General features: G+C 35.8%; 1 non-coding gene across 1 annotated transcript; it reads left to right on the top strand.

The window, feature by feature from the left end:
* The first annotated feature begins 45920 nt into the window (after positions 1–45920).
* Positions 45921–46027, top strand: LOC141721906 (small nucleolar RNA R71). Its single transcript, XR_012574947.1, has one exon. It is a non-coding gene; the product is annotated as a small nucleolar RNA R71 (small nucleolar RNA).
* Positions 46028–72089: the final 26062 nt, after the last annotated feature.

Raw genomic sequence — 72089 nt, 5'->3', positions numbered from 1 at the left:
TTTTCAGAACTGGGTACTGTTGTTATAAAAATTCTAGTACTGTCATTTGGATTAACCAATATACCAGTAATATTTAAACTTGATGACTAGAATCTTGAAGAAAGATCCGAATAAGTTGTATTTATGTTACTTAAAGTCGAAGGAGAACCATGCAAAGTATTTAATGATAGTTGGGAAGTCGAAGAAGAAAGAAGTTGTATGAAAAATTTACAAGGTGAAAGCTTTGATGGTAGGAAGTATAATTCTTAGCATAAATAGTCAGTGAGGAGGAGACCAAAGGGGATCCAGCAGAGATTAAAGCTACTATGAATAAAGAAAGACCAAAAGCATCAACAAAAGTAAGAAGTTTTCTTATTGGTCGGTTATTATCAGAAATTTGTTCAAGAGTTCTTGAAGATTGCAACACCTTTGATGAAGCTTATTAGGAATAACGGGAAGTTTATATGAAATGGGAAGGTGTGAAGAAAGTTTTGCGGAATAAAAGGAGAGAGCGGTCACAGTACCTTTTTATCACTTTGAGAGGATCAAGGAGTTTTGGTAGTCTATAGTGATACATTTCATAAGAGAATAGGATGTGTGTTGATGCAACACAATAAAGTTATTGTATATGCATCTAGACAACCGAAACCTTATGAGCAGAATTATCCTTCATATAACCTGGAACTAGCAGTAATAATATCCGCTTTGAAGGATTGGAAAACATTATATGTATGGAGAAAGATGTGAGATCTATACGGACCATAAGAGTTTGAAGTATGTATTCACGAGGAAGAGTAAAACTAGTGGCAAGCGATAAGCAAAAAGGAGAGAATAAACATAGAGACTGCACCAGCAGAATTATCTATGGAATTTTAGAAGTTGGAATTGGATGTCAGAATTCATAATCCAAAAGGAGCAAGGATGGATAGTATGACCTTTCAGTCAAAGTTGTTAAGAGAATATAAAAGATATCAAAAGCAGATGATGGATCAGGATGTTAACATATAAAAAGAGGAGATAATGGATCATGATATTAATAGTTTAATGAGAGGAAATTTATGCACTTAAAAGAATGAGCACGGTATCCTCAGATTTTCTTTCAGAATTTGGATGCTACGAGTGGCAGAATTAAGGAATGAGATCTTAAAGGGAATTTACAATCCTAAGTATTTAATCCATTCAAGAAATACCGAAATATACAGAAGTTTAAAGAAGAATACTGATAGCCGAATACGAAAAAGGAAATTTCACAACGGATTAGGAGGTGATAGGCATATTAAATAAGTAAGGCAAGTGTCAGAGGCCTAGTGGATTATTGCAACCATTAGAAATACAGAATGGAAATAGGAGTATATTACTCTGCATATTATAGTCCAATTACCAAGAACGAAATTAAACCACGATGCTAATTGAGTTATGGTGAACGAGTTGGCTAAATTAGCTCATTTCTTGCCCATTAATGAAATATATTCACTAGATAAGTTGGTTCGCATGTATTTGAAGGAAATAGTAATTTGTCATGGGGTCCCTATGTCTATTGTATAAAGTCAGGATCCACGATTCAATTCAGGATTTTGCAAAAGTTTTCCAGAATGTTAGGCACCAAGTAAAATATGAGTACAGCTTATCATCCGCAGACTGACGGCCAAGAGCGAGAAAACGATCCAAACAACTGAAGATATGTTACGTGTTTGTGCCATTGATTTCAAAGGAAATTGAGACAAGCATTTTCCCTTAATGGAATTTGCTTACAATAACTGTTATCATGCCGCTATCGGAATGCCTCTCTACAAAGCTCTTTATGAACGCAAATGTCGATCACCAGTATATTGAAATGAAGTCGGCAAACGTGAAATACTTGGACTAGAGTTGCTATAACAGATAAAGGAAGCTGTCGAGATTATTTAGAAAAGGTTAAGTGCCACGTAGGATTGTTAAAGGAAATGTGTAGATCAAGCTAGAAAGAGTACGGAATTTGAAGAAGGAGATTTAATATTGTTAACAGTGTCACTGTGAAAAGGAATCATCCAAGATCAGAAAAGAAAAGATAGCTGAGTCCGAGATATGTTGGACCTTTTGAAATTTTGAAATATGTCGGTAAGATAGCATACGAATTAGCGTTACCCCGCATGGGTAGCATATTCATGATGTTTCGATGTGGCATGGTTAGAAGTACAATATAGAATTCTAGACATGTGATAGAATATGAGCTGATAGAACTTCAGGCAGAATTGTTCTATGTTGAGAATCCAATAGGGATTATAGAAAAGAAGGGAAAGTGTTAAGAAAGAAAGTTATTAAGTTATTAAGATCATTTTGGAAACCCAATGGTTGAAAGGATAACCTAAGGTTTTGAAAGTGATATACGTGAAATAGTGCCCTGAGTTATTGCTTAAGTGATTCTGAGGACGGAATCCTTTTAAGGGGGGGAGGACGTAATATCCGGGATATGACGTGTAATTATTTTTGTTAATAAATAAATATTATGTGATTATTATATAAATTTTTGGTGAATTATTTGTGAAGTGGTATATGTGTTTGGATATGTAAATATGATATAAATTGAGTATTTTAATATTTATAAGTCCAAAATAAAGTATAGATAATTATGGTATTTTTCAATCAATTTTTATGTTGTTATATGATTTTATAAATGAATTATGGATTTAATAAATTATTTTTCCGAGTATTTATAAACTATTTAGTATAATTGGGAACCAGCCGACCTCATCCGTTTTTATGTTTTTATAATCCGAAACTCTTCCGAGAATTCCTTCTTAACCTAATTGAAATATTTCGAGCATTTTCCATGTTTTGACTTTTTTGATCCGGCGTACGATTTGTCCTGTACGGGTCCCGGCACAATATTTTCGATACAAGATTCGTTTCGGTAAATCAATCAAACTCGTATTTTTGATAAACGGGATCTTTTTATTAAAATATTATAATTATCACCTCGTAATACGTGTAACCAGGCGCTGAGACCAAGACTGTAGTACAAATTGTACAGGTTTGGATAATTATCCCGAAACTGGTACCGTTTTGGATCTGTTTTTACAAATAAACGTAATATTTTATATCCGGTATGATCCAACAGGGTACCAATATTTCCGTAAATATAAATAGTCTTTACCGTATTTTATTTTGTACAGAAAATCATTTGCAGTCAACTAAATATATAATTTTCAGAGAAAATACATTATATTCATAGTGTTCTTCATAATCAAACCTAGATTTGAAGGCGTTAGCGATATCCGATTCTAGAGTTCAAATAACCAAATTGAAGGTCTTGAAGAGTACTTTCAGAATCTGTGATCCATACACCTGCAGAATCAAAGGTTATTTTTCTATATTTTTTATTAATTTCAAATTATTTTTGGATTAAATTATAAATTTTTGTTCGAGAGATTGTTTGTATGATTTGATGATTGCATATTGTAGAGCTTTTCTTCCATATGATTTTGATATATTATATGCTTGATTTGGAGTTCAATAACATGCTCAAAATTGGGATTGATTTTTGAAATTATAAATTCGGGTTTATGATTAGTTTGAATATTCTTGATTGATTTTGGGTAATTCTTAATTAAGGATTATTATCTGATTCTGGTAGTTGGATTAGATTCCTTTTTCATTTTGCAATCGAATAGTACATCTGAAAGTATCGAACGAATCTGGGAAAGGCCGAAACCGCGTCACCGGAGTTCTTGAACTCGACGGCGGCGGCAGTTTTTCGGGCAAGTTTTCCGGCCGCTCTGCTGATCAATGGTAAAAACAGGTTGCAGATATTAGTTCCTGGCAGTGAGGAGTATCGTTTTGCACATTTCTGTGCATTTCTGGACCCGTAAAGATTGGTCGGCGAAGTCGTCGCCGGTGACAGGCGGAGAAGATGGCGGTTTTGCCGTTTAACCCCCTGATTTTCTAAAACTTTTAATTATTTTATGAACATTACAATTTTTACAGTTTGCACCATGCGGATAAAGTTTCAAAACCTTACACTTTACCCCCTGGAATTTCTACTTTTTAAAAATTGTTTTTATTTATTTATTTTAATTCCAAAAATACTTTTATATTATTTTAAAAAAATTCAGAAATAAATCTGAATTATTTGATTAATTAACCTTAATTAATATTTAATTAGCCAATTAATTTAAATATTAATTGATTAATTAATTTAATTAGTTATTAAATAATTTTAATTGATTATTTAATTTGGATTTAATTATTTCTTTGATTTAAAAATTTCAGAAAATAATTTCGAGCTTTTAAATATCTTTTTAAATTATTTTCAAGGCTCGATAATTATTATAAAATTATTTTAAGGTCAGATTCGGATGTTCGAACTCTATTATTTAATTATAAAATGGTTCCGAGTCCGGTTTAAATTCAAAAAAAAAATTAAAAATTTGTATTAAATACTTGAAAAATTATTTTTACCCCGAATCTTCTTTGAAAAATTATTTTAATTGAATATCTTGCATGTTATGTGCTACGTTCTATCTGATTGATGTGTTATATGCCTATGTATTTTTTGTTGGGTTGTTTTGGCCATAACTTTCAATCCGTAAATCGGATTTGGGTGAAACGAAGGGTAGATGAAACCTTATGACGTCCATATGATGATTAGAATAATGTGAGATGAATATTAATAGATACTTATGATGCCTAGCAGAGTAAGAAAGGCGTAGAAAAGGGAAACAGGTGATCAGAAAATGGAATCGATGCGTAGAAAATAAAGGAAGTGATCAGTGAATAGAAGCGAGGCATAGAAAAAGTAGCTGTTGAATAGAATCATTAGAGAAGTACAAGTGAAGTTGGAATCATTTGTGATAATGCAAGTACTTCTAAACCTTTCTCGAGGTATATTGCAAATATTTTTAAATTCTCTTGTGACATATTGTTAATATTCAAAATAGCTCTGTTTTATATTGTGAGTACTTTGAATCATACAGCCTTGAACCCGGATCACATCATTTGATCTTTGAGCCGTAAGCCTTATTCTTTGTAAACCATCCTTTGTTGACTTCCAGATACTAAACCACACAAATATGATACCACTCTTCAAATATATAACCACCAAACACCAAACATTGGAACAAAATTGTTTGAACATACAGAAACTTTTATACACCAACCATTCTTCGTAACATCAAAGAACTAAACCTTGAAAAAATCATTGTTCATCTAACACCTGATTCTCTTACCGGCTGGAGGCCATTTCTTATACATACCTTGATATACCCTTGTGATAATCATGAATCGCATTACCTTTTATACAAATGCTTTATCACTTTTGATTATGATCTTGCTTATTGAATTACATTATTTATTACACTGAATTATTTTAGAATTGGATAGTTTTCTAAAAATGGACCAGATTCGTGGTCAATTATAGGCCAATGTGTGCCTTGGATCCAGTATATAGAGCATAGTTGTGTGCCTTGCTCGGGGTTAGTGCGTGACTGATCAACAACCTAACCTTGGTTTTAAATTTTAAAATGAATATTCAATTCTAATGATTGTTTAACAAGAAACTTGATTCCTCTGAATCATCTCGTTTGATCATTGATTAACCTCAGTTATTGTTATTGTGACTTGCTGAGCTAGTTAGCTCACTCTTGCGAATCGTTTTATGTATTCTACAATTAAGAAGGATACGGTTGATAGTGAGGTTTCCCAATTCAATGTACGAGCTAGGATTCCAGATTGAGTTGGATCGAGCTAGCAGGAGCTTATTACGGTAGTGAGATAATAAGATTATAAGAATAATTTCATTATCAGTTGTAAGTTAAATTAGTTGGGATTTGGTACGTTGTAATAGAAGTTAAGGTTGTGGCTTGTTTTCATACTTTAACCTATTGCGATCCGTGGTAATGTAAAGCAGGGTCATTGCAAATAATATTTCATATACAGGTTTATATATTGTGTATGTGTTGTGGACCCCAAACTTCTGACCCGGGTTTGCAGGGCGCCACATCGAGGGCCTGTGATAAACATGATTTTTGGAGGACCAACTGCTGCTGGATTATCCAAGAACTCCAGGAAAGCATATGTCAGGGAGGTTATGTATATTGTTGGAGAAGCCCTGAAGAGGGCCAAGACAGGAGTAACAATGGCTTTTGATGATTCTGACCTAGAGGGTGTGAAATTTCCTCATGACGACCCGCCGGTCATAACACCTATAATAAGAAACAGCCCGGTTAAGAAGGTCCTTGTGGATAATGGTGCTTCAGTGGATATCTTGCTCCATGACACCTTTTTAAGGATGGGTTATAATGACTCCCAATTGACCCCAACCGACATGCCGATATATGGATTTGCGGGAGTTGAGTACCCCGTGGAAGGGATAATCAAGTTGCCAACAACCATAGGACAGGAACCAAGGAAAGCAACACAGATGTTGGACTTTGTGGTGGTGAAGGCTAGTTCAACTTACAATGCTATCATGGGGAGAACAGGGATACATGCCTTCAAGGCAGTCCCTTCTTCCTACCATTCAGTTATGAAGTTTCCCACCCGGAATGGGATTGGAGAAGAGAGGGGAGATCAAAAAATGGCTAGAAATTGTTATATGGCCTCACTAAGGGCAGATGGAGTCGGGGGGCAGGTTCTGCCTATTGAAGATCTGGATATTCGAGAAAATGATGAGAAAAGAGGAAAGCCAGCAGAAGATTTGGTTTCGATTCCTTTAGCTCCCGAGTATCCTGAAAAGGTGACTTTGGTTGGAGCCACACTAGAGGAGCCCCTTAGAGGGAAATTGGTGAAATTTTTGCAAGAAAATAGTGATGTGTTTGCATGGTCATCAGCTGATATGCCAGGCATAGACCCGGAACTGATTACTCACCAGCTGAATGTGGATCCAAATTGGAAGACAGTGAAGCAAAAGAAAAGAAGTTTTGCTCCAGAGAGGCAAGAAGCTATAAAACAGGAAGTAGAGAAGCTCTTAGAGGCTGGTTTCATCGAGGAGATATAATTTCCAGAATGGTTAGCAAACCCTATAATGGTAAAGAAGGCCAATGTAAAATGGAGGATGTCCGTGGACTTCACTGATCTGAATGACGCATGCCCTAAGGACTATTTCCCGTTGCTAAGGATAGATACTTTGATAGATGCCACTGCTGGACATGAGATGCTGAGCTTCATGGATGGATTTAGTGGATATAATCATATCAAGATGCACAAGGACAACATCCCAAAGGTATCATTCATCGCTGACTTTGGTGTTTATTATTATCTTGTTATGGCATTTGGTCTCAAGAATGTAAGAGCCACCTATCAAAGGTTGGTAAATAAAATTTTTAAGGATCTTATTGGCAAGACCATGGAGGTCTATGTTGATGACATGTTAGTCAAGAGTCTAGTGAAGACTGATCATATAACCCATTTGAGGGAAGCTTTCGAGGTCCTGAGGTACCACAAGATGATGTTAAATCCCACAAAGTGTGCTTTCGGAGTAGGATCTGGAAAGTTTTTGGGATTGATGGTGTCCAAGAGAGGAATCGAGGCCAATCCCGATAAAATAAAGCAAATCCTGGACATGGAGCCCCCAAAAACTATCAAAGATGTTCAAAAGCTCACTGGAAGGGTTGTTGCGTTGGGACGATTCATCTCAAAGTCTGGAGAGAAGTGCTTGTCGTTCTTCAAGTCTTTAAAGAAGGTTAAGGATTTTGTATGGAGTGAGGAAATCCAGAATGCATTCGAGGAATTAAAGAAATATATGGCTCAGGCCTCGTTGTTGGCCAAGCCAGCTTTGAATGAAGTCTTGTACTTGTACTTGGCCATTTCAGAAAGTGCCTTGAGCGCTGTGTTGGTTAAGGAGGAACTAAAAATCCAAAAACTCATATACTATGTCAGCAAAATTTTGCATGGAGCTAATTTAAACTATTCAACTATTGAGAAGATTGCTTTAGCCTTGGTAATAGCTTCGAGAAAGTTGCGTCCTTACTTCTAGGCTCATAAGATTGAGGTACTAACAAATCAGCCCTTGAGAAATATAATTCATAGTCCCAAGGCTAGTGGGAGACTGATCAAATGGGCAATAGAGTTGGGAGAATTTGATATCAAGTATAAGCCATGAACGACAATAAAAGCCCAAGCATTGGCTGACTTCGTGGTGGAATGTACCATACCCAACCAAGAAGTCGGGGGCAGGAGGATACCATACCTCAAGAAAAGGAAGTTGATAAGGGGAACAAAGAACAGGATGATAAGGAGAAAGAATATTGGGTTCTCTATTATGATGGAGCATCAAAAACAAATTCAAGTGGAGCAGGTACGGTTTTATAAAGCCCTGATGGGTTCTTGATTCGGTATGCCATGAAGTTAGACTTCCCGACCACAAATAATGAGGCAGAATATGAAGCTCTGATAGCTGGCCTCGGCCTAGCAGGGACACTGAGAGTCAAGAACTTGAAGGTCTGTGGAGACTCGAAGTTAGTCATATCCCAGGTGAAGGGAGAGTTTGAGGCAAGGGATGATACGATGGCTAAGTATGTCCGCCTAGTAAGGGCTGTGATGACCCAATTCGATGAATGCCATGTTGAGCACATTTCAAGGGAGGAAAATGCTAAGGCAGATGCCTTATCAAAGTTTGCTTCATCTGAGATAGAGGAAAGTTCAGAAAGTGTATACTTCCGCGTTTTGAAGATACAGAGCATTGATGTTAAGCTTGTAGCTCCTATAGGTCTGGGGACGTCATGGATAGATCCCATTAAGACTCATATTCAAACCAGTTGGTTGCCAAATGATGCTACTGAAACACGGAAGTTGGCTGTTCGAGCACTGAGATACTCCTTGATAGATGGGATTTTGTATAAAAGATCTTATGTAGTTCCTTACTTAAGATGTCTCAGGCCCGATGAGGCACGCTTGGCTCTTGAAGAAGTGCATGAAGGTATCTATGGGTAACACTTGGGGGGTAGAGCATTAGCTCATAAGATAACCCGTTTAGGTATCTGTCAGAAACATGCACCTATCGTTAGACAACCCCCCGAGATGCTGATCTCCATCAACTCACCCATCCCCTTTGCTACGTGGGGAATGGATATACTTGGGTCTTTCCCCATGGCCATGACATAAAGGAAGTTCCTGATTGTAGCCATTGATTATTTTACTAAGTGGATTGAAGCCAAGCCTTTGGCCAAGATCACAACTAAGCAAGTTGTACAATTTATGTGGGAAAATATCATTTTCCGGTATGGAATTCCCCGCATCCTAGTTACTGACAATGGAACACAGTTCAACAATGAGGAATTCAAGAAGTATTGTGAGGAGAATGAAATTGAATTACGATTCACCTCTGTGGCTCACCCGCAATCCAACGGGCAAGTGGAAGTGGCGAATCGAATAATCCTGGATGGACTAAAGAAGAGGATCGAGAAGTCGAGAAATAATTGGGTGGATGAAATACTCCCAATACTATGGGCCTATAGGACTACCTGTAGAGTCACGACTGGAGCAACTCCCTTCATGTTAGCTTATGGGGCAGAAGCAGTTGTTCCTATAGAGATATCACATTCCTCCCCCAGGATACAAGCTTTCAATGCTGAGGAAAATGAAGAAGGGCAAAGGTTAGCCCTGGATCTAATTGATGAAGTGCGAGATGAGGCACATGTGAAGATAGTGGAATATCAGAAAAAGGTTTCGTTCTACTACAACCTAAGGGTTAAAGAAAGGTTCTTCAAATAGGGTGACTTAGTCTTGAAGAAGGTGGAAGCTTCTGGTGTAGGGCAGAAAGGGAAGCCTGCCCCAAATTGGGAAGGGCCATACAAGGTCAAGAGTGTTCAGGGTAGAGGCACCTACAATTAGAGACCATAGATGGTTTTGCAGTCCCGAGAACTTGGCATGCACAAAACCTGAAGATTTACTATGTGTGAAGCAATTGAGCATGATTCTCACTTGTCAAGATGACAAGTAGGTTGAAAAGCACCTTGAAGCTTTGCTTGCTTAGGATTTATATGTTTTAGTTTTATTTTGAGGTTTATTAAGACCTGTGTAAGGGATGAATCCCAATAGTTTGAGAAATTCATAATGTTTTCAAAATATATTTGAATTCCAGTGACAAGACAAGTAAACTAAGTGCATAAGATGAAAGCATAAAATTCGATAAATAAAATTGGTTCGAATAAATAATACAAAGTCTGATAAACAAAGTCTCAAAGACAAGATAAGCCACGCAGGACTGGAAAAGCTCTAAGGAGCAGAGGTGCCCTCGGCATCTATATCATCATCTCCTCCGCTCTCGCTGGAAGTCTTTATCATCTAGGAAGAGGAAGAGCTATCATCCGCAGTAGGCCTGGAAGACGACTCGGGAGGAGGAAGAAGCGGGTCCTGAGGGATACGATCTGAGACAACCACTCGGGTACGAAACCTCTGCAGTAAAGCCTCGTCATAAGGGCAGACATAGTCCGCCGGGTTAATATCATGACAGGCCTCGTTCACGGTCCCAAGGGTCGTATCCCAGCCAGTCCTGAAGAACCCAGGGAACACCGAGTCATCCCTCACCCTCATGGACTGAGTGAACTCCTCCGAGTCCAAGTAGTCATCAATCACTCTGTCCTTCTCCGCCCTTAGCACCACCAGCTCAGCGTTGGACTCTCCGAGCTCCTCCTCCTTTCGTTTCAGCTTCCGCTCCAAAGCGGAGTACTTCTTCTACTGCCTCTTGAGGGCATTATCAGCTTTGTTAGAAGCCTTCTTCCATGATTCAGCTTGCCTCACAGTGCCTTGGAAGTAGACGTTAGACTAAAATGAAACAATAAACAGAAGTGTAAGGCAAGTGAATGCTACAAGTAAGAAAGAAAAATTTCAAGAAAAGGTCATACTGAGGCCAGAGACTGAGCTCCCATGAGCTTTATCCTCTCCAGGTCTGGGGTAGCAACCACATCAGTAAAGTCCTTGGGAGTTACGCCGTGGTAAGACCAATCCCAAGCGTGCTTTGTGGATCCAACCACGGTATCCCCTCAGCGGAATCCCCAGAGAGGCTGAAATGCGCCCGTAGCAGAGACAGGAGCAGCATCAGTGATAGGGGCACTAGGGGATTCAGCTCCCTCTGCTGGAACCTCCATCATGGGCTTCTTGTACTTTCCTAGGAAGCTAGGCTCCGTAGCCTTTCCTCGAGTATCCAGACCCGCAAGGCGAGCCTTCTTCATCTTGGCAGTCTTTTCAACAAGAGGCACATTATCCTCGTTGATTTCCTTAGTAGCTGCAAAACAGGAGAAAAAACAAAATAAGTGGTATCAATAATGCATGAAAGAAAGTAAAAACGAGAAGGGAAGAAAAATACCCTGCTGAGAAACAGAGGATAGCCCCACGTGGATGAGGGAGTACTCCTCTAAAAGAGTCCAGCTGATAGCGGCACCATCATCCCGAGTAAGCTCATCATAAATGATAGTTTCCTCGGGGGTTAGGTGAATGGATTTGAGGCTACCATCACTAACCTTCCCGAAAGAAGATCTGAAGAGGGTGCCCCAGTCACCATTCTCCCACCTTAACCTCACAAAACTATTCCTCCAATTTTAGTTATTATCGGGAATGGTGGCGTTGTTAAAAATGTGCTTACACCTGGGCCTTTGTTTAACGTAGACCCAACCACAATTACACGAAGAACTGTTGTAACATTGAAAACCTTCCTAAAAATAGCTACAAATAAGGAAAACATCCCCTAAGACAACAAACCATGAAACATAAAATATTCCTCCAGGCGTTTGGAGGAAGCTGACAAGGGTTAATGTGTAAATCAGCTAGGAGGTGAGGAATGAAGGGATGAAAAGGAAACCTAAGCCCAGCATCAAGGGCATCTGTGTAAACGAAAAGAGTATCGGTTTTCCAGTGGCAAGTACGGTTGCCACCAGAAACTTGAACTAGCCTAAGGGGAGGATGAACATTATGATGTGCATTTAACTTAACGTAATCTATAGTGTGCCATGTGTTGCAATGATTAAAAGAGTCTAGATGTGCAGTGGAGGGATATTCGTCCCCCTAGTATTAATCATATCTATCAAAGACATGTAAGAAGAGCGGATATCGACATCCTTACCTCATTTTGAAGCTGAGGCAATCTTGGCCGCACTCTCAACACCTTTGTCTGCCATTAATGGAGAATGAGGAAGGCTTGGAAGCTTGGAAGAAGGCCGTAAAACCCCTAGAGAGGGAAGATTTTTGAAGGCTGGAGAGTGTTGAGAGGAGAGTAGAAAGTTGTTGAGAGTGGAAATGAGAAGTGTGAAATCACACCCCCACACCTCACTCTTATATAGCCAATAGGGAGGCAATTTGGGCCTAAAAAACCCATTTCGGCCCAAAAATAGAACACTCTAGAAGGATCTAGAATAGTTTAGAGGATTTTTAGAAAATATAACAATAGTTTTTAAGAAAACTCCGGAAGGATCTAGAAAGTCCAGAAAAATCTCTGGACCTGGAGAATTGTGACAAACCCAACATAGAAATAACCAAAAGGCCTGAAGTAAGTAGTAAGCCCAGCTCAGGGCCCCAACCCAAAGTTTTTTAAAGAAAATGAAAAAGGAAGGAAAGCCCAAATAATAAAAAAACTAGAACTGAGGCCCAGTTGAGGATTAAAGCCCAAAAGGGCCCAGTTGATAGGAACCCAAATATTTGAAAAGGTCCAAAAGATGGGCCCAAGGATAAGCCCAATTCAGAATTTATATTAAAAAACCCAAAAAAGGGCCCATATAATTGAAGTTATAAGCCCAGTAAAGGGTCAGCCCAAGAGAAAAAGCTCAAGAAATTAGGGATTTTTATTCCAAATAAAAATTTCTGACTTAATTCGACCAGGATTAATACTATGATTATGGTCGAATGATTGAGGTCGAGAATGCCTTCGACCAAGATTACGAAAAGAGGCTAATTCGGTCAAGAAAACCAAGAGCCTGACCGAAAATAGGTCATAATTCTAATTGGAAAATCATGACCCAACAATAAAGTTTTTCGACCTGGGAATAGCAAGGATTCCTGATCGAATGATTCCTACTCGAAAATTTGTCGACCTGGGCTTAAAAGAGGGCTAATTCGGTTAAGAATATAGATCCTGACCGAAAGGCATATTCCTGATCGAACAAAAAATATATATATATATAGGGTGAAAATCCTGGCCGAAATTCGACCAGGATTTCTACTCGAAGTACTCCTCCTCGAAACCCGGTCGACCAGGGCAAATTAGAAGGCTAATTCGACCAGGATCCTGGTAGAACGGGATTCATAGTCGAACCAGGTAAAAAAAAGAGAAACGAAGAAAAAATGAGGGAAGAAAAATCCTGAAAATGAGAATTAAAGAAAATTCCTTAAAATATTTTGTGGAAAATACAAATATTTTCAGAAAATAAGGAATAAATCAAGAATTTAAGGAAAAACCCCAAAATTAAGGGGAAAATCAAGAAAATTAAGGATAAATCCCAGAATTAAGGGAAAAATCTAGAAAATCAAGCAAAAAATCCCATAATTAAGGGAAAAATCCCAGACTTAAGGGAAAAATCCTGAAAATCAAGGAAAAATCCCAGAATCTAGGTAAAATTCCGAAAAATTAAGGAAAAATCCCAGAATTCAAGGAAAATTCTTGGAAATTAAGATAATTCCTAAATAATAGAAATGAAAGCAAATTGTTGTAAATATGTTGGTCGCTCCACACTTTACGTAAAACCGATACTCTGTAAGGGAACGAATGAACTTAACTTCTGCGAAACCTAGTCATTGTTTCCCAAAAGTTGGGGGGCAAATGATAGGGAAGAAAATAAGGCCTGGATATATAGTTAATGTTGCATTAATCATATCAGAATTGGGCCAACAGCTAGGCCCATTTAAGAAGGCCCAAAACCCTGAATATTAATTAATTTCGTAATTAATTAATAAGGGATAAGTCAGCTGATAAGATGAGTCCTAGTGGAGAAATAAATCCTTGTAGATTGGCCTCCAAGGAACCTAGTGGGATAAGGAATCAGCTTCCTACCTCTTAGGACTCCAAAGTCCATTCTAATTCTGAGACTTGCCCATCAAATCTCCTAACCCAAGTCCAATTCAAGGACTCCCAACATCTATATAAGGGGCCTCACCCCACAAATCAGAACTACATTTTTTGACTTGATTCTTGGCAATCAGCAAGGTACGTAGGCATCTTGTTAAGGCAGATTGAGTCATGAAACACAAGAGCATTCAAATCGAGCCTCGAAGCTCACGTTCCCTAGTAATAAACACAACAATTATTATACTTTAGTTTTTGATCCATAACAGGATCTAAGGAAGGTATAAACTTCAAACCCTAGCTTTGATTTTATGATTCCATTAAGTTTTATTGAAGCATAGTTAGTATTAAGGCTTGATCTTTGATAATAAGTAGTTTTGGTGGATTTGTATTGGTTTTGAATATTGGGTCTTTGATTGGTTGGATAAATTTGTAAAACTTGGAGTTGGCAACTGAGTTTATAATATTATGGTTGAATATTGTTGTGTTGGTGGTTGTGGGTGAATTGATGAGGATATAGAGTTGTAATTATTTTGGGAATCGCATAAATATAGCCATTGTAATACCCGATTTACTGTAGACTGTTTTTGTGCTTAGCTTTAGGACCCGTGAACTCACTGTAAGATTCTGACCTTTGCAATTTTTAGCTATATCGTGTCGTAAGCTTCGATTTGGTATGAGGTTCGCTTACATCTGATTTACGGTTTAGGAGAAACGACCGTTTTAAGTAACGACATTTCGCGAACGAACCCTTATCCCTCGCATAACTTTGAAACCTTGTTTATGCCCTAAAAAGACTAATTGGATTACAAAACAATTTTTTAAGGTGGATTAGGCAGTCGGTAAAGTACTTGCGAAAGAGTCGCCTTAAAAGGTTTAACGGTTAATTTTATAAAAATGGATGAGTCGAGAGTACTCAAGTGACTTATGTAAATCGTTAAGCACAAAAGCGAGCATTCGGGTCTAAGTGGATAAATTCTAGTTTCTTAAACGACCGTGGTTTAATTCCAGGTTATGCTGTTTTTCATAGGTTACCGACCCACTATAAGCTTAAGTCTACCCTGGAACACTCAGGCAAGTTGATATACTGTTGTTGTGATGTAAATATATTGATGCATTATCTGGAGATAAGTGCATGGTTGTTATTAGAAAATCTTGTGATATATTGGAGAATATTGATATTATATATATATATGCATGCATGTTTCGTAATCTTGATATCTCATTGTTGATTCAATTGTTTATAAACTGCATAATACCTATGCTAGAGATGAGCAGTACTGGCGTATACCCTTACTATAGGGGATCCAGAGTTGAAAACATTTTTTCTAAACCGGGAGGCGATGTTCCCGAGTATATCATATATATATAAATATAGTTTTCAAAACTATTAATTGAATAATTTTTATTCGATAGTTTTAAATTATAAGTGAATATTAGTTTGAATATTCAATCGAGGACTTATGTCTCCGTTTATTTTACTAAATAATATTCTTTATTTTATTAAAGAATAATGTTTCATTATTCACCAAGTATTCGAGAAATGATTGATATCGTCAATCATTCTTACCTTAAATATATTCAAAAAGTTATTTTCAAAACTTTACTTCATTTGTTTTGATAAAAGCTATTCGTTATTGGAATATTATTTATAGCATAATATTCAAGGAGTGTATGAGATATATATTTAGGTATATATATATATGTATATATATATATATCGGGAATTAATGAAGTATCTCGTAACTTCATTTCTTTTATATGATATTTCAAAGATTTATTCTATTCAAGTCATATCTTATAGCCTCATGATGAACTTTTGACACTTATTATACCTTGAACGTGGTAGTTCAAGTAGTATTCGGAAAATATATAAGTATATGTGAGTATCTTGTAACTTCTATCTAGTAAATGATTATCTTATGCATGACAAAGATTTTTGGGAAAAATGTTGAGACAAGGTTAGATATTTGAGACCACCTTGCAACGATATTTTCATACAGTTATAAATTGGAACTCTATGCATATTATACATGGCAGAGGATTTTAAAGATTTTGCAAAGTATATATATACTGAATACTTTGCAACTTCATCGCGTTAGGAATTCAAACTTCGCTCATTTCTACTTGACCAAGACTTTCATGAGTACTATGAGAATGCTCATATATTGTTAATTATTATACATGTTATTTCGGTGGGCTTGTTTCTCACCCTTGCTTTATTCTTTCATCACACAATAACAGCTAGCAAGATGAACATGACCAAGCTCCTAATTTACGAGCGGATAAGAAACGTTCAGCAGTTTCTGGTAGGAGTTGATGCCGTTATAGCTGAGGTAGGAACTACCAATATGCTAGACTTTCAACTTTGATGTACCAGACTTATGTATATCTATGAATTATAATAGTGGAAAAAAATATGTAAATTTATTCAGAAACCCTTTTGAGGTGTAATGACTTATAATTGTGGAATAAAATGACTTGTATTATTTTTGGTATTCATCTCTGAGACTATAACTTGTGGTGTGTGTGTATATTGTGGGGTCACAGTACGCAGTATTAGTTGTTTATTAAGATTAATGTTATTAGGCGAAATGGAACTCGTGACAACCCGAATCCCCGACCCCGGATTTGGGGGTGTTACACTCAAGACCAAGTCTCCTTGCTGGAAGAACCTTTCTTTAACTCTCCTATTGTAATAGAGGGAGGCTCTACGCTGATGCTCTATATTATGGGCATTGTCTTTGTCTCAAACCTCATCAATGAGGTCTAGGGAGAGCCTCATGCCTTTTTCATTAGTTTCTGGTTTATATGCTTCAACCCTTGGTGATCCATGGGTGACTTCATGTGCACTACTACCTCGGTTACGTTAGCCAAGATGAATGGGGTAGCATTAGTTATAACTTTGCAAGTAGTACGATATACCCAGAATATAGGTAGCATTTTGTCCACCCAAGTGTTTCTTGTGCGTTCAACCCTCTTCTTAAGTTCGTCAAGGATGATCCGATTAGCGACTTCTTCTTGCCCGTTTGCTTGAGGATGAGCAACTAAGGTAAATCGGAGTTCTATGCTAGTGTCATTACAATATTCCCTAAATTCTTCATTTGTCAAACCGTCGCCCATTATCCATAACAAGGATGTGTGGGATTCCAAATCGACATATGACGTTCTCCCAGAAGAATTGGGAAATCTGTTTGGTGGTTAATTTTGGCCAGTGCCTTGGCTTCAATCCACTTAGTGAAGTAGTTAATGGCGACCACAATGAACTTCCTTCATCCCGATGCTACAGGAAATGGACCTAGTATGTCCATTCCCCACATCGCAAAGGGGATGGGAGAGCTAATAAATGTGAGCCTTCCTGGGGCCTGTCGAACTACAGGAGCGTGCCTCTGGCATCTATCACACTTCTTCACATAAGCCTTTGCATTGGCTAACACTGTTGGCCAGTAGAACCCCAATCGGATTATTTTGTGAGCGAGGGCCCTTTACCCCAAGTGCTTCCCTAAACACTACAAGAAAAATGCTTATATGCGACCAACTATTTTAGCGACCGCAAATGTCATAGCTAATATTTTAGATTAGTGATTGCAAACAGCGACCGAAATATAGGTCGTCGCTATTTCAAAATTAGCGACCACATCATGTCCCTGATCGGTTGAAAAATATTATTTAATATAAAAAATGGACCGAGAATAATTAGCGCAAAAATATTATCAACTGAAATTTATCAGCGACCGAGAATGGTAGCAGAAAGTGCCACATCAGCACTAAAATCAGCGACCGAATTTTGTCACTAAACCAACGACCAAAAACCCAGTGACCATGAAACTTTCTACGACCGCCTGCGGTCGCTTATATGTTTTTTTGAATTTTAAATTTAATTTGAAATTTTGGCACCCTTTAGTTAGCTACTAAAAGTATCTACGACTGACGGCCGTCCCAAAAACTAACTTACATGAAATATTATTTTTTATTTAAATATAATATTTTTTAAATTAAGTTTTTATTAATATGTTTCTTGGAAAGTTTGTATTAAATAAAAACTATTATTACTTATTTTCTTTAAATTTGTTAAGAACTTTTGTCGCTCTTTTTAGAATAACCAAATAGCAGTAGCGGCCGAATCAGTTACAAATGTTATGTATCAAAAATATTATTTTTTACAAAATATTTTTAATCTAGTTTAAAATTGTTTCTTGAAATTATTACATTGTTTCTTGAAATTTTTTTTTATCTTAAATCCAGTTTAAAATTTTAGCGCACTTTTTTGTAGCAACCAAAAGAACATCCACGACCGAATGTCGTCACATATACCAAAAATTAAAAATATTATCTTGTGACGGTAATTAATTTTTTATCAAATTATTTTTAATTTATTTTAAATTAAATATTATTAATTTCCTATAAATTTGTTATGAAATTGAGGTATTTTTTTACCGACCAATACTATTAGCGGCCGAATGCAGTTATAGATGCACTAAAAAGATCCTTAGCAACCGAATGTAGATAAAAGCTGAATCTTAAATTATTATTTTTTTTATTATAAATATTATTTATTTATTATATTTGAAAATTAAATTATTATCATTATTTCTTGAAATTTGTTTGTCTTTAATCCGGTATAAAATTTTGGTGCACTTTTTGTAGCGATCAAAGAACATCTGTGATAGCAATACTGTCACTACTAAGTATTAAAACTACTAATTTTTAATTATAAGTACTTTTTAATTTAATTTTTAAAATTTAATAATTATGAAAAATGTTTCTTAAAATTGTTTTTTAATTAAAAAATATTATTATTTGTCATTTTTATATTTGTTATTAAATATATATATATTATGAAATTGTTATTAGTAATTAAAAATATATATGGTTTTTAAGATAAGAAAATTAAAACATATTAATACTTATATTCAAGTAAACAACTCACAGCGAAGCAGATGACTAATTAACAGCCCAATTGCAAAGCCACACTCAAACCCTCTGCAAACCCTCAACGCCCGATCATCCTATCTCCTTACCACGATCTTCCCATCTACAGATTAAGGTAATTGATCTCTTAATTGTGTAATATGTGTATATCTTGTGTTTTACTTGTTATATTTTTAATATATTTGTGTCAATTTGAAAACTATTTATGATATGCTTCGTGTTAAATGAGGTCTGATTAGGCTGACTTAGAGAATTGAAAGTAGTTGCATTATTTATTTTTTTTAGTTGTAATCAATTTTCCATGTATTGAATTTCTTATTATTCTCAACTACTACCAGATATGAAAGTGTTCGTGTTATATTGTAGTATTGAAGTTTCCTGGGGCAAGTAGTAGGTCAAGTATTTTTTTGGGGCAACCTGAATATGACTAAGATGATTGTTTAGTCTAGATTTAAGATAGATATATTCAAGAAGATTGTTTATGCAGATGGATTCAAAAGAAACAACCCCGAAAAAGCGCGGGATGGGTAGGGGTTCCAACCATGTCCCAAAAGCCCCCCTGCAAACCCAGACGACCGGACTCTCATTCAGATTCGTCCACCCCCGAATAACACGTATGTATCTAATATTGTGGTGTTTTATTTATTTATTAAACTATTAAAATATGTGCACAGGATGATGATAAAGTCCCATATATTACTATGTATTGGGCATGAAAATGTATAATCTGGTATAGACTGGTTACCGGTGGCATTATCAAAAAATGCTATATAAGCATGGAAGAAAGACTCTCAAGATTATAAATATGTAGCTTAAATTATAATCTGAATTACAACAATAACCATACACAACTTAAATTGATCCAGAAAAGAGAACCCTACAAAGTGACTAAAGTAAATCTTTTGCTGGATACAAAATTGACCTCATTGCTAAACTTGACATGATATAGGAATTTAATTCATAGCACGAAATTACAGATATACCATCACTATTTTTTCTGATGTTCTATCACCAATAACCAGATATACAAAATTGACCTTATTGCTAAACCTGACATGAAATGTAGCATAGAAACGCACTTTTCATCTCCATCCCCTTTTAAAGGTAACCCATATGTCATTGTAAAAATATACTCCTCCTTAATTAAAATGAACTTCGCATGTTAGCATAACGCCAGTAACACACAATTAGTGCCAGTCAACAAAGAAAATGAGGATGCCATTATCTAAAACTAAAACTATGTATTCATCTAGATTTCTTGTGCTAATCTTAAATCCTCACTGTATGTAGATACAACAATGTTCCTTGTAACAACCCCAAATCCGGGGTCGGGGATCCGGGTTGTCACGAGTTCCATTTCCCTTAATAACACTTAACCTTAATAAACAACCAACTACTGCATACTGTGACCCCACAATACACACACACACACCACAAGTTATAGTCTCAGAGATGAATACCAAAAATAACATAAGTCATTTTATTCCACAATTATAAACCGTTACACCTTAAAAGGGTTTTTGAATAAATTTACATTTATTTGCCATTATTAAAATTCATATAGATACATAAGTCTGGTACATCAGAAGTTGAAAGCCTAGCCTATTGGTAATTTCTACCTCAGCTACAGCAGCATCAACACCTACAGGAAACTGCAGAACGTTTCTTATCCGCTCACAAATTGGGAGCTTTATCCTGTTCATCTTGTCTATCTGTTGTTGTGTGATGAAAGAAGAAAGCAAGGGTGGACAACAAGCCCACCGAAATAATATGTATAATAATTAACAATATATGAACATTCTCATAGTACTCATGAAAGTCTTGGTCAAGAAGAAATGAACCAAGTTTGACCTCTTAATGCGACCAAGTCACAAAATATTTAGTATATATGTTTATATACTTTTCAAAATCTTTGAAATCCTCTGCCATGCATAATATACACAGAGTTCCAGTTTATAACTGTATAAAAATATCGTTGCAAGGTGATCTCATAAATCTAACCTTGTCTCAACGTTTTTCTGAAAATCTTTGACATGCATAAGATAATCATTTATTAGATATAAGTTTAAAAGATGAAGTTATAAGATACTCCAATATACTTATATCTTTTCCGAATACTACTTGAACTACCACCGTTCAAGTTATAATTAGTTTCAAAAGTTTATCACATAGATGAGACTACAAGATAAGATTTGAATAGATTCAATCTTTGAAATATCATTGAATGAAATGAAGTTACGAGATACTTTATTAAGTCCCGATATATATATATCCATATATATCTCCCATACATTTCCTGAAAACCTCTGTCATGTAAAGTATGAACAGAGTTGCAATATCCAATGAATTTGGAAAGAAAAGAATTTTGGCATAAACCCGATATCTTGTTGATCAGGAAAAGATACCAATAAGTAACCTTTTATACTAGTAGATGGATGAATCCCCCACCGGTCATCACCCTGGCCTCATTAGGACCTTGTGCTGGACCGCCACCCGGCCTCTTACGCGTTGAGGGACTGCCACCCAGCCACTTACACTTTGATAGACCGTACCCCGACCTGTCGCTTATTCCGACTCAATTAGATGGGCTTACTTCCCGAACATTGGGCAAGTAATCAAACTGTTTTCTCAAAACATCAACCTCGTTGCGAATGTAAAATACACCACAGAGCCGGATCCCTCAGGTTTTGAGTGAGTATTTAAATCCCCTTCGAAAGGAGGATCTTAAATATAAAAATGAGTTTTGGGATCCGCCCTAACTTTTAAAAATTATTTTGAAGACTTGAAAACATTTTTAAGAATGTTTGGAGTAATGCTGATTTAATAAAATAAATCAGTCCCAATATATTGGAAAATATCTGAATATTATTATTTAAATAATATTCCCATAAAGAATAATCTTTATAAAAATAATTGAAGTAGAAGTTTTAAAACTCATACTTGAAATGAATATTAATAACCAAAGATATACTTATACGAAAGTATGATCTTTATTTGAATAATCGAAAATAAGTTTGATTATCGAAATATTATTCTATAATAAAATAAAGAATATTATTTAGTAAATAAGCGGAGTCATAAGTCCTCGAATGAATATTCAAAATAATATTCATTAAATAGAATAAACGGAGTCGTAAGTCCTCAAATGAATATTCAAAATAATATTCATTAAATAAAATAAACGGAGTCGTAAGTCCTCGAATGAATATTCAAAGTAATATTCATTAATAAAAATAAAGTTATCGAATAAACCTTATTCGATTAATAGTTTTGAAAACTATATCAATATATATATAAATATATATATATATATATATATATATTATACTCGGGAACATCGACTCCCGGTTTAGAAAATGTTCACCTTCGGGTCCCCTATGCGAAGGGTATATACGACTACTGCTTATCTCTAGCTTAGGTATTATGCAACTTATAAGCAATTGAATCATCAATTAGATATAAAGATTACGAAACAGGCATGCATATATATCATATCAACATGCTCCAATATATCACAAGATTTGTTAATAACAATAATGCACTTATCACAAGATAATGCATATACATATATACATCACAACAACAGTATAACGGGTAGAAAACTTGCCTGAGTGCTCCGGGGTAGACTTAAGCTTAGAGTGGGTCCGGTGACCTATGAACAACAACATAAGCCGGAATTAAACCACGGTCGCTTAAGAAACTAGATTTTAACCAATTAAACCCTAACGTTTGCTTATGGTCATTTCTACGCTTAACAAATCACATAAGTCGTTCGAGTACCCTCGGCTCCACCATTTTTAATAAATTAACCATTAAGAATTTTAAGGTGATTCTTTCGCGAGTATCCTACCAACTGCCTAATCCACTTTACATAATTGTTTCATACTCCAATTAGTCATTTAAGGACCTTAACCAAGGTTTCAAAGTAAGGCGAGGGGTAATGGTTCGGTCGCGAAACGCCGTTACTTAAAACGGTCGTTTCTCCTAAACCGTACATCGGATTCAAGCGAACCACATATCAAAACGAAGCTCGTAACATGAACTATCTAATCATGGCAATGGTCAAAACCTAACAGTGAGTTCACGGGTCCTGATGTTAAGAACAAAAACAGTCTAAAGTAAATCGGGCATTACGATGGCTATGTTTACGCGATTACCAAAGTTTAAACTACTCCAATCAACCACAAATCAACCACAAATCAACCCATAACCACCAATAGCACCAAACTTCATCCAAACCTTACTAACTCAGTCCATAACCTCATGATTTTTCCAACTTATTCAATCTCAAACAAGAGTTACTAACTATACTTAAGGTTCATCAACCAACAACCAAGATTTATAACCCAAAATCATTATAATTCCAACCAAACTCTAAACATACAAGAATCATGCTCTCATGAACTATAGCAAACAAAACCAAACCTAATACTCAAAGTAAAGTTAGGGTTTGGAGGTGTTATACCTTCCTTGGAATGATTAGAGTAGCTAGGAAGTCTTAGGGAGCCTCCTACAAGCTTGATCTTTCCAATGAAATCTAGAACACAAAGTTAGGTTTTGAAGTTTCTAAAAGTCAGATTGAAATAACTGTCAAAACGAGGGTCTTACCCTGCTTATTCGGACGAGACTTGTGAACAAGAGTTGTAGGCCATCTCAATACCTTTCCAAAGAGCTATAGAACATACTATTTGAGTGAGTATTGAAGGAGATATGGTAGTTTGAAGTTGCTGCTCTGGTTTTGGCCGAGAGCTTACTTCTTTAAAATGAAAAGTCAAGTTTGTGTTATGATTTTTTGTTTTGTTTCTTTGTTTATGGCTTGGCTAATTTTGAGGATTTACCATGGTAAAAAATGAATGGCTCACAATCAACCAACAACACACTTCTTTTTGTCAAGCTTAGGTCATCATTCTTATGTCATCCAGTTGCCACAGTCTCTTCCTTGTGATTTGATGATGTCACAATCCTTGGCTTCTTGTACAAGCTTGTCTCTTGGTCGCTTTTTAGTTTTACGGTTCGCTTAACTTTCGTTCTCGTTCGTCGTTTGAGGGATCATATCCGGGATCTTATTACTTGGGTTCCCCTAAACCTTTCTCAATATTTTATATTCCTTTTTATGATCCCCTCTTAAAATCCTTGAATTTAAATCCTTTTTATCCTGTCACCTTATACTCAATTCTTTCGGTATCTGATGGATTTTCGGGAAACAAATCAAAGTGTTCAGATTTGGATTCTGACGATCTTTACATACACTTATTTACTTTATGGAGTACTAATACGATCTTAGAATTTCCATAACAGTACTCCTATATAGCGTGGTCTGATAATTTTCCTTAATCAGCATCATCAGCAAAAGTTACTATTCATCCGTGTTTCAAAATTTTCCAAAAATTGGGGTTATTACATTCCTTCTAGGTTCCTATTAAAGTGAAATGGTCAACTGAGATCTAATTTCTATGTTACAGTAAATCCAAGAGTCTCTTCAAACCCTTCTTTTCTCTCTTTGCAATTTCCAGACAGGTAGTCACCGATTCTGAGGCACTTAATTTTGAAGCCTCCATTTATGCCCTTTTTCAATCACTAGTTCTCTTCCCTTTCCATTTTCAGCATCTTCAGCTCTGTCAGGTCATGGCTTAACTTTCTTGCAGATTGCATTGCCTTTTGGTGTGCCCTTTCTTTTCGCTCCTTCACCTGTCTCTCCAAGTCCTTAATAGAAAAAATATGTCAAGTAATGTACTTCCTGTATGCTACTGCAAGTTGAATTAATTAAATGGTGTGATCATAGTAAAAGAATGACCATTACTATTTTATGCAGACATAATACTTAAAATGTTATATTGCCATATCTCATTGTCATGTTTAATGATGAAAATAGAAACAGTAATTCTTCTGCACAAATTTGTTTATTATTGAAGTGATTTTGTTTGGTAATTAGTGTCAAAATAAAGCATTATGCTAATTATCTTGTTCTAAATATTCAAAACATGTTCAGAAGAGTGTGAACATGTAGAAAGTGGTTGCTTAGCAGAAACAAGGCATGGCTGACGGTCTACTTTCTAAAATATGGGCCTTTGTTCCTCTGCAGAAAGATAGAATAGAAAAATAGACCAAATAAATAAAAATTAAATCCTTCTGATAAATGAGCATAGAATAGTAAACATGTTTGTTTAAAATTGCTAAACCTTAAATGCTGCTTTTTATTACAATGTGTGAAATATAAAAATGTTCAGAGATATGCTTCTGAATTATAGACATTTTTAAATGTTTGTTTGTTACAGTGATTTTGTATACCACAAAATAGTGAAGTGTATCTCTCAGATGTTCCTTCGGAATTGGCCTACTCCTGCGATTACGTGGGCCAGCACACCTGTCGCCCACAAGGATGCAATTTGGGCTGAATTTCAGGTATATAGTCAGCTGTAAATATGTTGTTATTTGCAGTCAGTTATTATTTGTAGTCAGTTGTCATTTTTATTACTTTAAGATGGATAACCTTGATAAAATTTATTTGCAGAAATGTTACAGGTGGGAGGACGAGCAGGGTCCGGTTATAGCTAATCTTTTTTGGTAGAAGTGTGTTGATCGAACAAAAGACAATCTTTCCAGAGATCGTCAAAAAGCCTTGATTAATGTTGGCATTGACCATCCAAACCATGCAATGGATAACATGCACAAGTATATCCCTTGATGGTGCACTACTAAAATATGGGAGGAGATGTGTAACCAGTGGAGAGATGAAAAATGGTTGAAGAAAAGAAAGACTGCTACAAGTAACAGAGCTGCAGGTGGCGAGAAGGCGAAAGGTACCTATAAGGGCAGAAGTATCTCCCAGTTCTAACATATCACTAATAGGGTTGAATAATTTTAATACGTTACAATCTTAAATTCCTGAATATCACATGTTTATTACTTTTTAATGTTGAATTTATGGTATGTACAGGAGTTTGAGTCTCAAGGTCCTATTAACTGGGTGGATGTGCACGTGAAAACTCGTGATGGTTTTCCTGAAGCTTCCAAGTTTGCGGTAAGATCTAATTAATTTTTTTTATTGTATCCAAATTGAAGTTATTTTTTTCATTAACGTATTTTAATCAAATGGTAGGGATTTAAACAAATAATGATATATATTGGTTTAAACTTTAATTGAATTTATATTATAAGTTAGTCCTATTTGATGATCCCCTCCGCCCTCTCATTCTTTTCCTCACGTGTCATTTTTCTTCCAAATCATGTGTCATTCTTTGCGTACATACAATCGGATCTTACATGCCTTCAGCTGTCTGACAAGGCTCACACGGTGTTAGGGCGAAAACACACACTAATATTCACGCGAGTATATACGATCACAAGTAATATATAATGATTTCTAGTTCGTTCCCACATAAACTGGTTTAGGTTAATTATAATTAATGCACTTATGCAACACTGGTATGGTTATTATTTAACGCTAAGACGAATAACAAATTTAGGTTGTTATAACTACGATTAACTAAGAGATTATACTAAAGAACATTAACTAAGAGATTAAAAAGGATTGATTACTATATGACACAAATAGGGGATTCTAACTTCATCACTACTTCATTCAATAGCCGTTTTGTTCTTAACTTTTGCATGCAATGGTGATGACACTAATCAGATACCACGAAACTAGTAAATGCCAACTTTCGTTGTACGAATACCCTACTACCAGATATCCAGAAAAGAGATAGAAGATGAATAGAAACCAATTATATTGAGATCCAATATGTCTATAGAATTTGACAACATAATGGTTTAATGCACAAGTTATCTATCAGCATTACATAGGGCAAGTAAGATGGTTAAAATTACCTACGAATCATGCATATCAATTACATGAACCTATACTAGCATGGTAAGTTCTAAACCCCTATATTCACTTTCGCTTCAATAGAGATTAACACGCTATCTTATAAGTTCGCGACGCTCATAAGACGAATAAGCACAACCAATACTAGGTTATCATACAATCACCGCACACTAAGGTATCGAAACAAATTAACTAAATAAAACCATAAGTAAATCCGCTAGAACCCCACGATAACGATTAGCCCATAATTGGACTCATCATCAATGTGGGTTCCGATGAAACATGGTATAATAAACGTAGTTTTTTACTGAATAAATAATATACGAAGTACGTAACAAGAGTATAGGTTCAACAAATAAGAAAACTAGAATCCAAGATTACAACTTTAAACAAATAATCACAAGATTAAACTAGATCCTCTTTGCCTTGGTTGAATTGTGCTATACGGTCTTCTTACGCCTTCTCCTTAAGCTCTGGAACGTCCTCTCTTTCAAAAACGATCTTAAGTTACCATTATATAGCAACCCTTGCAGATTAGAAGTCCAAAAAATAAGAATTGTAATAAAAATAGGATTCCTGGAAATCGACCGGCGCGGCCGCGCGCTTCACCAGCGCGGGCCCGCTGTAATTCTGCATCTTCGGCGCGGCCGCGCGCTACTGCAGTGTGAGGGCACTGACCTTCTGGAAAATATTTTTTTTTCTTGTTTTCTTGGCTGGTTTGAGTTGGAAATCCTCGGGAAATCTTCCTGAGCACCATCCTAACACCAATTTAGCCCCAAAATAATGCTAAATATTCTGATTCTTTTATTCATGCCTGAAATGCAAAAACACTACAAAAACACATCAAATACATAAATAACTTTAGTACAACACATCAATTCAAGCCTTTATAGAGCATTCTAAGTGGACATAAATGCCACTTAACATACCCCCAAACTTGAACCGATGATTGTCCTCAAGCATAAACAAACTGAAAGAACAAGAAATAAAATGCATGAATGCAACTAATATGAATGCAATGATCCCCTCAGATTAACTAAACCAACCGATAAGCAATATCTCAACAAATGCAGTTATTCACACAAAGATCAATCAAATTTCACAAATTAACTTACAAACTAGAAACGTGCGTGTGTGCAAATGCTTACAGATATACTATCGTAACTAGATCAATAATCATGACTCATTATTCATCAAGGCAATCACAAGGTTATAAATAGAATAAAAAGCTAAACTCAAAATGACTGACAACACTTTAGTTCTTATATCGGAGTTATACCTGGATTCATCCTTTTATTGCTAACACATAAACAACACAAATATGCTTATTTGACCATGCAATGAGTGAGGTCCACAAAATACTTATACAATAATACCAATGTAGCGAGCGTTAGGTTAGTGGATCCCAGACTATAAAAGCCTTAGGTCACTAGGCACAAAGTCCCCTAAGAACTTAATAACTCGAGTATTAAAGAGCTCACTCGTGATCAATTATGCATAAACACATTTTCTTTTTTTTCTTCTTTTTTTTTCTTTTTTTTCTTTTCTTCACACATTTCTGAACGAGTTTGTTTCGCTCAATCTCGTTCAACCCTAGACTACTCATATAAAATGAGCCGGTTACTAGCCATTTGACACCTAGCCATAACAACTAGCAATGATTTCCAAATTTTTACTCCAATTTTTAAATATCCATGTTAAATTATCATTAAGAGAATATCCTAAATTCTAAATATAAACATGTGATTTAACCTCGACAAACAAACAAACAATGATCATGATCTAGCACTCAAGCAACCTATAAGACTTAGTAAAATTTATTGCTTCTAGAATGCAAATCAACTCGATAAGACTTAACATCACTAAATACAAAATTGCTACTCTAGCATCAATATCACAAATCAATCGGTAAAGCAAACTTAAGGGATCATGTTATAATGCAAATGCATGAAACTATATGCAACATAAAAAAATAAAAAAAAACTACTACAAGGCAATTATGCAACTATATGAACTACATTATCATGAATATGTAAACTATATGTGATTCACACATAACGTGTAATCCTTAACTACTACCCCCAAACTTTAAATATCCACTGTCCTCAGTGAAGGTAATAGTAAGGAATCGGGCATACCTACTCAGAATCAGGGTCATCACCCTCAACGGGTGAAGTGTCAGCAGTGTCAGGCGGTGGGTACACAGAATCCTCACCGAATACTGGCCACTGGATATCAACACCTGTGGCTCTGAATGCAGTCCCCAATCCCTGGGTAAGGTCCTGTGCAAACCTATTATGGATGTCATGCATCGCATCCATCCTCCTCATCAAGTGCCTATACTGCGCTGAACTCATACCAACATTGCCCTGTGCTTCCTCCTGTTTCCGCTCTCTAAGCTGTTCTACTCGCCTAAGTCATGCCACCAGCATATGCCTGAAGAGCTGGCCTTCCACCAGGTAGATGGTCATAAGAATAACCAAGCCCCTTAGGATCGGGCTTACCACCATACCACTCCTTCACACTTAACAGCGTCGAACTATCAATCGGGGCACTCGGAAGCTGCAGATGCTCGTATGTGGGCCAATGAACTCCAACCACCACACATAGCTTCGTCACAATGGACACATAGGATATAGAACCCTTAGTACTCCCTCACAAGAACCTCAGAATACACTGATGAATCACCATCCCGAGATCCACATAGTCTCCTAAAAGAATCCCCCATAATAAATGTGCATGCTCCACAGTAACATCATGCACGTGAGATGATGGCATGATGTTGGAAAAAATAAAGGAATTCCATGCACGTGCAAACCTGTTTATACGTGAGGCAGGGAAAGTGGCATACTCGTTTGTGCCCTTCTTGAGCTTCCAGTGAGTCTCAGGCACACACAGGGTAGCAATGATCAAATTCAAGTTAAAATCATCCCCCGTATTCTCATTCTAGTTATCCTGATCAGGCCTCCTCTTGGGCTGCTCAATCACCCTCTGAATCCCCTCGACACTATACTTTACAGTCAACCCCCTTACCACAGTAAAACCTTTCTTTTCCACCTTAGCATTCGCGTAGAACTCGCGAACCACACTCATAGGTACCGCAGCTGGTGCCACACAAAAAGCTATCCAACCCATCCCTACAATCATCTCCAGCAACTTACCATCCCTCCCCGATGGCAGAAAACCTCGCCCCTTGGCTATGGGCTTCAAAAGCAGCCTCGCATACTCCGCCTCAGCCTCCAGAGTTGAACACCTAGGCCTCACACCACCCACACTCGAAGAATCAGTGGTGCTGCTGCTAACTTGGGTTCGTTTTCTTTTGGGTGCCATTGAAAATGAATAAGTTTAAGAGAATAGAAGTGTATAAGAGAGATTTGTGTATTTGATAATTTGAGAAGTGATGGAGAAGTTTGTGTATAAGTGTGTGTATATATAGGAATTTGGGAGAGAATTAGTTATGAAAAAGAAGTGGGAATTGATTATGGAAATATTAGGACTAATAGGGGTGATTAAAATTGATTTGGAGAGAGAAATATGGAAGTGGAGGAGGGAAATTTGCGTAGTAATTGATTTTGTCTTCAAATTCCTGATTTTCTGCTTTTATTTTTTTCAAAACCAGGGATCTAGCGTGGCCGCGCGCTATCCTAGCGCGGGCGCGCCGTGCTTCTGTTAATCCAGCATGACCGCCCCGCCTGGTAGCACGGGCGCGCGCACTTACTGGAAAATCAGTGCGGCCGCCCCGCTTCTCAGCGCGGGCGCGCCGTGTTTCTGTAGTTGGCACTGAATTTTTTTTCTTTTTTTTCTTTTTTTGTATTTTTCTCCTTTCTTTCTTCTTCCTCTACCTACTAATATACAACAAGCTTGGGTTGTGCCGCCCTCCAAACCCGGGTTAGAGGTTTGGGGTCCACAACACATACACAATATATAGACCTTTATATGAAATATTATTTGCAATATATCTCTAGAAAATTTTAGAAGTACTTGCCTTGCAGGGCTTTACAATTATTACTGATCGATTCTGTCGCTCAGGCTTTATTGTCTATCCACTAAATCATCCTGGATTCGACCTCAATACTTAAGTCCTTCGATTGGAACCTTACTGAGCTTATCGACTGACCACGAGACTAACCTTAGTCCAACGTCCACTTTCGGTTTCCTGACTAGAACCTACAGGGTCAAAATACCCTAGGTTAGACACCCAGTTATGCTTGACATATCCTCAATACCAATCATACCCAAACGATAACAATCCCAACTCGTACTTATATACATTACTATAGTACACGCAACATACATGATTCATATACTCAAATCTCGATTCAATATTCCTTTTCGGAGAACACATATACTTATCATTTTAAGAAACAAATTGTCCATTATATTTTACAGAATATTTATTTATAACTATTTACATTCGACTGGTAGTTCCGATATGTTACAGGGTACGTTTCCGAAAATCGGGCAGTGCTTCCTTTGCTTATCGGACTACCCGTCGAATACAATCGATGTCAAACCAACAACAATCAAGTTCACAACAAGCACAATCCAAAAATCCAACCACGAATCCCAACCACCGGTTAAACCCAACAATCAATCAATAATTACAATCATAATTCCAATCTCGAATAATAACATAAAACTACTATTTCACTTCGAACTCATAAGTAAAATTTGTACATTGATTATTTATTTATATTAGGAATCAGAATTATTTCATCACGTTCCACCGTCAGCTCACCGATGTTCATCGCTGACGGTGGTAAAATTCGCGGGTACCCGATTAATTTCGGGTTTTCGTCGCGAATTCCACCAATTATTAATTTTGGAACAAATGAAAATAAAATTTGAAAATCAAGAATAATTCATTCGAATTTTATCAAGATATCATCAAGCAAATCGAATAATCCCAAACATGACAAATCTAATTTACACGGCCATATACAGAGACCATAACCAGATGAGCACCCCACGCGCCACCGCCCTCGTCGGAAAATGGAGAGGGGCGGCGGTGGAAAAAGTAGAAAGCACATCAGGACATATGCACATACAATATACATACAACCCGCAGCAAACCTCAACCAAAACAAACTCGGATCGAGTTTGTAATCAAAAAAATAAAAAGAAGAGAATAGAGACAGTGGCGATACCGAGGAGGAAAGGAAAAGAGCACCGCAACTGGAGGAACAATGCAAGAGAGATTATGAAATGGGGGTAGAACAGGGGTGGTTCATTTTCATTGTTTGTTTTTTTTCTATGTAACAATCCAGTAGCAACACGTGTATAGCAGTTTGTAAAACTTCGACATGTATCAAGAATTTACCACGTATACTTATTTCTGCTTACAAGCCTCAATTCTGATTCGCAATCTGCATTTACACGAACTAGGTTGCACATAAAATAAGCTCATAAAATTACCAAAATAAATCTTAAAATTTTCTAAAAATCCCGAAACTAATAAAATAAATTTTCATAATTTTTAATGTATTTTTGAATTACAACTCGTACCTGTATTTCATAATTAACGAACCGAGCTGTACTTAAAACAAAATCAGAAAATCACGAAAATAGTCTTAAAATGTTATAAATATCCCAAAGTTAATAAAACATAAATTTTGAAATTTTAAAACATTTTCTGAAACGCAATTTATACCCGCTTTTATCAAATAAACGAATCAACGCGCGGTAAAATTAATCCCAAAAATTCCCAAAATAATTTTAAATTTTTTTGAATATTCCCAACTTAAATAAATTTGAGTTTCATAATTTTTGAAGAATTATAGAATTAAATACGGGTTTTACATATAAATACAGTCAGAAAATCATACGGGGTTAAATAATTGATGAAATATTGATTTCTAAATTTTATAAAATCCCAAAAGTAACTATTGTAACTATAAAACCAAAAAAACAATTTTAGGGACATTCCAAATATTTATACAAATACATTTGCATTAAATCCACTTTTAAAGGTGAAAATAATTCAATACAATTCCATAATTAATTACGGGGACAACCAGGTACACCATAAATCACACATACATAATAATAAAATAAAACCGAGCTGACAAAAATTATATACATACTTTATTTATTTAGTACTTCCACAATTACATATTTAAGTAATTCAAAAAAAATACACGAGTCGTTATATCCTTCCCCCTTAAAAAGATTCTGTCCTCATAATCTGGTCTAACTAAATAAGTGAGGATGTTTGTGAAGCATATCTGACTCTAATTCCCAAGTAGATTCTTCTACTTGAGGATTTCAAATGTACTTATTATAGATATACACTCATTTACAAGGACTCGCCTTTAACGATCGAGAATTTGGATCGATCACTATATGCAGAACAAACTTGGACAAGAGCTCATTGGCTCCTAATCAATCACTTAATTTATATCAGATACTTATCACTTTAACATTGACATGCAAAACACATTATGTTTACATACTGTTGTGACAGTAACATCAACTCATGAACAACTTTATCTATATTTATCAATACCTCGAAGGGTTCACTAAATTTAGGACTCAATTTGTCCTCTCTATTCAGACTTATCCAATCTCTTTCAAGGTGAACCTTTTTCTAACACTACTGGTCCTATTTCTATATTCATACTTTCTCTCGATATAATTCCACCTTCTTTCTTTGTTTACTCCGAGCTGCTTCAATCAATATCACTACGCCCTTGGTGTGCTGAATTAATTAGGATTTGACAACTTCCTTTCTCCCACTTTATCTTAATAAAGTGGGGACCTACACTTGTGTCCACATAAGGTTTGGTAAAGTGGCATTCTAAAGCTAACATTGATGATAAATGATCATCCCGGTTTTCCTTAAAACTCAACCTCTCAACATATCTTATTTTTCCTAAATCGCTTCCTCACTTTGACCCTTCGCCTAAGGATGATAGGCGGTGCTCAATTTCAACTTACTTTCCAAACATTTAAACATCTCCTATTCATTTCTATTAGTTAAGGCTGAAAAGTAATCTTATATATTCACTTATTATCACATTTAGGTATTTGAACTTTATATTCCACTCTTTCTAATTCATTTATTAACTCCCCGGTGGTCTTAATTACATTCAATCCTTTCTTTCTGCACATGGCATCGGTTACCATACGGCTTTGTTTAGGTAGTTGTTAATGGATTAATCAGAATCTTTTGTTAACCTCGGTCAAAATTTCATACTTGAAAACTCAACGTATAGTTGCTCCCCTTCTAATCTTTGGAGGAAAATCCTTGGGCATTCCATACAGACTTTCTTATTCTTTGATTAGCTGAGGATGTTATCAATAAATACAATTCATTTATCCGAGTACTCCTTATACACCATGTTCCTTATAGACACTGATACACTTGTTATTGCACATAATATCACCAGAGCTTGCAATGTTCATAACTCGTTTTAATCGTAATCTCTGATATGTTCTCAGGTCGGATCTTAAGTTAATCCCCGAGACATAACACATTTCTTGAATTAGGTCTCGTGAGTAATCAATTCTTTATAAGGGTCACTTATTCTTATTCATTGTTTTGATAATCAGTACATAATCTCATAATTTCATTCCTTTTCTCCATCAACATCACTAGTACACTTTATAATTCGCTTCTTGTAAAACCATTCCTTGGTCTGCCTTGTCCACTAGGCCTCCGGTACTTCGCCTTAATTCTTTGATATGTCTAACACTTCTTAATCCATTTTGAAATTTCCTTCTTATAACTGGCTGTAATTTTTTTTTCTTTAAATTTTGTATATTTTGGCATTTCTTGAACGAATTAAATACTTAGTATTGTGAATTCTCCTTAGGATCTCATTCCTTAATTCAGCCACTCGTAGCGTCCAAGTTCTAAATAAATAAAAAAAATTGAGGATACCGTAATTATTATTTTAAGTGCATAAATTTCCTCTCATTAAACTGTTAACATCCTGATCCATTATCTCCTCTTGACATCTCTTTATCTTTTCTTAACAACTCTGACTAAAAGGTCATACTACCCGTCCTTGTTTTCTTTGGATTATAAATTATGACCTCCAATTCTAACTTCCAAAATTCTATAGATAATTCTTCCGGTGCAGTCTCTATGTTTACTTTCTTTCTTTTTTTGCTTATCATTTGCCACTACATTTGCTTTTCCTTGTAAATATATACTTCAAACTCTTATGGTCTGTATAGATCTCACACTTTTTTCCATACATATTATGTTTCCCAATCCTTTAAAGCGAATATTATTACTGTTAATTCCGAATTATGAGTAGGGTACTTCTGCTCATAAGGTTTCGGTTGTTTGGATGCATATACAATAACTTTATTGTGCTGCATCAACATACATCCTATTCCGTTATGAGAAGTATCATTATAAACTACAAAATCTCCTTGATACTTTCAAAGTGATAAAGTAGGTATTGTAACCATTCTCTCCTTTAACTCCACAAAACTTTCTTCACCCTTCTCCATCTCATATAAACTTCTTGCTTTTCCTGGTTAGCTTTGTCAAAGGTATTGCAACTTTCAAGAAATCTTGGACAAATTTCCGATAATAACCGGTTAATAATAAAACTTCTTACTTTTCTTGGTGTTTTTCGTCTTTCTTTATTCATAGTAACTTTAATTTCTGTTGGATCTCCTTTGGTCTCCTCCTCACTGACTATTTATGCTAAGAATTATACTTCCTACCATCAAAACTTTCACCTTGTAAACCTTTCATACAACTTCTTTCTTCTTCAACTTCCCAGCTATCATTAAATACTTTGGATGATCCTCCTTTGACTTTAAGTTACATAAATACAACTTATTCGGATCTTCCTTCAAGATTCTGGTCATCAAGTTTAAATATTACTGGTATATTAGTTAATCCAAATCAAATTAATAAAATTTTATAGCAGCAGTACTTAGTTCTGAAAATTATCCTTGATATGTCCATAGGTTCAATCTCCAATTGGTAACACCCAAACCTTAAATCAATTTTAGGAAATACTTTGCTCCTTTCATCTGATCAAACAAATCATTAGTTCGAGGTAACAGATACGTCCTATTGGTAGTAAATATGTTGAGATTTTGCTAGTTGACACATAACCTTATACTTCCATCTTTCTTCTTACCGATTAATACCGGTGCACCTTATGGGGTACACTGGGTCTAATAGCTCCTTCTTCTAACATTTCTTGCATCTGCTTTGCTATCTTCCTCATTTTAACTGGTGCCATTTTGTGTAAGGCCTTGGTCACTGGCTTCGTCTCAGGTGCTAAAATCGCGAACTTCATTTCTCTATCTGGAGGAAATGTTGATAACTCATCTGGGAACATATCTTGAAACTCCTTAATTGCTATAAAATCTTCAAATTTGTTTGCTTCTGACTTTTATTTATCACATAATCACCATAATTCTCACATCTTGATTACCGTAATCATCGTTAAAAAATTCTTTACCTTCCTTCTTCCTTTATACCTCATCATATTCTTAGTTAATGTCTTCAGAATTATCTTTTCAACAAGACAATCTATGTGGGCATCACGCTTAAATAGTTAGTCCATTTCTTAGAATAATGTCAAATTCTCCTATCTTAAATAATATCAAATCCTCACAAACTTATTGCCAGAAATCTCAATCCCACAACCGGTACTCATTTATTTAACAATTACACGTTCTTGACTTGCTAGTCCTTTAATCATAATCTTATCAATTCAACAGGGTAATTCATTTTATCAACAAAACCTTGGGAGATAAACAATCAAGTTGCTCCCACATCTTTCAATACTTTAACGCATAAGGTATCCACAATAATCATTCACATCACCACATTCGTATTTTGGATAACATATTTTACAGACAAATCGTAAACTTTCGTCCTTGAAGACATATTCCTTATCGAAGTAGATTCCTTTGACTCTTAGTACATTCCTGACTGGGGCTGGTAAATTGCAATCCTAGCCATGTGCCCTTGTTTTCTTTCCATGCGCGAGAGGTAGATGGAACTTTTACCTCTTGGTTCATGATACGTTGATTTTTATTTAAAAAACTTTTGCAAAGAATGATAGTACAACGAAACAACTAGAAGGATTCACAATTTAATAAACTTAGAGTTAAAAAGAAAGAAGAAATAATGATTTGAATATAAATGAGACAACCACATTGGTACTTAAGATGGCCAGTCTTTCGTACCATATGACATACATCATATTATTAGATGGCGTCCCACCCGACTCTTTGTCATCCCGACAAAGCGTCTCACCATAACACTGTTTATCCCAATCGGAGAGCAAAACTTGAGGGGAATCATTAAATTTGAACGGGATGCAATATCCTCCTTTTTCTTATCACTGCAAAATTTGTTAAGAAAAGAAGTTTATACATATATAGGAATCAAAAAGGAGTATACACTGTAGTATTGGAGAAAAGAATGATACTATTGGTCGCCATCCATATTTCACTTATATCCATCTTTCCAGCTTGTTCGGTCATATTCCGTTTGTGTCATATAACAACTTCAGAAAGTTCGCTGAAATGCCTTCACAATTTAAGCATTATGATGGATTCTTACTTGTTAAATCTGGCGTCTTTAACATCGAACCTAAACGTATATTATTTTAACAATTCGATCATAATGGCGCTCTTACCGGATAACTTCAAGATTTATCTATGCCACTTAAAGTGGCGATTCTTTTGTTACTAATGTTATTCCTTTAGAAAAGTCTGGAAATCTTCCCAATCTTCTTCGATCATGCTCAGACTCCTTTTAAATCAATAAATTCTTTGAACTCTGATAATCCTAGTAATTGGATGAATAGTCACTCCATACACTGATTCTGTTCTTAATCTTATCAAACAATATTCACATTCCGTTGTTAGGATTAATCGAAACTTCTTCGTAATAGCAGGTCCATTTGGCCCTCGGAATCAACCATACTAATTTCTGGAACACGTACTTTCTAAGTAATCTGGTCTTATAACAAACAATGAACTCAAGCAGTAATTTGACAACCAATGTTTTAAAACTTATTTTATTAAAAGGGCTTTTGAAAATTTTGTTAAGAAAAATCTTTTTCGAAAACTTATTTAAAATTTTTGAAAATCGCATATCTGGATGTCCTTACTATATGAGTTGGTTGTTGTCCTCCTCACCCATAACAAAGTACCTTTTAAGGAAACATTCACTTAAAGGTCCATTCACTCAATCTACCTTCTCTCCTTTATTGGGTCCATTTGCTTTCCTTAATCGACGAAAACTTCAGTTGCCGTTGCATGTTATCTTATTCGTAGCTTCACATCCAAACTTCTATACTGGTAATACTCACGTCATCAACTTTGCAGTCGTTAAGTGGAACAGACTATCCAATAGTCAACAAGTCGGCTGATGTCACATCACATTGTTACTATAAATATATCACATCATCATAACATCATTATCTAACTTCAAGAAAGTTCCAGATCCATACTCTTCTCTAACTCTCTTTCAAAACTCATCTAATCCATTCCACAAGCGAATCATGGGTGGCCTATTCACTAATGGCTTCTTCTAATCTGATAACAGCTATCCTCCGGAACACTTAAATCTTCTTTCTAAGCTTCATCTCACCTTTATTTATATCTCAAATAATCACCATTTACTGTAACTCCCGAATTCATCCTCATAGGTACAATTGCTTCATATGACAAATTTTAAACTGGGGGTATAGAACAGGGTGTAGGGTAAACTGAAGAGATATACTCACAACCGAATGTCCAGTAAAACAAGAATAAATAGATGGAGGTTCTTAAATAGGTAGTCTCATATCAAGAAGTAAAATAGCGTAGAATAGTTTAAAGAGGTGCAACAGTTATAACAGATGGTAATACCATTAATACTGATGGAAGATCAAGGGGCAAATCAAATCTGAGAGAAGATGACGATCCTCGAACGGAAGGCTCCAAACGATCAGATGATACAGGGAAATCAGGATCTGCCATTATCGTTGTCTGGAAATCACATCGCAAGCTAAGAATCTCGAATCATAACACGAATCGTACTGAAAACCTACTATACAGTCACACTCAACCTCACAACGTCTTATCTTCCTATTTCCTAATCCTAACCCTCTACCCCAATCCCGACAATCTAGGCTTGTTTCAGTGACTTATAACCTGTAGCTCTGATATCAACCTGTAGCGCCCTCCAAACCCAGGTCAGAGGTTTGGGGTTCACAACACATACACAATATATAGACCATTATAAGAAATATTATTTGCAATATATCTCGAGAAAATTTTAGAAGTACTTGCCTTGCAGGGCTTTACAATTATTATTGATCGACTCTGCCGCTCCGGCTTTATTGTCTATCCACTAAATCATCCTAGATTCGACCTCAATACTTAAGTCCTTCGATTGGAACCTTACTGAGCTTATCGACTAACCATCATACTAACCTTAGTCCAACGTTCACTTTCGGTTTCCCGACTAGAACCTACAGGGTCAAAATACCCTAGGTTAGACACCCAGTTATGCTTGACATATCCTCAATACCAATCCTACCCAAACGATAACAATCCCGACTCGTAATTATATAAATTACTATAGTACACGCAACATACAGGATTCATATACTCAAATCTCGATTCAATATTTGTTTTCAGAGAACACATATACTTATCATTTTAAGAAACAAATTGTTCGTTATATTTTACAGAATATTTATTTATAACTATAAACTATTTACATTCGACTGGTAGTTCTGATATGTTACAAGGTACGTTCCCGAAAATCGGGCAGCGCTTTCTTTGCTTATCGGACTACCCGTCGAATACAATCGATGTCAAACCAACAACAATCAAGTTCACAACAATCACAATCCAAAAATCCAACCACGAATCCCAACCACCAGTTCAACCCAACAATCAATCAACCATTACAATCACAATTCCAATCTCGAATAATAACATACAACAACTATTTCACTTCAAACTCATAAATAAAATTTGTACATTGATTATTTATTTATATTAGGACTCAGAATTAATTCATCACGGTTCACCGTCAGCTCACCGATGTTCATCGCTGACGGCGGTAAAATTCGCGGGTACCCGATTAATTTTGGGTTTGCGTCGCGAATTCCACCAATTATTAATTTTGGAACAATCAAAAATAAAATTCGAAAATCAAGAATAATTCATTCAAATTTTATCAAGAAATCATCAAGCAAATCGAATAATCCCGAACAGGACAAATCTATTTTACATGGCCATATATAGAGACCATACCCAGATGAGCACCCCCACGCGCCACCGTTCTCGCCAGAAAATGGAGAGGGCGGTGGTGGAAAAAGAAGAAAGCAAATCAGGACATATGCATATACAATATAAATACAACCCACAGCAAACCTCAACCAAAACAAACTCGGATCGAGTTTGTAATTATAAAAATAAAAATAAGAGAATAGAGACAGTGGCGATACCGAGGAGGAAGGGAAGAGAGCACCGCAACTGGAGGAACATGACAGGAGAGATTAAGAAATGGGGGTAGAACAGGGGTGGTTCATTTCTATTGTTCGTTTTTTTTTCTCTGTAACAATCCAGTAGCAACACGTGTATAGCAGTTTGTAAAACTTCGACACGTATCAAGAATTTACCACGTATACTTATTTCTGCTTACAAACCTCAATTCTGATTTGCATTCGACATTTAAATGAACTAGGTTTCGCATAAAATAAGCTCAGAAAATTACCAAAATAAATCTTAAAATTTTCTAAAAATCCCGAAACTAATTAAATAAAATTTTCATAATTTTTAATGTATTTTTGAATTAAAACTCGTACCCGCATTTCATAATTAACGAACCGAGCTGTACTTAAAACAAAATCAGAAAATCACGAAAGTAGTCTTAAAATGTTATAAATATCCCGAAGTTAATAAAAACATAAATTTTGAAATTTTAAAACAATTTCTGAAACGCAGTTTATACCCGCTTTTATCAAATAAACGAATCAACGCGCGGTAAAATTAATCCCAAAAATTCCCAAAATAGTTTTAAAAATTTTGGAATATTCCCAACATAAATAAATATGAGTTTCATAATTTTCGAAGAATTCTGGAATTAAATACGGGTTTTACAAATAAATACAGTCAGAAAATCATACGGGGTTAAATAATGGATGAAATATTGATTTCTAAATTTTATAAAATCCCAAAAATAACTATTATAATTATAAAACCACAAAAACAATTTTCGAAACATTCCAAATATTTATACAAATATATTTGCATTAAATCCACTTTTAAAAGTGAAAACAATTCAATACAAATCCATAATTAATTACGGGGACAACCCGGTACACCATAAATCACACATACATAATAATAAAATAAAACTAAGCTGACAAAAATTATACACATACTTTATTTATTTAGTACTTTCATAATTACATATTTAAGTAATTCAAAAAAAATACACGAGTCGTTATATGGGTTGCCTCCCAAGAAACGTTTGCTTTACGTCGTTAGCTTGATGTAGAATCCCGAGATCAAGTGGATTATAAAACGGCACTAACCACCTCACGGTTTTCCGTATCCACATAGTAATGCTTCAACCTTTGTCCATTCACTTTGAACGCTTGGCCTGGATCATTTTCAAAAATCTCCACCGCTCTATGTGGAAACAAAGTTTTGATAACAAACGGCCCTGACCACCCCGACTTCAACTTTCCAGGAAAAAGACGGAAATGAGAATTGAAAAAAGAACTTGTTAGCCTGGCACAAATGATTTGAGCACTAGACCCCTATCGTGCCACCTCTTGACTTTCTCCTTATACATTTTATTGTTCTCATATGCTTAAAGCCGAAACTCGTCGAGTTCATTCAATTGAAGCATTTTTTTCTTACCAGCTGCATCCATATTAAGGTTCAACTTCTTCAAATCCCAATACGCTTTATGCTCGAGCTCCACAGGCAAATGACATCCCTTACCATAAACCAACTGAAACGGCGACATGCCAAGTGGAGTCTTGTATGCTGTTAGATATGCCCAAACAGCTTCATCAAGCATCAAAGACCAATCCTTCCTTGATGGACATACAACTTTCTCTAGAATACGCTTGATCTCTCTGTTAGATACCGCAGCTTGACCATTGGTCTGAGGATGGTAGGTTGTAGCAATACGATGATTCACATTATATCTCTGCATCATAGCAGTGAACTTGCGATTGCAGAAATGGGATCTCTCGTCACTGATTATGACTTGTGGAGTCCCAAACCTCGTGAATATGCTTATGAAGAAAACTCAGCACTACCTTCGCATCATTTATCGGCAAAGCCTTGACTTCAACCCATTTCGAGACATAATCAACCACCAACAAGATATACTGATAATTGCAAGATGAGACAAATGGCCCCATGAAGTCAATTCCTCAAACATCAAAGACTTCAACCTCAAGAAGCACATTAAGAGGCATCTTATCCCTCTTAAACATATTACCCACAAGCTAGCATCGATCACACTTAAAAACAAATTGATGCGCATCCTTAAACAATGTAGGCCAGAAAAAACCCGCTTGAAGAATACGAGCTGCCATTTTTTCTCCACCATAGTGGACTCCATAAGCAGTCGAATGGCAATCTTGCAAGATCCCCCCGCCCCGTTTCGCTGTACGGAATACATCTCCTAATGATTTGGTCAGCTCCTTGACTAAACAAGAATGGCTCATCCCACATGTACCACTTCACCTCATGAAGAAACTTCTTCCTTTGAGTAGAAGACAAGTCTGGAGGCATAATGTTGCTCACAAGGTAGTTCACAATGTCTTCAAATCACGGTTCTTTGTCTTGCGCCCCAAACAGTTGCTCATCGGGAAAAGACTCATTTATCAATGTCTTATCCTATGAAGTTACACTTGGATCTTCTAAATGAGAGAGATGATCAACGACTTGATTCTCAGTACCCTTTATGTCCTTGATCTCCAACTGAAATTCCTGAAGTAAAAGAACCCATCGAATAAGTCTAGGCTTTGAGTCCTTCTTTGAGACGAGATATCGAATTGCAGCGTGATCAATGAAAACTGTCACATTTGTCCCGAGCAAATAAGATCGAAACTTCTTAAAACCATAGACAATGGCTAAGAGTTCTTTTTCAGTAGTAGTATAATTCAGTTGAGCACCATTGAGGGTCTTACTAGCATAGTAGACCACATGAAATATGTTGTTCTTTCTCTGCCCAAGAACTGCTCCAACTACATAGTCACTTGTATCGCACATCATCTCAAAAAGTTCATCCCAATTAGGTGTAGTTATAACTAGTGCCGTGATCAAAATCTTCTTTAAGATCTCAAAAGCAGCAAGAACTCATCATCAAACTTGAAAGGGACATATTTCTCTAGAAGATTACAAAAGGGTTTAGAGATTTTTGAGAAGTCCTTGATGAACCGCCGATAGAAACCCGCATGACCAAGAAAGCTGCGAACTCCCTTTATAAAAATTGGTGGAGGAAGGTTTTTGATAACCCCCACCTTGGCTTTTTCCACCTCAAGACCTTTACTAGAGACCTTTGCCCAAGAGTAATGCCATGTCGCACCATAAAATAACATTTTTCCCAGTTGAGAACCTGATTGGTCTTAACACATCTTTTAAGAACAGCGCCAAGATTTTGCAAGCATTCGTCAAAAGAATCACCAAATACAGAGAAATTGTCCATGAACACCTCCACATACTGACCAATCATGTCAGAGAAGATAGCCATCATGCATCTCTAAAATGTGACAGGCGCACTACACAACCCAAAAAAACTCTTCTGAAGGCAAAAGTTCCAAACGGACAAGTGCAAATAGTCTTTTCCTGATTCTCTAGAGCAATACAAATCTGAATATAACCCGAATTGCCATCCAGAAGACAGTAGTACTCATGCCCAGCCAATCTGTCAAGCATCTGATCAATAAAAGGAGGAGGGAAGTGATCCTTCCTCATGGCCTTGTTTAGCTTCCTGTAATCCAAGCAAACTATCCACCCCATGACTGTTCGATTAGGAATGAACTCATTCTTCTCATTAGCAACAACTGTGATACCTCCTTTCTTCAGCACACACTGCACTGGACTCACCCAAAAACTGTTAGAAATGGAATAGATGATCCCTGCATCTAGCCATTTGAGGATTTCTTTCTTCACAACTTCTTTCATGATCAGATTAAGCCTTCTCTGTTGCTCAACAGTAGGCTTGCTACCTTCCTCAAGCAGAATTTTATGCATACAATAAGAAGGGTTGATTCCCATGATATTTGTTATAGTCCATCCAATTGCCGACTTGAAATCTCTCAGAATTCTTATGAGCTTTTCCTCAACACTAACTGAAAGGTCAGATGCAATAATAACAGGCAAAGTAGATGCATCACCTAGAAAATCAAACCTTAAGTGTTCAGGTAAGGGTTTAAGCTCAAGTGTAGGAGCTTCCTCAACAGAAGGCTTGAGGCGCTTTGAAGATTTGTTCAACTCCTCCAATCCAAGAGATTCAAAAGGTATATCCGCCTTCGCTTCCAATGAAAAGCATTGAAATACTGCATCTATTCATTACCTTCATCATCTTCACTGTCTGAATTCTCGAACAAGGCCTTCTCTAAGGCATCAGACCTTAGCATTTGATCAAGTTCTGAAGTAACCACGGAATCGACCAACTCCAGTTTTAAGCACTCCTCATTTTCAGTCGGGAAATTCATGGCATTAAAAACATTGAACGTCACATCCTGATCCAGCACTCGCATAGTAAGCTCACCCTTTTGCACATCAATTAAGGTTCGGCCAGTAGCCAAGAATGGTCTTCCCAAGATTATGGCAATCTTATTATCCTCCTCGAAATCAAGAATTACAAAATCAACAGGAAAGATGAGTTTATCAACCTTGACCAAGACATCCTCCACAATGCCTCGTGGATATATAATAGAACGATCGGCCAACTGCAAGGTCATATAAGTAGGCTTTGGATCAGGTAAGTCCAACTTCTTGAAGATTGACAAGGGCATCAAATTGATGCTAGCTCCCAAGTCACATAAGTATTTGTCAAATGACACTTTTCCAATGGTACAAGGAATAGTGAAGCTTCCAGGATCTTTAAGCTTCAGAGGCAACTTCTGTAGTAGCACAGTACTGCATTCCTCCGTAAGAGCAACTGTCTCTAAGTCATCAAGCTTCACTTTTTGAGAGAGAATACCTGTCATAAACTCCGCATAACTAGGCATCTGTTCAAGAGCTTCAGCGAAAGGTATGTTGATATGAAGTTTCTTGAACACCTCCAGAAACTTCTCAAACTGCTTATCCAGTTTTTTCTGCAGCCTCTTAGGAAAAGGAGGTGGAGGATATATCTGTTTCGCCCCTGTATTATCCTCAGAAGGAGTGTGTTCCACAATAGTCTTCCATAATTCCACTTCTACTTCCTTCTACACTTCTTCTTCAGCCACAGCTTCTTCTTCTGAAACTTGAGAGTTTTCGGGATTCGCAACCTTCCCAAACCTCAATGTAATTGCCTTAACCTGCTCCTTAGCTTCCCTCTTTCCTGGAACTTCAGTATCACTAGGGAGTGTACCAAGTTGACGATTTAGCAAGGCATTGGAAATTTGCCCAATTTGATTCTCCAAAGTCTTGATAGAAACCGCTTGGCTCTTGAACATGAGCCTCAACTCCTCCAATTCAGATTTTTCATTAAATTATTACAGCTGGAGTTGTTGTCTTGGTGCATATTATGGTTGATGAAAACCAGGATGGTTGTATTGCTTTGCTGCATACTGTTGATTAGGCTGCTGAACCGCATTCTGAGTATTACTCCAGCTGAAGTTTGGATGATTGCGGTTGTTGGGATGATAAGTGGCTAGAACTGGTTGCTGCGACCTCTGAAAGTTGCCCATGAACTAAGCTGATTCACTAGAAAAAGCACACTGCTCCATCTCATGGGCACCAACACAAAGCTCACAGACACTATTGATCTGATTAACTCCATAATTAGCCAAAGAATCCACCTTCATCGTCAAAGCCTTAAGCTGAGCAGTTATAGCAGTAGCTGCATCCACTTCCAGAATTCCAACTAACTTGCTCTGAGGTAGTCTCTGAGTTGGGTTCTGGTATTCTTTGGCAGCCATCAGCTCAATCAATTCATAAGCTTCATCATAACATTTAGCCCATAAGGATCCTCCTAATGCTGCATCAAGCATGGGTCTAGAAGTAGCACCCAATCCATTATAAAAGCAGTTAATGATCATTCAGTCAGGCATCCCATGGTGAGGACACTTTCTAATCATCTCTTTGTAGCGATCCCAAGCCTCACATAAAGATTCTCCAGATTGCTGAGAAAATTGAGTAAGTGCGTTCCTAATTGCAGCAGTCTTCACCATAGGAAAGAATTTAGTTAGGAACTTTTGAGCAAGATCCTCCCATTTGGTGATAGACCCTGGTGGTAGAGAATGTAACCAGCACTTAGCTTTATCCCGCAGAGTGAAAGGAATATGTCCTAAGTCCAATCATGTATTAGGATTTAGGAATAACTTTTTATGTAATCTATTTTGATTTTATTGATATTAATAAAAGACTTGTTTTTGTTTACGGGCTCTATCTATTTAAGTGTTTAAATAAGATATACCATAGTTTAGAGTAAAGCTTTTTATGGATTATGATGAGATCATAATAGTGAGACCTAAAAGATGATAACTCTAAACTTAAATAGTTCCTGGTCGTAGGATTACTAACTGGTAATTAATAATCCGCAAAGATCAGTACATACTATATTTGCTTCATTATGAAGGATGTCTGTTCTCATAGACATTTATGTGGTGAACTATAGCTAGTATGTAGGTGCTTATTATGGAATAAGTTCACTGAACATGACTCGCACAGCTGAACAACTGATGGAGTTCACTCACGTGTCAGCAGTTGTTCACATAGTGATAGTTGTACAAGTATCCTTAGACTTGAGGTCATCATAGTCATCTTGTGTACACTGAACTATGCTTTGGTTTAGTTCTTAGTCTCCAGGGACAATTATTAGGGCTCTACTGGGTATAGGAATTTGTATACGAAGATAGTGTATGATCAATAAAGGATCTACCCCTTCTAGTGAAGGAAGCGAATGTTCAAGGCTGATCCACTTATGCTAGTTCAGGAATCTCTGGCCAGAGTAAATGAAATTAGAAAGGAGTTTCTAATTTGCATAGAACTACGCATAGTAAATGGTAAGCAAGTGATTGAATTAGATAGGCTTGACACGAGATCCATGCCTTGTATTTAATCGGGACATTGTAGGGTAGAAGGAGTTTATTGTACGGTAACTATTCACTGAATAGGTTCTTGGTATTCTAAGCAGTGAATTCATATTATCCGGATAGTCGCAATATGCTGAGAAGTATCCCTCACGATGTAGAATAAATGTGATTAATTAATTAATCATATTTAATAAATTAGAGAATTTATATAAATAATGATAAAATAGTTTTATTATTATTTATTTCTACTACCGGCTTAATATTGAACCTACAGGGTCACACCATAAAAAGAGAATGATTTTATGGTGGAGGAATTAATTAATAATGGCTAATAATTATTTATTTATGAAATAAATAATTAATTGGCAAATTTAATAATTGATTAAATGAGATTTAATTGATTATAAATTAATTAAGAAAAGTTCTTAATATTATTAATTAAGGATTTAATTTTTGGAAATTAAATCAAGAGAGAGAATTATTTCTAAAGTGTTTAGAAAAAGGATTAATGATTAAAAGGTGTTTTAATTATTAATGAGAATAATGAATGGGATAATAATAATAATATTTATGGGAAAATTTCAGCTGAAAATTTTGCCTATAAATACACTATTATAGACCCTATTTTTTTTGAACTCGAGAACCCCAAAACCCAAAAAGTTTGGAAAACCCAATTCTCTCCACCTCCTTCCTCCTCCTTAACATCGTTTTCTTGGTGGATACCGGTGGAGTGCTTCACACTTGAGGAGCAACTGCTAAGGATCTCTGATCGTTGTCTCCATATTATTTTAAATGTTAGATTCGATCCCTCGAATTTTTATTCATGATCTGTATGCTTTTATTTTGATTTTGTATGTGTAAAAGTATTTTACCATGCCCCCGCTGTGTTAAAAATCCAACAATGGTATCAGAGCATAGGTTGTATGCATATAGATCTGTGGTAAAAATTTCAGAATTTTATGTGCTTGTATGAATTAATTATGATTTTTACAAGTTATTTCATGCATTAATTTTGTCTGATGAAAAATCGTTTCTTAGAATAAGTTTGAATGTTGATCTGGGTTCTACAAGTGTTGTAGATCGTCTGGGTATTTTTTTCATAATTTTATGATGTATAGATTTTTTATTATGAATTTTTTGAAGTTCTTGTCATTAAAATTCGTAATTAAATAATCATATATGTATATATATAAATTGTAAGTATATATATAAGTGCTTCTGTTGGCTGTCTGTTTGCTGCTGTACGGGGAAGAAGAAGACACAGAATAGGTACAGCTGTCAGAACTGTCAGGCACGGAATTCCATGACGGCTGCTGCAGAAAAACAAAAAAAAATAGGGGTGTCACGCATTCCGGGAATGCGCTACACACCTGTGGCGCATTCACGGAATGCGTTACACCTTTTAATTGGTTAAAAGGGTTGTAACGCATCACCGGAATGCGTTACAGGGCTTGTAACGCGTTCCTGTAATGCGTTACAGCCCGACTGTTTACATTAAAATTGATTTTCTGGGAGTTTCGTAACTCCGTTTTGGGCGTGCAATATACCGTTGGATTCGTTTTTCGGAGACGGATCTAATGGAGTGATAAATTTTAGTTTATATAAAAGTTTTGAACTGTTTATATTTCAGAAAGTGTTTTAAAGCTATTTTTAACTGTTTTAACTACTTTTAAATGCTTCATGTGATACATAGAGATGTATAATGCTTATACTAATGTGCTAGATGATATAACATGCCTACCTTGATGTTTATTCATGTTTATATATGTGATATATGCTTAGTTTATCATGCGATGATAGATTTAGGTGAACTTAAATGAACATAAGGCGTTTGTTAGACAACCTAGTATAGTGAAATTGTTTCATAACCTTAATAACAATATTATGAATACAATCATGAGATTCTTGTGTTTGTGAAACATATAATTGAATATGAATTTTCGATATGAGAGAAAGAATGATTCTGTCAACAACAGATTTCTATCTGTAAGAAAGGGTTATTAAGTGACGCCTCTTGACAATGCTCCACCCGATCTGGGAATCATCTGATTATTGATTATTGATTTGAAATATTTAATTTAAAAGGAAGAACTTCTTTATAATATGATTATGATTGTAACGTAATATAATCCCTCTAAAATTAAATAATATCAAGTAGTAATTGGCCAATGACACAACGGGCTTGTGTCGGTCATAGCCTTCCAACATGATAGAAAGTAGTTCTTATTTTTAAATCATTGTCGTTTCATGCCACAGCCGAGGGCTTTGATTTCGAAATAAGAAATACTTGTCTATTACATAGAGATGTGTATATTGAATAAGAATCTAAAGGTCGTTACGTGCCACAGTCGTGGGCCTTTGGGGACTGATTCAATTGTACGGAATGTTGGGTTAGACTTGACTTAGAATATTGAGTTTGTCATGCCACAGCCTTGATTCAATTATTCAAGAGGCTAAAGTTTAATTAGGGAATAACATTAGATGTAATTGACAAGAGTTGTCTGCCTATTGAACATTACATGGCGTTTCGTGCCACAGCCGGGGTTGTGTAATGGAATGTATGATCCCTATTCCCACTAGCATTATGAATGCTTAATTTTTCACGTAGGGGGTTGAATAAATTAGATAAACTAGTGGGAGCCACTTATGAATAAAGACCCGATTCATATAGTGTTTTAAAATGAAATCGAATATTTGCTAAGTGTTGTTATGTGTTTATCATTTACAGATTTACAATATACGTTATGTCTTCTGCACTATCACTCAGGAGCATACTGGATGCTCACAAATTGACTGGTCCTAATTATGCTGACTGGATTCGAAACTTGAGAATTGTTCTCAGGATTGAGAAGCTGGAATACGTGATTGACTCACCTAAGCCTACTGAACCTGCTAGTGATGCACATAATGATGAACATGTTGTGTATCGTAAGTGGATAGTGTAACACCCCCAGATCCGGGGTCGAGGATCCGGGTCGTCACGGTCTTTCTTTCCACAATATCACTTCACTTAATTAATAATAATAACCTTATGCTGTGACCCCACACTAACACACACCACAACCCGTTATAGTCTCAGAGATGAAATTTAAATAAGTACAAGTCTTTGAATCCACAATTTAAAAGTTATTACAACCCAAAATGATTACTTGATAAATTTACAGTTAATTGCCATTATCTGCCACAAGTTATAATTATACATAATTGATTCTCAAAAGTAGATGGTCTGATCTACAATAGATCTACCTCTGCAGCTATAGCAGCTACAACATCAACGGGAAGACGCGGGACGCTTCCCACGCGCTTGCGCTGGGTCTGCTGGAGTCTGGCCATCTTTCCTAACTGTTGTTGTGTGATGAAGAAATAAAGCAAGGGTGAGCAGCAAGCCCACCAAAATAATATGTATAATGATTTACAATATATGAGCCTACTCATTATACTCATGAAAGTCTTGGTCAAAAGAAATGAACCAAGTTTGATATCTTAATGCGATGAAGTCGCAAAATATTCAGTATATATACATATATACTTTTCAAAATATTGGAAGTCCTCTTCCATGCGTAATATACACAAAGTCCCAGTGTATAACTGTATAAAAAAATATCGTTGCAAGGTGATCTCATATATCTAACCTTGTTTCAACGTTTTTCTGAAAATCTTTGTCATTCCTAAGATAATTATTAATTAGATATAAGTTTAAAAGATGAGGTTACCAAATACCCCAATATACTTATATCTTTCCCAATACTACTTGAACTACCACCGTTCAAGTTATAATCAGTTTCAAAAGTTCATGACATAGATGAGACTACAAGATAAGACTTGAATAGATTCAATCTTTGAAGTATTATTGAATGAAATAAAGTTACGAGATACTTTATTTAGTCCCGATATATATATATCCACATATATATATCTCTTAAACATTTCCTGGAACCTCTGTTATGTAAAGTATGAACAGAGTTGCAGTATCCAATGAATTTGGAAGGAAAAGAAAACCTTTGGCATAAACCAGATATCTTGCTGATCAGGCAAAGATACCCATAAGTAACCTTTTCTACTAGTAGATGGACGAATTCCCCACTGGTCATCACCCTGGTCATAATTAAGACCTTATGCTGGACTGCCACTCAGCCACTTATGCATTTGATGGACTCCCACTGAGCCACTTACACTATCATGGACGCCCACTGCGCCCATGTTGCTTATGCCGACTCAATAGATGGACTTACTTCCCGAATGATGGGCAAGTAATCAAGATGTTTTCTCAAAACAGCAACCTCGTTGCGAATGTAAAATACACCACTGAGCCGGATCCCTCAAGTTTTGAACGAGTATTTAAATCCCCTTTAAAAGGAAGATCTTAAATATAAAAATGAGTTTTGGGATCCGCTCTATCTTTTAAAAATCATTTTGAAGACTCGAAAACACTTTATAGAGTGTTTGGAGTAAAGCTGATTTAATGAAGTAAATCAGTCCCCAGAATATTTAGAAAATGACTGAATATTATTAATTAAATAATATTCCCATAAAGAATAATCTTTATAAAAATAATTGAAGTAGAAGTATTGAAATTTATACTTGAAACGAGTATTAAATAACCAAAGATATACTTATATAAAAGTATTATCTTTATTTGAATAATCGAAAATAAGTTTGATTATTTACACCTTATTCTTTAATAAAATAAAGAATATATTTCAGCAAATAATCGGAGTCATAGATCCTCAAATGAATATTCAAAAATATTCATTAAATAATATAAACTGAGTCATAAGCCCTCGAATGAATATTCAAATAATATTCAATAAATAATATAAAAGAGTCATAAGTCCTCGAATGAATATTATAAATAATATTCATTAAATAAAATAAAGGAGTCATACATCCTCAAATGAATATCCAAGTAATATTCAATAAATAATATAAAGGAGTCATAAGTCCTCGAATAATATTCGAAATAATACTCAATAATAAAATAAAGTTTAAAGTTATCGAATAAACCTTATTCGTTAAATAGTTTTAAAAACTATATCCATATATATATATATAAATAAATATATATATATATATATATAATATACTCGGGAACATCGACTCCCGGTTTAGAAATATGTTCACCTTTTATCCCCTATACTAAGGGTATACGCAACTACTTGCTTATTTCTAGCATAGGTATTATGCAACTATAAGCATTGAAATCAACAGATAGATAACCAGATTACGAAACAGACGTGCATATATACCATATTAGCATGCTCCAATATATCGCAAAATTTGCTAATAACAATCATGCAATATCACAAGATAATGCATATACATATATTTACATCACAGCAACAGTATAACGGGTAGAAAACTTGCCTGAGCGACTTGGGGTGATAAAAGGCTCGGGACGAGTCTGGTAACCTATAAACAACAAGTAAGTTGGAATTAAACCAAAATCACTTGTAAATCTATACTTTAACTAACTTAGACTCTAACGCTTGTTTTGCGCTCACTGATTCGCTTAAGTCACTCGGGTACCCTCGGCTCCACCATTTTTAATAATTTAACCTTTACGAGTTTTAAAGCGATTCCTTCGCGAGTGTCTTACCAACTGCCTAACACACTTACCATAAATGTTTCATACATTAATTAACCCTTTTTGGTCTTTAACCTATGTTTCAAAGTAAGGCGAGGGAAAAAGTTTCGTTCGCGAAACGCCGTTACTTGAAACGGTCGTTTCTCCTAAACCGTGCATCGGAATCGAACGAACTACATATCAAAATGAAGCTCGTAACACGAGCTATCTAGACATGGCAATGGTCATAATCTAGCAGGGGGTTCTCGGGTCCTAATGTTATGCACAAAAACAGTCTAAAGAAAATCGGACGTTACGACGGCTATGTTTACGCGATTTCCCAAATTTAAACCATTCAAAAACCATCACAATTCAACCTCAAATCAATCATACAACCAACATCCATCCAAAACACATCATAACAGCCCCAACCAATTCAAGTTTAACATTCATACTTATGCCTAAGCTTAACTTTAACCATACTTAAGTTCTTTTAATCAAAACAACAACATTTACCAATCCAACAACATCCCAAAACTCACTAATCTCTACATACACAACCATCAAGCCTCTCATGAACTAAAATACTCATATTATGCTCTTAACATTCAATAACAAAGCTTGGTTAAGAGATTATACCTTCCTTGAAGCTTCCTAACACAACCCAAGAGCTTTGAATGCCTAAAAGAACCTTGATCCTTGCTTGTATAACCTTAATCTTTCATAAAAATTCAAGAAAACTAAAGTTATTTCTTGAAGGTTACTATTCACCATCTTCTTCCTTGATTTATAGAAAAAGATTGGCTTGGAATTAGAAGCTTAAACTTATAGGAAGTATGTAACTATCCATGGGGAAGCTTAGATAATTACCTTGCTAAATAGTAAGTGGTGGAGCTTGGATCTTCAAATTTTAAGAAAACCACCCGAGAGCTTCATGAACAAAGCCTTGGTTGCTTTTGATTTTTGATGAAAAATGATTTTTGCTTGGCTTGGTTTCTTGGTTTTTGTGCTTGCTTTAGTCAATTACCTTCTTGCCCTTGAATTTGTGTGGTTCTCATTCAACCACACCTCCTTCCTTCCCATGTCATGCTTATATCATCCTCATGATGTCATTCTCCCTTCCTTGTCCTCTTTCTATTGGTTGGATGACATCATTCCCACTAATCCCTTTGATTAACTTCCTAATCGTTTGCCTAATGACCGCTGATTTGTTATACGGTTCGCTTAACTTTCGTTCTCGTTTATCGTTTGAAGGATCATACCCGGGATCTTATTACTTAGGTTCCCTTAACCTTTCTCAATACATTATATTCCTTTTTATGATCCTCTATTATAATCCTTTAATTTAAATCCTTTTTATCCTGTTACCTTATACTCAATTCTCTCCGTATCTTGTGGATTTCCGGGAAAAACCATAGTGTTCGGAATTGGATTCTGACGACCTTTACATACACTTATATACTTCATAGAGTACTAATAATATCCCATAAGATCAATAACAGAACCCCTACATAGCGTGGCATGAAAAGTTTTCTCGTTCAGCAAAAACACTATTCATAAGGGTTTCAAAATTTCTCAAAAATTGGGGTTATTACAGATAGATGATGCAAATGTTGCTCAATGCATCATGCTAGCTTCCATGAACATTGAGTTACAGAAGCAACATGAGCATATGGATGCTCACACTATCCTCGTGCATCTACAAGAGTTGTATGATGTGGCGGGGAGGACAGCTCGATATGAGATATCGAAGGAGCTGTTCGGTTATAGGATGTCTGAGGGATCATCTGTGAATGACCATGTACTTAAGATGATCAATTTGATTGAATGTCTTGGACAACTTGGTTTTGCCATGGATGGGGAGCTGAGCCAAGACTTGGTCTTGCAATCGCTTCCGAGTTCGTTCTCGCAGTTTGTTGTGAACTTTCACATGAATAAGTTGGATGTCAGCCTGCCTGAACTCCACAACATGTTGAAGACTGCGGAATCGAATTTTCCCCCTAAGAAGAGTTTTGTTCTTCTAATTGGTGAAGGTTCCAATCCTAAGAAAAGGAAGAGGAACTCTTCCAAGAAGAAGAAAGTAGGTGAGAAAATGCCGGTTCCACCAAAAGCTGAAGACCCCAAGAGCAAAGTTGTTTGCTTTCACTGTAACAAGGTGGGGCACTGGAAGAGTAACTGCAAGGTTTACCTTGCAGAATTGAAGAAGAAGAAGGGTAGTGAGACTGCCGCTTCTGATTCAGGTATGTTCATGATATAAGTGAATATGTCATTAAGCCAAATTTCTACTTGGGTATTAGATACCGCCTATGGTTCTGACATCTGCAATTTGTTGCAGGGACCAAGGAGAAGTAGGACTCTTGAGGAAGAGGAGGTGATTCTACTGATGGGAAATGGAGCAAGAGTTGCTGCTGAAGATGTAGAATCATTTCATTTACATATGCCTATGGGCAAGACTATTGTTTTAAATAATTGTTATTTTGTTCCCTCGATTGTGAGGAATATTATTCCCATGTTAGACTTGGCTGGATTTTCATTTATTATTGAGAATAATGAATGTTCTATTCTTAGAGATAATATTCTTTATGGACGTGGTGCTTTAAATAATGGTCTGTATATATGTGACATAATTTACTTCAGATTGAACAAACTAATAAAAGAAAAGGGATGATGAAAATCTCACTTTATAGTGGCACTGCAGTCTCCATTTAGTAGACATGGAGAGAGGACTGCAAATTTGCTAGGATTGGTACACACAGATGTATGTGGACCAATGTCTACGCAAGCCATGGGTGGATTTTCATACTTCATTACTTTCATGGATAATAGATCTAGATTCGGATATGTGTTTGATGAAACACAAGTCTGAGGCCTTTGAAAAGTTCAAAGAATATAAGTATGAAGTGGAGAAACAACCAAACATAGTATTATAACTCTTCGATCAGATCGAGGTGGTGAATACTTTAATGGAGTGTTTCTAGATTATCTCAAAGTAAATGGTATAGTCTCCCAGTGGACTCCTCCAGATTGGTATCTGAAAGGAGAAATCGAACTTTGTTAGACATAATTCGGTCCATGATGAGCTATGCAAATCTTCCAGTATTCCTATGGGGTTATGCATTGGAAACCTCAGCATATTTATTGAATAAGGTGCCTTCCAAATCTGTTCCTCAAACTTCGTATGAGATATGGAAAGAAAGGAAACCGAGTCTTAAACACATTAAGATTTGGGGATGTCCAGCTTATGTCTAGTAAGTTGACCCAGATAAGCTGGAATATCGATCCGTAAAATGTAGTTTTGTGGGATATCCTAAAGAGACTTTAGGGTATTACTTTTACACGGATCATCGGGTGTTTGTCTCCAGACATGCTACCTTCTTGGAAAAGGAGTTTATTCTTGAAGGAAACAGTGGGAGCAAAATTGAACTTGATGAAGTTCAAGAAGCACAAACTACTACAGATCGAGTGGAAACACCTGTTCTGACTGAACAACCTTTTGTGGAACAGCCCATTCATAGATCAGGGAGAGTGTCTCGCCAACCTGAGAGGTAATATGGCCTTGTCATTGAGAATGACAATGAGTTGTCGATCATTGATGATGACAACCCTGTGACCTATAATGAGGCTATAAGTAGTGTTGACTCAGAGAAATGGCATAGTGCCATGAAATCCAAAATGGAATCTATGTATACGGTATACAAAAGATCGATTATAGCAGATGGCCAGGTGGAGACCTATAAGGCCAGGCTTTTGGCAAAAGGATTCAAATAAAGACAATGGATTGACTTTGATGAAACCTTTTACCTGTAGCCTTGTTAAAATCAGTTCGGATTTTGCTTGCGATTGCTGCTTACTACGACTATGAGATCTGGCATATAGCCAGATGGTTTTCTTTCCAAGGGAAATGAAAACCTAGTGTGTAAGCTGCTGCGAACCATATGTGGTTTAAAGCAAGCTTCTCGAAAGATGGAACATTCGTTTTGATGAGACAATCAAAGAGTTTGATTTTATCAAAAACGTAGATGAACCATGCGTCTACAAAAGGGTTAGTGGGAGCGCGGTAACATTTCTTATATTGTATTGAATTAGAGTTGACACACATAACAACATAGCCCCACTCACAAAGCTACTTTATGAAAGTCACTTTGATCGTCATAAAGACAAGATGGGTATTAGATACCAGAGTGATTGGCTTTAGTACAAGTGGGAGATTGAAAGGAATATGTCCTAAGTCCAATCATGTATTAGGATTTAGGAATAACTTTTTTTGTAATCTGTTTTGATTTCATTGATATTAATAAAAGACTTGTTTTTGTTTACGGGCTCTATCTATTTAAGTGTTTAAATAAGATATACCATAGTTTAGAGTAAAGCTTTTTATGGATTATGATGAGATCATAATAGTGAGACCTAAAAGATGATACCTCTAAACTTAAATAGTTCCTGGTCGTAGGATTACTAACTGGTAATTAATAATCCGCAAAGATCGGTACATACTATGCTTGCTTTATTATGAAGGATGTTTGTTCTCATAGACATTTGTGTGGTGACACTATAGCTAGTATGTAGGTGCTTATTATGGAATAAGTTCACTAAACATGACTCGCACAGCTGAACAACTGATGGAGTTCACTCACGTGTCAGCAGTTGTTCACATAGTGATAGTTGTACAAGTATCCTTAGACTTGAGGTCATCATAGTCATCTTGTGTACACTGAACTATGCTTTGGTTTAGTTCTTAGTCTCCAGGGACAATTATTAGGGCTCTACTGGGTATAGGAATTTGTACACGAAGATAGTGTATGATCAATAAAGGATCTACCCCTTCTAGTGAAGGAAGCGAATGTTCAAGGCTGATCCACTTATGCTAGTTCAGGAATCTCTGGCCAGAGTAAATGAAATTAGAAAGGAGTTTCTAATTTGCATAGAACTACGCATAGTAAATGGTAAGCAAGTGATTGAATTAGATAGGCTTGACACGAGATCCATGCCTTGTATTTAATCGGGACATTGTAGGGTAGAAGGAGTTTATTGTACGGTAACTATTCACTGAATAGGTTCTTGGTATTCTAAGCAGTGAATTCATATTATCCGGATAGTCGTGATATGCTGAGAAGTATCCCTCACGATGTAGAATAAATGTGATTAATTAATTAATCATATTTAATAAATTAGAGAATTTATATAAATAATGATAAAATAGTTTTATTATTATTTATTTCTACTACCGGCTTAATATTGAACCTACAGGGTCACACCATAAAAGGAGAATGATTTTATAGTGGAGGAATTAATTAATAATGGCTAATTATTATTTATTTGTGAAATAAATAATTAATTGGAAAATGTAATAATTGATTAAATGAGATTTAATTGATTATAAATTAATTAAGAAAAGTTCTTAATATTATTAATTAAGGATTTAATTTTTGGAAATTAAATCAAGAGAGAGAATTATTTCTAAAGTGTTTAGAAAAAGGATTAATAATTAAAAGGTGTTTTAATTATTAATGAGAATAATAAATGGGATAATAATAATAATATTTATGGGAAAATTTCAGCTGAAAATTTTGCCTATAAATACACTATTATAGACCCTATTTTTTTTGAACCCGAGAACCCCAAAACCCAAAAAGTTTGGAAAACCCAATTCTCTCCACCTCCTTCCTCCTCCTTAACATCGTTTTCTTGGTGGATACCGGTGGAGTGCTTCACACTTGAGGAGCAACTGCTAAGGATCTCTGATCGTTGTCTCCGTATTATTTTAAAGGTTAGATTCGATCCCTCGAATTTTTATTCATGATCTGTATGCTTTTATTTGGATTTTGTGTGTGTAAAAGTATTTTACCATGCCCCCGCTGCGTTAAAAATCCAACACAGAGAATATGGGAAAAGCCTCAACTTAATAGCATCTTCAGAAACTCCATTGAACTTGAAAGTGTTGCAGATCTCGATGAAATCTCTAATGTGCATGTTGGGGTCTTCTATCGGAGAACCCCCAAACTGAACTGAGTTATGTATCATCTGAATCGTGCTCGACTTGATCTCAAAGGTGTTAGCCGAGATGGCTGGTCGGACAATGCTAGACTGAATATCATTAATCTTTGGTTGAGAGTAATTCATCAAAGCCTTCGTATTCCCTTCCAGTTCTCCCATTGCAATAAGAGCTTCTTCTTCAACTTTCTCCTTGACAAGAACTTCTTCAAAAACTTCCTTAGCTACTATAACTTCTTCCTTAGCTTGCTAGAGTACCTGAAACATGACAAGGAAATAAGTAAGTAAAAATATCCGAGTCAATGAACTTTAACGACCACTAATGACAAACACATAAACCAAAAATTAACACCGAGTCCCTGACAACGGCACCAAAAATTTTTTGGACGAAAACACGAGCTAATATTCATGCAAGTATATACGATCGCAAGTAATATAGAATTATTTCTAGTTCATTCCCACGGAGATTGGTTTAGGTTAATTTTAAAGAATGCACTTATGCAACACTGGTATGGTTATTATTCAATGCTAAGACGAATAACAAATTGAGGTTGTTATAACTACGATTAACTAAGAGATTATACTAAAGAACATTAACTAAGAGATTAAAAAGGATTGATTACTATATGACACAAACATGGGATTCTAACTTCATTACTACTTCATTCAATAGCCTTTTTGTTCTTAACCTTAGCATGCAATGGTGATGACACTAATCAGATAACACGAAACAAGTATACACCAACTTTCGTTGTATGAATACCCTACTGCCAGACATCCACAAACGAGATAGAAGCTGAAAATACACCAATTATATTGAGACCCTATATGTCTATAGAATTTGATAACATAACGGTTTAACGCACAAGTTATCTGTCAGGATTACATAGGGCAAGTAAGATGGTTAAAATTACCTACAAATCATGCATATCAATTACATGAACCTATGCTAGCATGGTAAGTTCTAATCCCCTATATTCAATTTCGCTTCAATAGAGATTAACACGCTATATTATAAGTTCGTGATGCTTATAAGACGAATAAGCACAACCAATACTAGGTTATCATACAATCACCACACACTATGGTATCGAAATAAATTAACTAAAAAAATCCATAAGTGAATCCGCTAGAACCCCACGATATCGATTAGCCCATAATCGGACTCATCATCAACGTGGGTTTCGATGAAAGCATGGTATAATAAATGTAGTCTTTATACTGAATAAATAATAAACGAAGTACGTAACAAGAGTATAGGTTCAATAAATAAGAAAACTAGCATCCAAGATTCTAACTTTAAACAAAAAATCACAAGATTAAACTAGATCATCTTCGCCTTGGTTAAATTGTGCTATACGGTCTTCTTACGCCTTCTCCTTAAGCTCTGGAACGTCCTCTCTTTTAAAAATGATCTTAGGTTATCATTATATAGCAGCCCTTGCAAATTAGAAGTCCAAAAAATCAGAATTATAGTAGAAACATGATTCCTGTAATTCTGCATCTTCGGCGCGGCCGCGCGCTACTACAGTGCGGGAGTGCTGACCTTCTCGAAAAAAAAATTCTTATTTTCTTGGCTGGTTTGAGTTGGCAATCCTCGAGAAATCTTCCTAAGCACCATCCTAATACCAATTTAGCACCAAAACAATACTAAATCTCCTTATTCTTTTATTTATGCTTGAAATGCAAAAACACTACAAAAATACATCAAATACACAAATAACTCGAGTAAAACACATTAATTCAAGCCTTTATAGAGCATTCTAAGTGGACATAAATGACACTTAACACACGGCCACTGACCATAGGAATTAAAGGCCAACTATCCAACTTGAAGATCAAATTTTGAGTCTTTGATACTGATTGTATACAATACTTTTTATCGGAAGGTGGTAGACATTCTAGCTTTTGAGTTCCCTTTCTAACAGATTGAAACAAATTAGGATAACGACTTATGTTGTTATTCTGATCATCAGTGTATTATAACTTATATAGGGATCGCCAAATCAATCTCAAATTCTTATATTCACCATTAACCACATATTTCAGTTTTAGTCTTTCAAGTGAAGCAACGGAAGTTCTGAAGAAGTTTTAAGAGAAAATAGGATTTGAAGATAAAGTTTTAACAAAAGCTTTCTAATTTGGGAAGCTAAAGTTTTGTGGTACAGAACTGCAAGTAATAATTATAACTACTGATAAAATGAGGAAAACTTCACCTGCAGGATCTCATCAAATTAAGGAAATAAAATTCTAAATAGAAATTAAGCAAATGACAGTCGAAATGATAAGGAGTTACAACATAGAACAGCCAGAAGGGCCTAACTCAACTTAAGATTAAGAAGACAAAAGTAATGAATGTGGAATGCATTAAAATACTAACTCATGTTGTCGAGAGTACATATAAATTCGCAGACAAGTCCTTTCGTTTACTTTAGTTCATAACACTATAATTTCTATGGTACTTCCTTAAGCTGAGAATCAATTAAAGGCCATCTAATAATGAGATAGTATAACTGTTATGCAAGACATGCCTGTACAATAACAAGACTAAGTCAAATTGACAATCCTAAGTAAGTTGTATTGTAATCTATGTTTTGCATTTTGTATTGTAACATTTAAGTCTATAAAAATGTACAAGAGCAGACTGAAGACTTTTTCTGTAAACAATATCAAGCCTAAGAATTCTATCTGGAAGAAGATCAAGAAGATCATGCCTCATAAGAATTATGAAGAAGCTTGGAGTTGAATAAATCCGTTTTGAGAAAAATATTCTAAGTCAAGATCTCTACAAGTCACAGATTAAGTGTTATTGAGAAGTCATTTGAGAACTCCAGAATGACTTATCGACAAGTCAGGAAAAGCTACTAGAGAACTCAGAGATATCGATAAGCCAATTTGAAGACATGAAGAATGGAGATATCGACAAGTCATTTCTTCACTAGAGAACTCAGAGTTATCGATAAGCTAATTTTTTACTAGAGAACTCAGATTTATCGATAAGCCAATTTGTCACTAGAGAACTCGGAGTTATCGATAAGCCAAGTTTTCACTATAGAACTCAGAGTTATCGATAAGCAAAAGTGAAGACATGAAGATGAGAAATCTCGACAAGCCAAATTCTTTTATAGAGAACTCAGAGACTTCGATAAGTCAAAATAACTATAGAGTGATTAGAGATCTCGATAAGCCAATATACTTATCGAGATGTCAAGTTCTCTATATACCAAACTGGAGATCTCGAGGTAAAACTCAAAGTACAAAGTACAGACCAGTGCAATATCCAAGATTATCAATCAATAAATAATCTAATCAGTTGGATTGACAAGTCTACAAAAGCAGCTTGAAGAGTACAAGATCAAAGGCCAAGATTAACTGGCAAAGTAAAGTCACAGGCGTGCAAGAATAGCAAAGATACACTAAGCCATAAATAGAAAGATTTGATTGTCCAAAAATAGGGTTTAGTCTATAAAGTAAACATTGGATGCTTTGTTAAAATATATGGAGATCAGAATTCTTGTATTCTCTCAAGAAAGAAGATAAGCTCTTTATCAACAAAGAGCCTAGAAATTTTGTAGCATAAAATTCTTAATTTTAATATAAAATTAAGTGAGTTTTGAAAGATTTGTGTTCACTGTTTTATCTGTCTAAATTCAGTACTAACACATTTAACTACAAGATTTTAATTTACTTTGTTCATCACCATAAATACTTCAAAAAAAGCAGAAAAACACAAAAACACATTCACCCCCCCCCTGTGTGTGATTCATTATCTAACAAGTGGTATCATAGGAAAATCTGAAAGCAAACATATTCAAGATCTTGGAAGAATGAATACACAGAAAATCAGTATCATCAAAATCCCTACTTTTGATAAGACTAACTATACTCTTTGAAAGAAGAAAATGTTGATGTTTATCAGGATGGCCAATCCATTATATATTCAGATTCTCAACAATGGGGTTTTTCACTCCTATGGTAAGAGTTGAGGAATCTATAGATGGAGATATGGTCATTCCAGCTCATTATGCTCCCAAAGATCCTTCAGAGTACACTGAGCCTGAGAAAGAAAAAGTCTCCCTAGACAGTGGCTTGCAGCTAATCTTGATAGAATCACTTGACAATGTAATGTACAATAACATTGTCAAGTGTGACACTGCTAAACAAATCTGGGGGGAGATTGAAATACTTTGTGAAGGAACAGAGGAAGTTAGGTCAAATCAAAGAAGAATACTGATTTCACAGTATGAGGGTTTCATGGCTAAGCCAAAGGAGAGTATTACTGATGTGTTTGAAAGATTAACAAGCTGATTAATGACTTTCAGTTGCATGATAAATATTGTGATGCTGAAGAAGTGAACTTGAAGTTTTTGCTCACACTCCCTGATCATTTGGAACAGAAAATTTCAGCAATCAGAGAAGGAAGTGACTTTAGCAGAATAACTCTGGAAGTTCTATATAGAATCTTAAAAACATATGAATTGGAAATGATTCAAAGGAAATCATTAGGATCTGGTCAAGGGCATGTTGTAGATGGCCCAAGTCCTCTAATTGTCAATGAAAGCCAGACCTCTAATGATGATCCAAGATTCCAGACTCCACTTGCCTCAACAAATGAGCAAAGAAATAATGATTCACAGGAACAAGTCATACTGGAATTGGAAGAAGATGAGTTCTACATCCTGGGTGAACTTGATGAGCTAGATCAGTCAATGGCCTATCTGGCAAGAAAGTTCTCTAACATTAGAGTAAAGAAGCCAAGATTCTTCAAGGGTAAAGGACAATCATTCAACAAAGACAACAACTGGAAAGGAAAAGGGAAGTACACAACTGATAGAAAAAATTGTTACAAAACTGGATCTGTTGACATATCAAAGATAAGATGTCATAACTGTGATGATCTAGGCCATTTTGCTACAGAATGCAGGAAACCCAAGAAAGTAAAGAAAGACAAAGCTTATCTTGAACTAGAAGCAAAGTATGAAGCTCTTCTGAAGAAACAGCAAAGCAAAGCCTATATTGCAGAGGGAAAGAGTTGGGATGATACTGATAATGATGAAGATGGGGAATTTGGAAACTATGCACTTATGGCCTTGGAGCAAGGAGAGTCATCCTCATAAAAAACACAGGTACCAACTCTTACCACCATTGATTTAAATGTGAGTCAATATAAGGAAACTGTTGGAAAGATGAGCACAGAAATGTTTCACATTCATACAAGTATGGTTGCTACTAATAATGAGGTTAGCAGACTGACAAAGATAAATGGGAAGCTTGAAAATGAAAAAAAAAACTGAATTGTTGGTGGTAGAGCTTGAAGTTGTGAAACAAGAAAATGCATATCTGAAGAACAAGCTCAAGTGTGCAGGTGAGATTGAAACAGTGTTAAGGGACAAGCTAGAAAAGAATGAAGTTAAGTTCAAATATTTCAGGAATGCATCTGAGTTGGTTGGACAATACCATGAGAAGAACAAGCCATGTGAAAATATTTCTATTGGTCTTGATTATGATGTTTTTGAAAAATAAGAAGAAAGCTGTAGGTGAGAAAGGGAAAGCAAATGAAAATGAAGATGTTCCGGCTACGCTAAAAAAGGTTGGTTGTAACGCCCCCAAATCCGGGGTCAGGAATCTGGGTCATCATGGCATCCTTCACCCATGTGTAACCTGGTATTGATTCAATAATCCAACAGACCCCAATCTCATACTCGCACACACAAGTTATAGCCTTAGAAACAACGTACAAAATGTAATCTTCTTTTATTACACTCAAATGTACTTTAAAGGATCTCAAAAAAAAATTTATAACCTTTAAATGAAGTTACAATAATTATGACTGATATCTTATATCTATCTGATACTCTAGCACACCTGAGACAAAGCTGCCAGGGATCCTCCCCATGACTGCAGGCGACTAAGTCCCACACCGGTATACTGGTTATCTGTTGTATTGTGTCATTTAAAAGAAAGCAAGAGTGAGCTATAATGCCCAGCATAATAATGTACAGTATGAAAATGACAGTATGATAAACTCGCGTAAAACATCATATTTGATAGTTACGTTTTATTCGAAAATGGTTTCCCTTGGTGATACATACCTTTTACAAAAATAATCCTTTGGTGGATTTTATTAACCTGCGAATACCTTAATAGTAAACCCAACACCTAGGCTCGGGTTACAGTATTGCATCACAATTCCAATTGGAAGAATTTGGACATTCGTTGGAGCCACCACATACGATGGTCAGCCGTACTACGATAAAAGTAACCTTTTCTACTAGTAGAAGGACAACACCTTCCTATCCCGGATATCACCCTTGCCGTATTTGGGCTACGTGTCCCATTTTCGGGTATACACATACTTCACAAGTTCCTGAGTACACAGAGTACCTTCGCTTGCGGTACCTTTGATAGTCCATCTAGCACACATAGTACCAGAGTCTACCCCTCCCTTGTCCTTTAAAAGAATTCTATCAATCTCGAGAACTCAAACCATATCGAAGTTCCCCAAGCGTTTTGCTTGCTGATAGAAACAACTTATCTCTCTAAGATATAAGTGTATATATATGTATATACGTACTTCCGAGAATTTCGAAGGAAGTACTAAGGATGTGAGTTGACCATTGTCAACAGATAATTAATAAGGGGAAAAAGTTTCTCCATGAAACTATATTCAAAATATTTTAAAATAAGTCGAGATAATATTCTCCAACGATCTGAAATTATTCGAATGATTTTCCGAAAATCAGAAAGTATTCTAAATCAGGTTATATGATTTTAAATCATAAATAAACCCGTTAATAAATAATATATAATTAAATGATAATCGATAAATAATTAACCTCGAATGGTTTTACTCTCTAAAAGAATATTTAAAATAATGTTTCTCAACTAGTTTATGCCTACGTAATCAATAATCTTTAATGCTTAATCAGGTTTGAGATAAATATTCACTGGAGAATACTTCTCCCAAAATAAATGAATAGTAAATAGATATTTATTATCAGAATGATAAAGTATAGTTGAGGGAACGCGATCTTTGGAAATCGTTTTAATAAAAGTTCGAGGTGTCTAGTATTTCGTAAATGGACATTGAGTCCCTTTAAAACGTACTACTATGGACTTATAACCATCCTATAATATCACTGGGATGATTTACGGGTTTATATATTTTATAAAACAAAACTGACTGACTCTCGGTCTTACGACTTATACATCACGCTCTACTATAGCGCTAATATTCTTAAATAAGCACCTCCGGAATACTTCCGGCTTTTCATCAATTTTAACTGACCGATCCTCGATCTAAAATATATACACGCCACGCTATTCGCTAGCATTAACGTTCTCAATTATAAACTCCTCCGGGATACCTCCGGATTTTTATAAGCTTATACCGACCGACTCTCAGTCTAAATATAACATTTCGAACTCGGTATGAACATATACTAGAAAATATCAACAATTGGGTAATGTTATACATCTCAAACTTCGTAAAACAGTTTAAAACAATCTCATGCATATATCACAGTTTTGTAAAATATTCACAACACAACAGTTCTTAAAAGGTAGGGTTGAAAACTCGCCTGGGTATCTCGAGGTGGAGGATGCTCTAGGTTACGCTCGGAAATCTATGACCATAAACACAATTCATTTCGTTAGGTCCCGTTCTAATTTACGGCGACTCGCACTCATGCGCTATTTATTATGCACCCTTTCAACTTATACTACCCTTATTATTCCTTTAAGTCCTTATTCACATCATGGTCGCTTCATTTTTCTAAGTATCTTAGGTTCATTCTCTTTATCGTCGTAGGCTCCGCTTATTGATTCTTACGGTTTTTACTCGCATAATCTCGGCTCCGATATTTTTATAAAATTGAGAAATCATTATTTTTACTTGAAATTTTTATGAAAGTTAGGAAACTCAATATTTTACTCTATGTAAACATTTCATGATTTATGAACACTTTTAAGTCGATCCTTTATATTTTCAAAGTTCATAATTCCTAGCAGTTTTTTTCGCGTAAATCACTTTTAGTAAAACGGCCATAACTTTTGATCCGTAAATTGGAATCAAGAGATTAAAGTGCCTAAACGATCCTTATAAAATTTTCTATCATAATCAAGGGTTATGTTTCAAGAAACTACAGTTTACAACTTCGGGACTTTCTGCAGAAACTTAAAGTTACGATTCGTTGGTTTTAACGGAGTTACGTTTACGATCGGTGTTTCGTTTACGCCCTAACTCTTAACACAACCACCAACAATCATCATTTCATCCTTAACACACAAACTCTTCTCAAGAACATCATGTTCTTGAGGCAACAACAGTCAATCTTAAATCTACTTAACTTAAACTTCAAGATCTCAACAATACCACTTCTTAAACTAAGTTTTCTACCACATATTAAATGGATCTTAAAAATGAATCTTAAATAAAGTTGGGCCAAAGATTTTTACCTTTCTTGAAAGCTTGAGATGTGTTCTTGAGGATGGTGGAGGCTTGGAAGTGCTTGGTATGATTTTTGGAACCTAAAACCACCATTGAAATCAAGAAACCAAAGAGAGGTTACTATTCATACTATTCACTAGTGAGTTTCTTGATTTTATTTCACCCATCAAACTTTGATAAAAAGAGATGAAAGAATTTTCTTACCTTAGTTTAATTTTTAGGAGGCTTGAGAATTAATGGATGATTTTACCATGGATAGATTTTGAGTTTTGAAATTGAATTCTCCCCTTTTCTTCTTGAAGGTCGAATGGAACAATGTGATGGGGGGGGGTATTTATACTTGATTCCCTTGGTTGCTTAGCTTGGTTGCTTTGCTAGGTTTCTTCTAGGAAATGGGGTGGAAGATCTTTCCCTTGATTTTTATTCTCCTAGGTTGAATCCTAAGTTTATTCTTCTTGCAAATCTTGGGGACAAATCTTAGGTAGCTTCCTAGAAATTACTTGTGTTAGCTTCCTAGAAACTACTTGTGTTAGCTTCCTAGAAACTACTTGTGTTAGCTTACCATGGTTTAGTTAGTGTGTTACGTTTATTTAATCGTTTACGCGTTCGCTCGGTTGCTTAAACGTTTTCCGTAATACTTACTCGTAAATGGTTCACGAAGTAATTCCTTTCGTATTTATTCCTTATATTTTTAATTATCATACTTGAATATAAATTCGTAGGGTTTTAATCTTGTAATTATACTCGATGAGTCGTAAATACGGTCGTTTTTCAAAGTTCATTTTCTTCGAAAACTAATAGCGTTTACATACACTCATTTGGTACGTATAATCGTAATATCAACTCTGAAACTCATTTTCTCATGCACTACATAATATGGGCTCAAAAGTTTTTCCCTTCCGCCAGGGTTACTATTCATTAAACATTTTACAAGGTCTGAAAAATTCAAGTTATTATATTACCATTCATAAAGGTCTTTTACTGATGTCAAATATTTGGGTTCTTACAGTCTTCCCCCCTTAAAAGGATTCCGTCCCGGAATCAGTTCAGAAACAGGTAGGGATATGCTTCTCGCATGACAACCTCGAGTTATCACGTTGACCTTGCAGTTTTTGATCTCTTCATAAAATTTCCACTCATCCATCCAATATATTTCCGGGTACTCGTCCTTGTAGTCTTATGACCTCTACACGTTACTCGACATACGCTAAGTCTGGCTATGAGTTTATTAGCTCATTTTCAATCATATGTTTAGTTTTGACGGTTAAATTTCCTAATCTCGATTTGTGGTACTCGTTATAAACTTGGTGACCGTTCGACGATGGTGCTAATTTATAAGTCAACTTTCTTAGTCCTTTAATTCTTCAACTGGTCCAATAAATCTCGGGTTCAACATATCTTTCCCTTTCAAATCTCATCACTCCCTCCTCCGGAGGTACTTTCAACAATACTTGGTCCGCTACTTCGTATTTCCTGTCTTTATAGTCCTGGTCCGCATACCTCTATTGTTCATCCTGGGCTACCACTAGCCGGGTTCTGATACGTTCTAGGAATTCCTTTGGTCTGTTGACTCAACGATGGTCCAAGTATCTTCCTCTTACCAACTCCTTCCCAATCCTAAGGGAGAATGATTCTTTCTTCCGTACATGCTTTATAGCCGTTCCAATGCCCGCACGATAACTCGTTATTATCGGTGATTCGATTAACATTAACCGGTCACTTCATCTCCCTTAAAAATTGATAATATGGATAATTAGCGCATCTTCTAGTGTTTGGAATCATCCTTCAACTCATTCGTTTCCCCCTACATCGCTCCTACTAGTGCTAGAGTTTCATTCCTTAATGTTTTCCCATTTTGGCGCATCCTCTCTGTCGATTAAGTCATGTAAGAAGTTCTCATTGCATTTCTACACGCTCGTCTCCTGCTACACACTTAGCACCGGATTTAACATTTCTTCCCGTAGTAACGTAAAGCACGTCATCGTCTTGTTACCATCTTGAAGGAAGCACCATTTCATACGCAATTTATTGACACGTGTTAGGATCGTGCAACGTTCAGCTTCCGTCATCGGTCGAACTTCTTTAATCATTCCCCGTATAATATCTATAGTACTACAATACCTTCTAGGTCATACTTGTTATTCTCGCTAGCACCTTAGACGTATTCACGTTTATTGGTATCTGCTACCAGTTGCCTTTATAGGGCGTGAACGATCTTCTTTGCCTTCTATCAGTTCTGACAATAACATCCTTCATTCTTTTCACATTGCCCTTCGTAAGGGATATCGGCGACTATTTTTCGTATACTAGCATGGTAAGTACATCTACACGAATTATCCATCAACAATAGACGATTCTCCAAACCTTTCCAAATAAAAGGTAAGCCGCTAGACGTATCTTCAATGATCAGGATAGTCCTCTCGTTCTACTTATCGATTTGAGAACTCTAAGTCGTGCCTTTGTCCGTCCTTTTTCATAAAATATCTCGGGAAATAGTCCCGTTGTGAAATTAAATCTTGGGTCCTTGTGCGGCGCAATCGTCACGGGGTCTCTCTGTCCCAATTATCTCTTCTACGTTCATAACAATTTTGTAGAGTAGATATCTATCGTTTGCATAATAAAGTAAGCGGTCTTATTTAATCTATCACTCAAAATCCTCAAATAGCACGACGACTAACTTGGTTCTTGATAATCCTCCTTCAAAATTTATTATAATTAACTCTTAACCCTATTTGGGTCATCTACAAGTTGAAATTGCCAAAATTTTAACCCTCACCTTTCCGTTTTCATTTTTCAACTATGTCGAATACTTACTTACCTACTTGATGACATCCCCTTTCATATTCTGTCAAGACTAATATCCGTTTAAGTTTTTAGGCATCTTTTAAGTCTTCTTGTTAAGTAATAAAGCGTTCTTTTCATGCGATCCTTCTCATCGGTTATTCTGAGATTTGTCATCCTCAATATATCTTTTCCTACTTAAAGTGTCAGCCACCACATTGGCATTTCCTTGATGATAATATATTTCTTAATCATGGCCTTTGATCAATTTTACTATAGCCTCTATCTCGTGTTTAGTGTAAAAAAAATTTCCAAAATTTTCTCATAAGTAAACTCCTTGTCCCTTTCAATCCTAACCTTATCGCAATTATTCTAGATTATTATTAGAAAGCCTTATGTCATGGTCCTTAAGCTGCGTAGACACATCATTAGACTTCACGCAATATCCTATTTTTATCGTCGAGTAATTCTAGCACGGGATTGCTACTAACTTTGCTTTCAATTCTTGAAAACCTTATTCCTCAAATTCATACATGCTTGGTTTTCCCCGAATCTATTAGCACCTCTCCCGATAATGTTTCATAGAAGTGTACCTTACTAATCACGTCGTATACCTATTTTCGTTCTTCTATAACCATATTAAAGATACTTATGATAATAAATATACATGGTGTTCTTCTTTTTAAAACAACTTACCCCTCACGATGCTCCGATTGCACCATCATAGCACTGAGCTTTTAGTCTCATATTACAACAATCGGTTCTCAACTATACCCCTATTTATTGGGAAGGCAATTAGCCTTGGAAAAAGATTTTCATGATATCGATGAAATTTAGACAGTCTTAACAAGGTTTCAAAATCTAACATCTGAACAAATAATGAGCTCTGAATAAAGAGTCACAACACTCAGAAGATTTATAACTTGGAAGGAAGAATATAACAAGGATTATTCTTCCATGTCCTTAGAATTTTATATTATGATATTATGGAGAATATCCATTGAAAGCAATGATTGCTGAATAATAACATCATACGAATGATACTTGTAAGATTATCCCATTGAAAGAAAACTTTTCTTCTCGAATAATGAAAGAAATATCGAATAACATCCTCAACCAAAGGTTAACCATTAAGGTCTCCAAGAGGTGCTATTTTGAAAGAAGGAATTCTATCCAATGATTAATAAATAAGGAAGTATATTGTTCTTCAATCACTTTGTAATTTTAATTGGATATTCGTTATACCAACGAAAGAATAAAATATTTCATAAACAAAATATTTCATAAAACTGAATATGAATTCTCGTTTGAGTGGGCGACCTAGTTAGGTCTCAATTAAATCATTCTTTGAAAATTTTATCAACAATTAAATCTGGCATATATAATGCACTATAGAATAATCAAAATTTTATTGGAACTGGAACTAGCAAAATAATAACTAGTCCATATCAAGCAATATTATCAACCGGCTAAGAAAATGGCCAGCACAATTGGTTTGGCTCGTAGCAACTAGCTAGGAGGATTAGCTAGGCTTTTGTCATATTAATTAATATCTTGACTAGTTAGGACAATTAACTAGTCATTCATGACAACATATGCAACTAGGCATATTTCAGTTTGTTTGTAAAAATCCCAACATCGTAACCACTGAAGAAATTGTGGCTACCTAGATGACGATTTTGAAATAAAGAGTTTTTAAATTTGGGCCGAGAAAGAAAATTAAAACTCCGAATCGAGTGGTCTTGGCATCGCAAAAAAATCGATAGCCTCTTATCAAATATTTCTTTCCAATAAAAGGGTACACTCAGAGGTGTCCTCGTTCACATACTTTATTAGATTCTCAAATAGAATTGAATTCGGAATACCAATATCAAACTGATACCCTTACTATGATTTCAAAGTTCAATATATAATTTCATCCTGATTAGAGGAAAAAGGATTCCCGAGGAATATATGGATATTTGATCATCCATGTTTTTAACAATTTGTTAAATATTTACAATCTCGACCGAGAAGAGTAAGTATGAAAGAAGAATCAAATGAAGATATTCATTATGAATATTCGTCAATGAATTGAGGAAAAAGAAATTCCTTGGATAATTGAAATAAAGTATAAATAGCTCTGAGCCGAACAAGAAGATCCTAACCTACGAATGAAAGTTCATTGATCAAAAAAGAATTGAGCAAGTCTTGATGCGGAGAAAGACTATTCAAGATGGTCACATCAGAAGTTCAAAGTAGGGAACAAAAAGGATTGCCTGATATGACTTATCAAGGCAATACGAATGATCAACAGTTTGGAGGGAGTAACGTGACAGTGAGTAGGTGCCAAAAGATTTTACTGATTATCCTAACTCTCGTCATTATCCATCTGAGGATGATCCCACCTCTTCTTCTTC

Source organism: Apium graveolens, chromosome 4, assembly GCF_009905375.1.
Source record: "Apium graveolens cultivar Ventura chromosome 4, ASM990537v1, whole genome shotgun sequence".
NCBI lineage: Eukaryota > Viridiplantae > Streptophyta > Magnoliopsida > Apiales > Apiaceae > Apium > Apium graveolens.
Note: the sequence above shows the minus strand (reverse complement) of the source record. Positions and strands in the feature narration are given on the sequence as shown.